The sequence below is a fragment of the Balaenoptera musculus genome, chromosome 4, assembly GCF_009873245.2.
Source record: "Balaenoptera musculus isolate JJ_BM4_2016_0621 chromosome 4, mBalMus1.pri.v3, whole genome shotgun sequence".
Lineage (NCBI taxonomy): Eukaryota > Metazoa > Chordata > Mammalia > Artiodactyla > Balaenopteridae > Balaenoptera > Balaenoptera musculus.
In genome coordinates, this window is record NC_045788.1 from 71,874,114 (window position 1) to 71,939,704 (window position 65,591).

Sequence of the window (65,591 nt, forward strand, 5' to 3'; positions counted from 1 at the left end):
GACAGTGTTCTTATTTGACACAGCAGACCTATGATGGAGGGAGGGACAGGAATTATTTCCCCTATTTACAGATGAGAAAACAGGCTCAAAGAGGTGAAGGGTTTGAGCAAGGTGACAAGGCAAGTTTTTGGCAGAATGGTGTAAGAATCCTGGCGTCCTGATAACTTAAGGTAAACTGGGACTCCTGCCAGCTGGGGAAATGGTTCTGAGAGGTGTGATGTGGTGAGAAAGAAAAATATACTGTGAATGAGCTAACCCGCCCTCTTGAACCTGCTCTAACAGCCAAAACAGGCCATGGCATGAAAGAGACCAAGCTAGCAGCTCCACACTAGCTGTGACTTCTCTTGGTCCTCTGAACACTTCCTAGTGCTCCTGAGCCAGGACACTTTAAGAAATGGACAGAGGGTCCTGGCAGTACCAGGCCAGCGGCAGGAAGGCCCTGGTCCGGTGACTCCCCTGCCTACGACCCACGCACCCGGAAATGAGGGGGCTCCTCGGCCATGGCAGGTTCTGCTGCAGAAGTGCCACGTGAGCGGAAGGGCTCTCCCTGCCAGCCAGCCCAGAAGGCTCTGAGAATCTACCCTAAGCATTGCCGGCAGCTTCTTAGCTTCTTCTGCTGTTTCCAAGATGGGCCCGGCACATCCTCAAGGGACCTTGAGTGGAAATCAGTATTCCAGTCACATCTCCAAGTGTCTGTAATCCCGCCTGCTTGGGCAGCACTTGGGAGTTTACAAAGCACCTTCACACCAGAGGTCCACGAGGTAGGCAGGTAGATAGCAGATCGCAGATTTATCTCCATTTTATGAACTGGACACAACAGAGACTCGGGGAGGGGAATGACTTGTCCAAGGTCACGCGGGGCATTGAAAGACCCAGAACTGGAACCTGGGCCTGTGACTGAGTCAGGCTGAGTGAGACCCTTGCTGTATCAATTCCTGGCTTTGCCCACAGGGTTTCCTCCTCAGCTAAGGCCACAGCAGTCTCTCTAGCAAAGACAAGAGTGGGGTATCCATCCTGATTTCCAGCATTTCCCCATGACCAGCGACCCCTTTTACAATCAGAAAAGGGAGGGCCCTGTTAGGGGACTAAAATCACGCAAGCAACTTGGGAAAGCAGCACTTTCCATGCCCTGTCCTAGCCGCAGCCAGTCCAGGGGTGTGGGAGTCAGGAGGCTGGGCTTGGGGTCCAGGTCAACAACTGATTCTCTGGGGGCCTTGGTCAGGTAGACTTTTTTTTTTTTTTTGAGCCTCAGTTTCTTCCTCTGTAAGATGGGGTGAAGGACTGGGATCACTCTTCTCAAACAACTCATGTTAAAATCGCCTGGGAAAGTTTGTACAAAACCCGGATCTGGGGGCTTCGCCCTAGGCCTAGTAGATCAGCCGTGGGGTTGAAGGAATCTGTGGGAACCCACATTGTTAACCTGGTGATTCTGGATGATTCTGAGGCCCACTGACGTCTGAGACCACAAGACTAGATGGTCCCAAGGGCCTTTCCTGCACGACATCCTATTATTTGAGGCATCAGGAAGTGTGGTAAGTGCACTCTGACTCTCTGCTTATTTCCTCCCATGTTTTGTTCTTTAGAGTAGACTCAGGGTCCTAGAAGTGGAAAATATCTTGAATAGATTCCCAGAGTACAGTCTCTTCAGGAAAAGTACAACAAGTACGAGAAGGCCCAGGAGGGGCAGGATTTTGCATTCCCAAGGGGGCTATGAGCCAACTGTGGGTTTGCTGGGCCTCCAGTCTGCGGTGTACTAGGTGACCCACCCCATAGGCATATCCCAACAATAAGATGATTTCTCTGATGTGGCCTCTACCCACAGATCTGTGGGAACCCTGAGTCCATCCAAAGGCTCTATCTGGCTCACAATGGCCAACTTTCCTCCCTGTTCCTCAGGAGGCCCTAACTTGCGGGCTGCCACGGTAGTCCTGCACCTCCTGGGGTGTCTGCATGCTTGGCAGCCACATGCTTGGCTACACAGACAAGCCAGATGTCACTGCCCTGCTGGCACCAGACTATACCAGTTATGGTTGTTGGCTGAAAACAACAGAAACTAATTCTGGCTGACTTAAGCAAAAAAAGGAATTCATTCAGGGATATTGGGAAGCACTGAGACTCACCAGGAAGGCTAGAGAACCAACCTTGGAAAACAGGTAGAAACAAAGCTGGCTGCCTCTCAGAAAGACTCATGCCATGGGTCTAAAGAGGGGATTTAGATGCTGTGCATCCCACAAAATGACAAATTCTCTACTCACCTGACGAAAAACTCTACACCCAGAGAAATGTTGTTGGTGATTTTTGCTGTGGCTGGTGCCAATAATAGCATTTCCTATTCTTCCAGCCAAGTTTCAAATCCTGTGTGCCTTCCATCTGAGAAGGTTCCTACCAGGTATCACCTCCTTTGCTCTGCCCTATTTATTCCTCATGTTGCTACACTCATGTTTCACACACAGCTAGTGTGGAGCTGCTAGCTTGGCCTCTGATTCCAGACCAACCCTTATTCCCCCTGCCCCAACTCATACATAGACACCCTAACCCATGTCTCCCTGGTCTACCCCACTTTCCCAATTTCCTACACCATTTGATCTCCAGAACCATCTAGTAGGATTGCACCTTTTCCCCCAATAATTTTTCTCCTTCATCCAGTCAATCAGTAAATATTTACTGGGCATCTACTATGTGCCAGTGACTGTGCTGGGTGATGAGGGATAGGAGAACCCTATCTTTATGGAGCTTAGAGTCTAGTGTGGGACACAGGCATTAACCAAAGAACCATACAATATCTTATTACCAACTGTGATAAATACTATGAAGGAAAAGCTCACCAAAACCTTGAACGTTTTAGTAGGGACACCTGATCTGGTCTGGGATGCTTCCCTGAAAAGGTGATGTTTGAGTTAAGATATGAGGGATGAGCAAGAGTTGGCCAGAGGAAGGGGAAGGAAGGAGGGAAGGGGGAGGGAGGGAGAAAAGAAGGAAGGGCATTTTAGGCAGAGGGAACAGCATGAGCTAGGATTCTGAGGCAGAATGAAGCTTGTGCCCTCCCAGAAGTTAAAGAAATGAGGGGGGCTGGAGTTCCTACCGTGAGAGGGAGAGTCATGATGCCCAAGGCTGAGGAGGTAGGCACGGGCTAGACCAGCAGAGCATTGGACTCACATAATGGATTTTAGTTTCTATCAAAGAGCAACAAGGGACTGTTAAAAAAAAAAGTAAGGAGGAGTTGGGCCTGCAGCATGGAGAACAGATCGGAGACAGCAAAAGTGGATGAGGAGGTCTATGAGGATCCAGTGAGAGATAATAGGGTCTTGGCCTGCTGAGTAGTGGGCGCAGAATGGAGCAGAGGACAGATTCAAGACAAGTTTAAGAAGTGAAATTGACAGGACTTGGTGGTGAGCAGGATATGGGGAGGGGTCGGGGATGAGGGAGACCATGTGTCTGAGATCACTCTGAGGCTTGTGACTTGTGCAGCCAGGTGGAGGGTGTTAGGGGAGCGCTTGTTCCCCACTCCTCATGTTTCCAGGTGAAGGGACTCCTATTAGATAGCACTCCTGAGCTCTGTCCCCATGGCTATGATTGGTGCATTAGGAAGGAGGGACCGGGCTAGTGCGGCTCAGGGCCTTCTGGGTTTTCTAGGCACCATTCCCTGCCACAGATGGGTGTGATCCAGTTTGTTCTCAAGGCCACGCAGTGAGCTTAGCGGGGCTGGCTCTGCCCCCGGCTAGAAGCCTATAGTTTGGGAGGCACTTTCAGTTCAGGGCCGCCTAACCAGTTCAACCAGCCCCAAACCATGGTTCTGACCTGGAAATGGAAGAGAACTGTCATTTTCTTGCCCTCTGTCCGCCTCCCCCCAGCGCTTCAAAGCCCCAACACTTAGAGGCATATTTACTGAGACAGGGAACACTTAAGCAAGAGTAGGTTTTAAGGGAGAGATCATGAATTCAGCTCTGGATCCCTTTCCTGGCCACTTTGATTTCTTACCTTTGACTAAAATGTCCCATGAAATCCATACACTTGCCCATGTGCCTCTTTTTTATTATCTCAGGGGCATTAAATACATCAAACTAAAACTTTCTAAAATTTAATTTGCTTTGGTAGATCAGCCTGGACTTAAACTCTGAATCAGGTCTCCTCAGAGAGGTTATGAACCTACACCCCATCCCGAGGGATAATAATAATGATAACAGTAACAACTACCACGAACGAAGCCTTTGCTGTGCTCGGACCATCTCACTCAATCCTCACAGTACCCTCCGGGAGAAACACTTTTGCTATTCCCACTTTACAGGTGGAGAGACTGAGGCCCAGAGAGGTTAAACGGCCAGAGGCAAGGGCATCTGGCTAATGAGAGGTGACTGAGATTCCAGAGCTCTTGCTCTTAGATACCATGCTGACCTGGAGGGTGTGCTGGAAGATTTTTAACTGCCATGTGAAAGTAAGAAGCGCAACTGCTTTTTGTGCTCTCAGCTGAGGGGTTCCCAGGCCCTATCAGCCTCTGCTTTCCTCTCCCGTCCACGCTGGTCCAGTGAGCCTTTGAACTCAGAGCTTCTCTCCTTTCCTCTCTTCAGGCATTTTCCAGATGTTTCCCCCCAACCCCACCCCACCCTCACCCAACACAGAGACAACCTGTCTGTCAAAGCCTTGCAAATCCAACCAGAACCATCTGAAAGAGTTTAGCAGGCAGGCAGGAAAGCCAGCCTGAAATTGAGTTAGCCGGGATTCTGCCCAAGGCCCTCACATCAACTATGCAACATAATCACTGCCCGGTGCAAAAAACAGGTTGCACTAGAGCTAGTCTGTTGTCACTGGCTTGTCCTCATTTGAATCGGGAAGTAATGCTGTGGTGAGATTCAGTCTCCTGTAGTTCTGCATTGGAAGCGGGAAGAGCACATGGACCCCCTCCCAACCCCAGCGGCTCAAACCACCCACCTCCCGCACCCAGGCTCTCAGCCAGGTGCTTTCACAGTTGCATGATGGGCCCTGCTCTGCCTGGTGAGCATTGCTCTGCAGTCTGAGCGCCTGGATGCAACCCTCCACCCTGTGCCTTCCAGGGTCTCCCCCAGGCCTCTGCGTAAAATGAGGATAATAATTGTACCACCTCCACAGAGCTGTCGTGAGAATACATGATTTAATATATGTAAAGGTTTCTGGCACATAGTCAGTATTGCGAAATGGGTTGCTGTCATCATCATAATCACCATCCATACTTGGTTTCCCACCTTCATGGTTTTTTTTAAAAAAAATCAAAACCAAGTACCATACATAACATTATTTATTTCATACTTCAAACGAACTTTAAATAAACTCACTTTTGAAACATAGCCTCCTCCTAAGCAAAGTATCCTTGAAATCACAAGTTTGATGGTTTTAGTTAGGTTTTTAATGGCTCTTTGCAACAATGCATGCCCATTAAAGTAAATGTGTTCACCCTGTAGCACTAACTCATCTTGTGCACAACCAGGGGTCGTCTGCCCTGGTTTTTTTTTTTTTTTTTTTTTAATTTTATTTATTTATTTATTTATGGCTGTGTTGGGTCTTCGTTTCTGTGCGAGGGCTCTCTCTAGTTGTGGCAAGTGGGGGCCACTCTTCATCGCGGTGCGCGGGCCTCTCACTATCGCGGCCTCTCTTGTTGCGGAGCGCAGGCTCAGTAATTGTAGCTCACGGGCTTAGTTGGCCTAGTTGCTCTGCGGCATGTGGGATCTTCCCAGACCAGGGCTCGAACCCGTGTCCCCTGCATTGGCAGGCAGATTCTCAACCACTGCGCCACCAGGGAAGCCCTGCCCTGGCTTTAAGGAACAATGCTGTGGGCGAGTGCTGGCATCTGCCTCTGTCTTCTCATCTGTAAAATAGGTGTGATGTGATGCTGCTGCTTCCTGGGACTGTTGTCCTATTCTGCAGCGTGTTGGTTGTGACCATGCTTTGTAAAGTGCAGTTCACTAAAGTGGCTTTCATGTGGCTCTCCTGTCCCTGTCCCATTCCAGGTTAGCTGCTCACCCCAGGTTTGCAAAAGGAGCTGCTAATGGAAAACTTCTCCAACCCCTATCCCACCTCTCCCTGGAATTTTTTGGAATTCACAGTCAATCAAGTAGATTTTTTTCTCACGTGTTTCCTTTCCTCAGGCTAGAACAGACCCCAAATCCATTTTAATCCTCCATCCTCATTCAGCATCCCTCCTCCTTATTGAGGGTGTCAGGCCTGGTTGCCATACTCATGTGATGGCACCCCCAGCCCATGCGCCTCCGGCTCGGCTCAAGCCTGCCCCAGGGTTCAGGAAGCAGAACTTCCAGGAATTTTATCTCCATTGGCCATGGGCTCTCCCCCTGCTGCCTGTCCATCGAACTCATGGGTCTGGAAATACCCTTTCTCTGGACCTGACCGGCAGAGGCAGCTGCTGCAGTTCTGCCTTTTCCTACTGCATGAGGACTCATCGGGCATTCCCTCTGACCAGAGCCTCTTCCCTCTCTTCACCTGGGCTAACAAGGTAAATCTCCACCAGAGGGCTTGGTGTAATTTCAGCTCCAAGGGGTGAAGGCTGAGGCCTTGGGGGCTGGGGCAGGGTGGGGGTCGGGGGAAGGGCGGTCCTGAGGACAGTGGAGAGGATGGGAATAAAGTCCCAGGCTGAGGCCTGGGATGCTTCGCATTTCCCTGACTCCACCCTGCCCAGCCAGCATGCAGGGCTTCACAAATGTCCATTTAGAAAGCTCCTCCTTACTTGTGTGGAGAGGTCCCAGTGACTGACTGGCCCCCATCAGACACAGGAAAAGCTGAGGAAGCTGGGCACTGATGACAGTATGATTCCTTTTATTTTATGGGAGAAAGGAAAAAAATGCCTATAAAACAAATCCAGAGCTTTTCCCTGAAGAGTGGAAGGGAAGAGCAGTTTTCAGTTTCTCAGACCGTTTTACTCTTAGTCTATGAATGTGCCATGGAATCCCAAAGAATGTACAAACAGCCCTTCAAGTGTGAGTTGTATCTTCCAAATCAGTTGGAAGTGGCTCTTCTACTCCAGCTGGGGCATCTCTGGGCCCTCCTCAGCCCTAGATCCTTTGAGCTAGGGCAGAGGGCCCCTCCCATTTGGCTCTCTCTCCTTTCAGCACTCCCTGCCCCAAGTCCTGCCCGTTCAGATGTTCTCAACCCACTGCTCCTACTCCCAGGTCCTGCCTTGCGTCCACAGCCTCCAAGACAGGGCAGGCATTTGGCCACCCTGGGTTCTGCTCTGCCTGGGCTTGGACCTGGGTGGGGGCTGGTCACTGGGTTCTGTAAGGCGAGCTGAGCTTGCTCCCGACCAAGCTGATACCTTGTATCAGCTTGTATCTCCTGTTTATTGATGCGCTGAGGGAATCTCTGCTCTCTGTCCCCCTGGAGTTGGCCTAACTTTGGTTTGTCAGCCCCCAGGAAAAGGCAGGGGAGTGGGGTGGGAGTTTGTTATGGAATGAATGTTTGTGTTCTTCCAAATTCATATGTTGAAATCCTAACCCCCATAGGTTATGTATTAGGAGGTGGGCCCTCTGGGAGGTGATTAGGTCATGAGGGTGGAGCCCTCATGAATGGGATTAGTGCTCTTGTAAGAGAGATCCCACACACCTCCCTAGCTCCTTCTGCCATGTGTGGATCCCAGACCATGCTGGCACCCTGATCTTGGACTTCGAACCTCCAGTGAGCAAGAAGTCCCTGCTGTTTATAGGCTACCCAGTCTATGATATTTGGCATAGCAGCCTGAATGGACTAAGGGTTAGAGGGATATAAAAACCTATTCTGATCTGTACATATATTTAATTATTTGACCAGAACACTAAATTTTATTTCTCCATGGCACCTATTTCATTGTACTGGCAATTGTTACCTCTTAATAAATGGTGTTCGTAGATAGTTGTTCCAGCTTATAGAATTCTGGGGAAAAGAGCTTCCAGAATAGTGATATGTTGTACTTGCCACAAAATCAAGCGAGTTGAAGATGTCTGTGAGCGTTAACCCTCCTTATGACAGTATCATCTGGTGGGATAGTTAGTAGGTAACATACAGACATTCACAACAGAGATTATAACAACAATAAAATAATAGTTCTTATAATCAAACTACAGCTGGGCCCTGTAACGGATGGTGAGGAGTCAGTCATAAACAGGACATGCTCTCTGTCTTCAAGGGCTCCGAGTCTGGGTCATTTTGACTCAAAAGAATTTGCAATGACCCTTCAAGTCCACTGTTCTCTCTCCAGCAGCCCAGACTGATAGCCATCAGCACGCCATCATTTCATCAGATGGATGCAGGTGTGACTGAGGATTAGACACCTCACCTTTTATTCCTTCATGATGCTGTGTGCTCAGCTTTTGTGCGCATGGTGCATGTCTGCACGTCTTTTTACATTTTTATCCACACCAGTTTTGTTTTTTGCTTCTCGGCTAAATTCCCAAAGATGACAAAGAAGTGTGTTTATTCATTTAAATTGCCTTGCGCCAGGATCCACTCAGCCGAACACCTGGATGGTATTTTGATAATGATGATGTTGATGTTGACAAACGCTTGATAATTCAGTATCTATGTAAAGTGTCCTATTTTTAAAAGAAAGCTTGGCTAGAACCTAACTAAAATCATAGGCAATTCAGAAGAGGTTTCTTTTAAGAAAATGGCAAGAGAAAAGGCTTTGCAGACCCATCAAATGAGAGAACAGTGGTGCTCCTGGCAGTTTTTTCTGCTTTTGGCACTGTCCAGGTCACCCCCAGAAGGATGCAATGTCCTTGTGGACCTCATCCCGTCTGCATCTGTCTGTATGGTCCAGGGCCCATCAGTCTTTAAATGCTACCCTTCCTGCCTGCCAGGCAGGCCTGGGCTTCCTCTGTGAGTCACTCTGTCTGAAGCCGTGACCCATGCAGCACCCCAGACTGTCTCAATGCAACACTTCGCTATTAGCCTCCGTGTTCATCCAGCAATTTCAAGAAGAAACTGCAAGATATTGTTCTATGCCTAATCAAAAGCTGTTCTGCCAAACAACAGGGCAGTGAAGATGAGAGTTGCTTTCAAACCTAAAAGGAAAGGCAAACAAATACTAGACCAAATTCTGTTGGTCAAGCTGGATGCTTTGATATCTTCCTGTCAGAGACGGCAGTGGGGCCTTCCTCGACTCCTTGTGACCAGGGCTGATATTCAGCTGGTGTGCAGGGTAAAGACAGCTCTGTCCCACCAGCTTCCATGTACCCTCTCATCTCCCAGGCAAGAAGCAAGTATGGTTCCCTGTTGGACAGAATGGGCAGCATCCACACTGCACATTTAGTGATGAAAATCTCTAGATGCATTTTTTTGCAAGACTTTTGATAGCTCCACAATTATCCCGGAAGTTTTGCCTGGCCACGCCTCTGTCTCTGGCCTGATGCTCCAGCTGAACAATGCAATGAGAAGTGCTTTGGTAGCCCCTGCGTGCCCAACGGGTGTGTCCTCCTGAACCAGGGAACTAGAACTACCAGCTCATGGGAGCTGGGACTGTCTAGGACCACTTTCTCTGCAGATTTTGCAGTTGTAAGGCAAGGACCTTGAAAACCAAATTCTAGAAGATATCAAGAAGAGCCAAGTGGAGGAAAAAAAAAGAAAGAAAAGACAAGTGACCAAGACTGCTGCATAAATATAGAATTTGTAGGATACTGCTGGTTCCCAAGAGGGGGGTCATCATTCCACTGGTTCTCACCCCAGGCTGAAGGCCCTCTATTGGACTGTGAAGACATCTTGGGCGGGTCTAATAACCTGGGTATCTTCTTTGCCCTTTGCTGTGTTTCAACTTGAGACACAGAAGAGGGAGGATGGTTGCTGTGTGGGGTATGTGTGTGTGATACAGATGGGGATGTGAAAGTAAGGAACTCTTCAACTAACATCTGAGATTTGCCACCAGCCAGGAAAACATTCATTAAGCACTACCCTGGGCCACCTAATACGGCGTCCTCAGAAATCCTGTGGAATGTTTTCAACTTGACAGCCTCTTATGCACCCAGACATATATTTCATATTCCTCAAATCCTAGCCAAGAAAGGGAAGGATGTAGACCTGGTGGGCCTGCAGGTAGCCTGGACCAACAATCAGGAGCTTGAGTTTGGTGCTGGCTCCAACACCAACATATAATCTGTCTTTCACCTGATCCCTCTTGGATCCCCTGGATATGCTGGAAATAATCTTTGACAGTTTCAGCTGAAGTAGCTGAGAGAATGGAAATTTGGAGAGCAAGACCCAGACCACAGCAATCTGCTGGCCACAAGCCACACTGCAGACTCCCCTTCATGCAAGTCATCATTTATTACTAACTCCATTGATGACCTGCTGACTGTGGCCTACCACTTCACCAGACCGGTGGGAACAGATGGTCTAATGTGATGAGAGCATCACAGAGTGTCAAGGCTGGAACTCCTTCATTCTACAGGTAAGGAAACTGAGCCCCAGGGAGGAAAATATTATAGTTATTCATTCACATTTCTGCTTCCACGATTAGATTACGAGGTTCTCGAGGGCCAGGACTATATTTTTTGAAGCCTCACAGCCTAGCAGAGGGCTTGGCCATTGCAAGATGCTCAATAAATGTTTCTGAAAGGGAGGGAGGGTGGATGGGAAGGGGACTTGCCCAAGGTCACACGGGTTGTAGTGGCAGAACCAGACCCCCTACCCCACAGGCCTCTGTCCGGAGGCAGGCATGCTGGCCACGCAGGGAGCTGCGCATCTCCTTTCAGCATTGCCAGCTCTAGTCGATGCCTTCCCGCAGGTCAGGCTGGCTCTCTCTATTGCCCAGAAAGTGTCACTGATACCAGACCCCAAGGCATCTGCTGTTCCACAGCAGGGCCCCGGGGCGCTCCCCTGGTCTGTGACGTGAACAGCATCAGAAGAGCCAAGCCGGCCTCGTCTCAACTCCCCTGATGGAGGGGCTGGGCCTGGGCTCTCAACTTAGGCTGGTGTCTCTGGCGGCGCAGGACCCAGAGCTGGAGCCAAAGGAGAGCCAAGAGTGAGGGCCCCAGGGTCACAGGCAGGATGGAGCCTAGCAAGACATCCAGGCAAACGGGTGGCAGAATTCTGGGAAAGTCAGTAAGGCAGGGCATCGGAAACCAAGGTCCAGAGAGCAGAAGGGACCTGCCCGAGCTCACCCACTAACAGGGCAGAGACGGATTCGAGGCAGGGATGGTCTCTTCATAGAGGGAAGATGTTCTCTTCCTCAGAACAGCGAGGAAGAGAGGGAGGCAGAGCAAGTCCCGGAGGAAACATGGTGCAGCTGCGGATTCTGTTTATAGGGCGGCAGCAGCGTCGCCCGAGGCGTGTCAGGAGTCGGGGTGTGGTTGGGACGCTGTGAGAGGAGCTGAGCCGGCTGCATGCCTCTGCGCTGTCTCAGGCTCGCTCCACTTTCTGCCAGCCCTGGGAACCTACCTTGCCCCTGTCCCTTGCACTGGCCCCTCTTTGGGGTTGGGGAGAGACCCAGAGTTGGAAGTGACTCTTTTCTAAGCAGCCTTCAGGGCCCTATCAGTGATGTCATCTTCTGTCACATCCCTAGACAAGGTATCCCTTGTGCCCCAGGATTGGCGCTGGACCCAGAGCTTGGTCCCTGCCCCCAGGGGTCTTAAAATCTTGTTGGGGAACTAGGGCACATTTGAGACACCCAGCACCAGGCACTCTAAGGCCAGCACGGCTCTGGCTACACCGAGTGGGTTGCTCAGATAAAACCAGAGATCCTCGCAGGTAAGTTGGCTTCTTGGAGGAGGTGAGGCTGGAATTGGAGCCCAAGCATTACACGCTGGGTGAGGGTTTTGAGTAAAGTCACTGCAGCAAGACTGTATGGGCTTCTCGCAGGGGCGGGGGATGGAAAGCTTTGGGGGCAGCCTCAGAGTCACGGGGTGAGGGCTAGTGTTTTTTTTTTTTTTTTTTTTTGGCTGTGTTGGGTCTTCGTTTCTGTGCTAGGGCTTTCTCTAGTTGTGGCGAGCGGGGGCCACTCTTCATCGCGGTGTGCGGGCCTTTCACTGTCGCGGCCTCTCTTGTTGCGGAGCACAGGCTCCAGACGCGCAGGCTCAGTAGTTGTGGCTCACGGGCCCAGTTGCTCCGCGGCATGTGGGATCTTCCCAGACCAGGGCTCGAACCCGTGTGCCCTGCATTGGCAGGCAGATTCTCAACCACTGCACCACCAGGGAAGCCCACGGGCTAGTAGTGTTTTTCAAGCATTTTTTAGCAGCAGAATCCTTCACCAAAGGAAAACTTAGGGATCAACGTGCTAAAAGCAGAACTGCTCAGCTTCCCTCTCACCCCGGGGTTAGCCCCCCAGGAAAGGAATGGAGCTCTACAGCTGGACTAGTTCAACCTTCTTGTTGGACCAGCAGGGAAACTGAGGCACAGAGAGCCGAAGGACATGCTCATTGGCTCTCGGGAGCGGAGGCGGACAAGATTGAGGTCTGTCTCCTCTCCCCAGCTCAGGGCTTCCCCCAGTAGACCTTACTCCCTCCAGAATGCGGCCAGACTGGGGAGACCTTCCACTGGGCTAAGGAATGTGGGTTCCACAAGATGGAGAACGATGGAATGTGTTTGGGCAAAGGCATTCTCTCTGGCATTCTAGTGTGGCAGCCTAGCTCAGACTGCACTCTCTTGATGTTTCAATCCCTTTATTGAGGAGGCTGGCATATTTGCATCATCTAAGAACTATCTCCAGCAATGCAGGGTCAAAGACACTTCTGGGGATGGTGGTTTGGGCTAGAGAAGGACAGGTGTCATTGGTTGAGTTTTGGTAAATAGATGAATTGTCAGTGGATAAGTTCAGTGGATAAATTCAGTGGAAGAATCAGTGCTTCTTAAACTGCATGAGAAATTGTGCCCATTCATTGGCCTGATGATGTGGCTTTAATTAGGAATTCAACAATAACTAAAAAAAGTCCTCAGAGAAAGACAAATACTATATGATAACACTTGTATGTGGAATCTAAAAAGTACAACACACTAGTGAATATAACAAAAAAAGAAGCAGACTGACAGATATAGAGAACAAACTAGTTGCCGGTGGGGAGAGGGAAGGGAGGAGGGGCCATATGGGGGTAGGGGATTAAGCGGTCCAAACTGTTATGCATAAAATAAATAAGCTACAGAGATATATTGTACAACACAGGGGATATAGCCAATATTTTATAATAACTATAAATGGAATATAACATTTAAAAATCGTGAATCACAGGTATTGTATACCTGTAACTTATATAATATTGTACATCAACTATACTTCAATAAAAAAAACACACCTAAAGACGTAAAATGAAAGGTAGAAATAGATAAATAAGCCCCATCTTGAGCTCACAAACAATGCAAAGAACTGATAAATATCTTTGGAAGCTAGACAAGACCTCCTGCCTCTGTCTTCCTTGCAGATTTGTCTTGGCCAAGCCTCCTTCCACTAGGCCTCTACCAGTTTTCATGACACATCTTAGTTTCTGTTACCTTATGGCTGAGAAGGCTAGCTGGGACTTGGAGTGAGGTGAAACATCTTAAGTAGGCGGCACATGCATTTATCCTTTTTTTTTTCTTTTTATTCTTTTATATGACCAAGCTTAGAAATGCTTGTCAGAGAACATCAGACACTTCCTGAGGTCTCAGAGTCAAACCTCCCCTCCACTATCACCCAGGAGAGCTGCTCTCTCAAGCCCTGAGTCCCCCAGCACCATCTGGTACATTACATACTTGGAGTGCTTTACAGTTTGTAAAGAGCTTTCGAGTATATTCTCTTATTTGAGCTTCACAAAAGTGCCGTGAGGCAGGCCAGCAGGCATTGTCCCAATTTTAGAGAGGGTAAAAGCAAGGGTCACAGGGGCAAGTAGACTTGCTCAAGGTGGTGTCACTAGTTAGCATTTATTTAACAGATAGTCATTGTTTTATTTATACTGCTTTATGGTTGATATTTGTTATTACAGCATGAAGCCAGATCTGCTGACTTGCTTCCCAGGACTCTTTCAGCCACACCAGGCTCTTTCTCCTAAGGATATGAATAAAAATGGATTTTCTGCTAAAAACAGGTCAAATGACTTAATACAACTGTAGGGAATTCAGAGGGACCTGGTAAATCCTAAATGAGTCATGCTTCATTTGAATAACAAACCAGAGGAACTCTGAAGCCTGCAGCATAAAGAAATAGAATTATACAGTTGGAGGGAACTCGATTATTGAGACCAGTGGCTTTTAAACATTTTTAAAGCACAAAAACCATTCTTAAAATTCAGTTTTACCAGGCATCTCAATAAGAAAGCCTATCAAAGCAGCATCTTTGTAGAACTTGAGGCTTCACTTAATATCTTTGGAAAACCCTCTTATTTATATTGTACATGAGGAGACAGGCCCAGAGGCCCAGGGACAGGTCCCTCGGGGAATCTGTGAGCTGGGGCTGGAACCCCAAGCTGGTGGTATTCCCACTGAAGGGTCCCCATGCAGAATGAACTGATTGACCCAATTCACTTTTTGGTCATAATCCCCTACTGTCGCCCATATTACTAACACACCCAATCCTTTCCAGTCTCCTTTGCTCGAGCCATTTATTTCCTCTTCTCAGAATGTATTTCTGCCTACGAAACTTGCATTTTTTTTTCCCCTCCACACCTGGATCAAAGGCATCTCCCCTCCCCTATGAAGTTTCCTCAAGGGTCATAGTGAGAGAGACTCACAGTCTCACTTCTGAGTCCCTCTGGAATCTTTGGTGACATGCTTAGGATGTTCCGCTTTGGTCTTAGAGTCATTTGAGGCTTAATCCCACTCCTGAGATTTCATCCTTTTTGAGGACAAAGGCCCTTCCTAGAACCTAAGACAGTGTCTTCTTCCAGCTCTAAAATACCATGAAGCTATGATCTCAAAAGGTGTTACTCTAGAGTCTTTTCTTTTTTTTTTTTTCAAATGGAATTGTACAGAATCAGTCTCAGTTTTGAATACCTAAGTCCTGGCTAGTTAGATTCTTTTAAAGCTGAGCCAGGTTCCTTCCATCTTGTCCTCTTCCTCATTCTTGAGCATTTATCATGCAGCTCTACATGAACACTGACTGACCTTGACCAGGGCCTGTGAAACACACACAGTTGCTGCCTTCAGGGGCACTGGCCAAGGAGTCTGAATGACCTGGCCCCCCATCCTGGCCCTGCCATTTCCTCAACAAGCCACGCTCTCCCTTAGAGCCCTGGCCTCTTCAGCCATTGCACATGCCCACTCCTCTGTGAGGAGCCAAAGACAGGTACATATAGAGGCATTTATAAACTGCAGGCTGCCTTGTTGGCCAGCCTGTTGAAATCAGTGGGAAAAAAATTAAAGTCAGTGTCTAAGATTTCAAAAAATTGTGTAATACCAAGTAACCAGTTTATCTGAATGTTCTCTTTCTAGTAGGTTGCTGTGGCATTATACAGTTATAGGCTTCCTACCACTTGCGGTTCAGCCCTGAGGCCCTTGTATTTGCTGCTCTGGAAATCAGCTCACTGTAATCTACTGACTCCAGCTGAAAATATACATTCATTTCCAAAATAATTTTTGAACATCTACTATGCCAGGTTGTTATGGGTTGAATTGTGCCTATCAAAAAAGATATGCTGAAGTCCTAACCCCTGGTATCTGTGAATGTGACCTTATTTGGAAATACAGTCTTTGCAAGTTAAGATGAGGTCATACTAGAGTAGGGTGAGCCCTACTCCATTGTGAGTGGTGTCCTTATAAGAAGAGGAGACAAGAAACAGACGCAGACCCAGAGGGAAGGCTGCCATATGAAAATGGAGGCAAAGATTGGAGTTATGCTGCCACAGCCAAGGAAGCCCTAGGGCTACTGGAATCTAGAAGAGACAAGAAAGGATCCTCCCCTAGGGGCTTTGGAGGGGGCATGGCCCTACCAAGTCCTTGATTTTGGAAGTCCAGACTCCAGAACTATGAGAGAATGCATTTCTTTTGTTTTAAGCCACTTACTTTGTGGTACTTTGTTATGGCAGCCTTAGGAAACTAATACATTGGCAAACTGGGCATCTAGCAGAGAATAAGATAGAGAACTTACATTTTGATGAAGGAGGCATGACAATAGACATAGATGAGTAAATATGAAAATAGCGGGTTCAGGTACTAAAAGTAGGGTCATGTGATATTGTAGTTCTTACTTGAAGGAAGAGAAGCCCTTTGTGTAGGCGGTGGGCTGGAACCAGGTCATGTAGGGCCTTGGGAAGCTGTATGGGAAAAGGGGTTGTCATGGAGCCAGGGTGGCTGTGGACAGACCTAACTGGGTTATTCAAATGGATGACGGTGGTTTTGAAAGGAACGGTGGCAATGGAGGTGAAGTGAAATGGACAGATTCGAGATATTTCGTGTTGATTGAACCAAAAGATCTTGCTGATGGATTGGCTGTGGAGATGTGAAAAGAGAGGAAGCAAGGATGAATTTTTGACTTAAGCCAAAACCGTTCATTTTTGAGTAGATGGTGAGGTCTTTTATTGAAGTGGGGAAGATTAGGGGAGGCACATGTTGGGGGTGAGAGGGATGGAATCAAGAGCTCTGTTAGGTTTGAGATGCCTGTTAAACATCTTTGTGGAGGTGCAAGCAAGCCATTGGTTATGTGAGTTCAGTGGCAGGAGGGCCTCCAAGACCAGGGTCCTTCTCCCTGTATGGTGACAAAAGATTTTTCCAAATCCCAAGGCCTCCAGTGAGATTGGAGAGAGTTTCTTTTTTCCTATTGGAAGCCTTCTCTTTGTCCAGGGTTATAGCTGGGCATATGCCTCCTGAGTGGCCCTGAATAACCGCTAATGCTAACAAACTTGCTAAGTAGTGTGGAAGTTTTTAAACTCCTTCACAAAGTATTTTGTGCTTCCTGCAGTGTCTTCAGAGCTGTGTCTAGCTTCATCTGCAGAGTCAGGTCTCCTGGGGCTTCCAGGATAAACTGGGTGGAAGGGTTGGGGGAAGCTGTAGGTGACCCTGGGCAGTATTTCCAGGACTCCAGGCTCCGAGCTGGTTGACTAATTAAGAAAGCAGAAGAAACTTTTGCTTTGCACAGACTCATTTCCAGCACAAAGAGCTTGGGGGAAAAAAAAAAGCCAGAAATTCCTGTACTCTGGGCAGGCCAAGCCTCACTCGAGGGTGCTGACTCAGAAATAGCAGCTGCTTGCCCTGGGAGCCAGCAGTTGTTGGCACAATCAAAGATCAATTAAAACATGCCATTCTGGTTTGCTCTCCCTACACCAGTCCTTCCAGGGCACTTCCTCTCACTTTCAGCTTCCTCCAAAGACTTCTTTCCTGCCTAATTAACTTGGAGCCCAGTGGCCTGTGAAGGAGGTGGCTGGAAGGAGGGAGGAGCGGTCACCAGGAGCTAAGACCTGGGGCTTGCTTGGGTTCCTCCAGCACCGTTCCTGGGACTGTCAGTAATTCACTGACCTCCCTGGGCCTCTGGTTCCCCAGCTATGAAGCAGATGATGATTGTCCACAGTCCTGTCCTGCGCTTCCAGGGTCATCCTGAGAGTGAAGAGAGAATGCATATGGCCATGCTCCGTAAACTGTAGGCCCCTCTCCAAGTTTAGTGGTTTCTGTGACGTATAAGCATATATAATAAGACAAAGTGTGTATTTTTAACCCATCTTAAAATTAACCCTAAGAGAAAAATAATGGAATCATTCTTTTCTAGTTGCAAAATAGTTTAGAGGGGGAAGAAATCAATAATCCAGAAACTCCTGAAGTTTCTCGAAGTTGACATCTCCCTGACACCAGGGGCCCAGAAGTGGGGCTGTAACTGGGTGCCAGAGAATGGCTACAACACAGGGTTCCAGGAGCCTCCCAGGGAGGGTTGCCAGATCAAGCAAATAAAAATACAGGATGTCCAGTTAAGCTGGAATTTCAGATAAACGACACATAATTTTTAGTATAAGTATGTTCCAAATATTGCATGGGATATACTTATACTAAAAAATTATTCATTGTTTATCTGAAATTCCAGTTTAACTGGGTGTCGGATATTTTATCCGGCAGCTCTACAGGATGCCTGGGCCGCATCAAGCAGAGGATTCAGTAGGTCTAGAAAGCCACGTGGATGGCCAATATGCCTCACCTGTGTCCCCAGGAGAGTGCCCTGCCTTCAGCGTAGGGTCTCCTTACCCTTCAAGCAATTCGGATTAAGGAAATGGTCTGTCTTTACTAATTCAGTATGTGTGTTTGAGGGCTTCCTATGTGCAAAAGGGCATTGTCTAAATGTGCAAGACCATAAATCTAGTCGCTATAGACGTAAAGCTCAGAGAGTGTTAGAGGAAGGAGAGGAGACGAGACTCAAAGGAGACAACACGGTGAAAGGTGAGGAGGCTGTGTGCTGGGAGGAGGACTGAGGAGAAGCCAAGGGCAGGGGCTTCCCATCCCCCAGCACAGCCTCTTTCCCCGCTGACTGGGCGCTTGGGCCCCCTGACTGTCACGCCCTTATGCAACTCCTCCCTGCAAAGTCCACACACTGCCGTCACTAGTGGGCTTTGGACACAGGCTTTTCAGTGAGGTGAAGGGAAGCAGCGAGGGAATTACCTTGGGCAACGCCTCTTCTGAGGGAAGCAAATTTGAGACTTTCTGTGCAACTTGTCATTAGCAACACCAGACGTGCACAAAAAGGAGAAAGCAAAGAACACTGGCCACTGACCGTGCTGTACTCCCGCCTCAGGAGACACTTGTCTGGCCCCAGTGTCTCCTTCCTTCCCTTCCTTCCTGCCTTTCCTCATTATTTCCTGACTAACTACTCACAGAGGAGAATCAGCCAGAGTCCCACTAATAGGATGCCTACAATCAGAGGTAAGAAAGTTAAGAAGGGGAAAGAACTGAGGCCTGAGAGAGATCATGTCCAATGGAGGAATCCAGGAAGGCTTCCTGGAGGAGCTAGCATTTTGTTGTGAGGGCTGAAGCACACATAGGATTTGGACATGTAGAGATGGGTGGGTGGGGGAGACAGGTCACACACAAGCAGAGGAGAGAGCGCAAGGCAAGGAACAGAGCTGGAGAAGCCCAGAACACAAGAAGAAAGTGGTGATCAGGGAGATTTCGGACCATTCTGAGGTTGGTCTCAGGGTTCAAACCAGGGACTCAAGGGAAAGCAAAGTTTGCACTGTCCTGGGATGCTCAGAGAAATGTTCTGACCCACCTGTTTACCTGTTTTTCTCTTTCCCCTCACTTGAGCACATCTTCCTCTGTTGGAGACTCATTTATAATTCAGGCAACCTCCTTCAGAGGGAGCAGGTGTTTCTCTGGGATGAAGCACCTTGGGAAGCAGAATGTACAAGTGGAAAAAAAGCGTGTCACAGCAGAGCCGGGCAGAGAGGAAATTGGGTCGCAGCAAGGGCAGAAGGAGGAGGAGGCTTGTTGGTATGCGGTGACAAGGCAGCAAAAGAGGGAATCGTTCCCTTCCCACACCCCCTTCTGAAAATCTGGATTGACTTTACCCTCCTTCAGCCCCACTATCCATGATCTCATCACTAGACTGCCTTTCTTTGAGTCTCAACACCCCCTTCCTCCTCCAAGATGTCCCTTTAAAAATGCTCACATCCTTATGAAGGACTGTCTACCCTGGGTTCCTCAGACAGCAGAGCCTGAGGTAAATGCTTAAGTATCTGCTTTATTAGGGTGTGCAACCCCAAGAAGCAGAAGTAAGGGCAAAGGGGAGTGAGGCTGAGGGAGATCCAATAGAGGGGCATATTTTCAAGCTGGCCACCACTTGTATAAAAACCACAACTGCTGCTTTCACGAGACCATCTTCTGAGAGGCCATATGACAACCATATACAACATTCCTTCTCGGTCAGGAGAGGAAGGAAGAAGAATGCATCTGCAAGCTCCCATCTCCTATGGAGACATTTGGCCCATGGGCATGAGTTCCTCTGCTCTTTCGCATTGCACATGCGTGAGCACCAGGCAGGCCACGAGGCACTTTATGTGTCAGGGTCAACAGGTAAGCCCCATCCCCATGACGGTGGTGAATGGCGTGGCCTTGAGGTGAAGCACTGTGGTGGCCGGGCCTGGGTGAAGGTTATTGGGGCCCACACAGAACTGGTCTGCAGTGGAGAGTGGGGCTGAAACAAGTGGCCTTTGGAGAGGCCAGAGAGATTCTGGAGATGCCCATGTGGTATCTGGTTCAGGGACGGTCCTTCATCTTATTATTAGCAGCTGTCGCCTGGGTTACCAGTTAGCTCTTCAGCAGGTGCTTGCCTGCTGGTGACCACTGAGCGCAGGAGCCAGACACGGATGGGACGTGGCAGTGGGTGGAGGTGCCGGGGACAGGGTGGGCGTCCGGCAAGCTCACTTCCCCACCCTCGGTCCTAGGTTGGCGTGTGGCTGTGATGCGAATCACCCTGAAAACCCATTTGGGCTGCTCACCTCCGGCTGGGAGGCAGGCCCCCAGAGGGCCTCGGCGAGCAAATGCAACCCCACACGAAGACAAGACATTAAAGGGACTCCTGAGGACCCAGCATTATTGACGGCCTATTCAAGTCAGAGGAAATCAATAGCTCTCTAGAAAGGGCTTTGGAGAAGAAACAAGTGTCCATGAAGAAAAAGGAAAAACACATACTTGGTCTCCGTGAGTGAGGGTGAGACGATGAGTCAGGATTTCCCCCAGATTGACAGTGTTTCTGTAAACTTTTGACTGACACCTGCCAAGAAGGAGGGTCTGTGTGTGTGAGTAGAAACCACTCGTAGAACCACTAGATTGATTTTCTTTCTTTTTTTAAAAAATACATTTATTTATTTATTTATTTTTGGCTGCGTTGGGTCTTCGTTGCCGCACGCGGGCTTTCTCTAGTTGTGGCGAGCGGTCGCTTCTCTTGTTGCGGAGCATGGGCTCTAGGCACACGGGCTTCAGTACTTGTGGCTCGTGGGCTCTAGAGTGCAGGCTCAGTAGTTGTGGCGCATGGGCTTAGTTGCTCCGCGGCATGTGGGATCTTCCCAGACCAGGGCTCGAACCCGTGTCCCCTGCATTGGCAGGCAGATTCTCAACCACTGCGCCACCAGGGAAGCCCTAGATTGATTTCTTAATCTGATTTTCCCTTACCCATCCAGAGATGCCAAATTCCAAAAGGGAAAATTACCTAGTTTTCTAAAACATATTAGTACCTTCTTTCCCAAAGCACTCAGGAAAATGAAAAAGGCTTTTAAAGCTCTAGAGGACGTATTTGAAATGCTGTGTACTTCTACCTTGGCAGTGAAAGTAAAAACAAGCCCAGATTCCATTTGAATGGTACGGTGTCTATCTAATACTTTTCTCCAGGAATTCCAGGCCCTGCTGTGTGTAAACACTCTCTGCTTTCCCCTAAGGGAATTAGGTGGTCAGCATTATTGGTCCAATTTGGCAGCTAGTAAAGCAAAGCATGTGATGGGGGACTGATTTGTCCAAAAGAACACAGCAACAGTGTTAGGCATAGCTGTTCTCCACTTTGTCTTCTTGATTAAGTTGCTCTTTCAGACTAGAAATTATGGTAAGGACCCAGTGAGATTAAGGACCTCATTGTAAAGCGGGGAGAAGAGGGGCACCAGGGATCACAGAGGGCCATTCCTTCAGGTCTGGACATTTGTTTTTTTTCTCGTTCTAAAGCTGACGTCTCATCAGTGGCTGACAGGCCAGCACTCTGCTAAGCCAGCAAGGACTCTCCTGGGCCTCCCAGGACCTTTATCTGGAATCAGCGTGCTGGCGTTCGCCCCAGTGACCTCGTGTGGCTTGTGTCATGAGCTGATGATACCTGAGTTCAGTCCCCCTTTGTTAAGGGCCTTCTATATGCTGTCCTGAGCGGGGCACTGAGAGAGGCTGCACTTGGCAGAGAGGCACAAGAGAGACCATTTGGTGCTGACTCCAGTGACTGTGGCCCCCAAGGTATGGTAGTCCTGCAGGGAAGCAGCAGGGGCTGTGGGTTTCTGTCACCACTATCCAGGGCACAGGGGAAGGCAGCACGGTACTGTGGACAGCTGTCCTAGCTTTGGTTCAAACACCAGCGCTGTCACTTAGAGTTGGTGGTCTTGGGGAAGTGAGTCATTTAACTTTGCTGAACTTGGGCCTCCTCATCTGCTAAATGAAGGTAATGATCTCTACCTCAGAGCGAGGAGATTAAATTGTATAATATATGTAAGTTCCTGGCACACGGAGGCACTCAGTAATTACGGTCATTGTCATGACTGGTTTAGTCCCGGTGTCTCTAGGTGATCCGATTTTGTTAGACTGGAAGCCGTGCTTCCCTGGTTCCCTTGGTCATTCCTGTTTAGGCTTGTATCTGTCAAGAAGGTCCACAGGTGAAAAATTACAGGCATTCTGGAGCTTGCCTCAAAGCACACCCATTGTTCTCACAGGAAAATCAGGAAGCTTCCAGACTGAAGGGCCCAGGCCCCCCATCTGGAGGGTGGGGTGGAGTGGTATTTGAACACACTTGTTTTTCTTTGCAGATTTTTTTTGGAAATCTGAAAGGGCAGCGCCTATTGCTAGCGAGACAGTGTTTTCCATCTGTGTCTTCTCTCTCAGATGTTGTCTGTCATTAGGCTTGGGGGTTTGGGAGGGGATCAGATCTCCAGGGACTCAGGATCTGCCCCCAGATATCCTGTCTAGGAAGAATTCTTTTTAAAAAATGTCGGGGAAGGAGACCAAGGTGGTTCCTGGAAAAGTTTCACGGCTACCCTCCCTCCTTCTCCTCTTCCTTCCCCCTGCTCCAGAAGCTGCTCTTCCGATGCTGGCACAGCTGACCTTGACATTGACAGACAAGCCCCGCCTCCTTTCCCACAACCCATTCCTATGGGGCTCCTTTAACTGAAAGGTATGGCCTTGGGCCATTTGTGCCCTTTCTTGGGCCACACACAGCTCCATGAGTGGGTGAAACACACATTACAGATGTGCACAGTTTGTGCAGGAGAGTGTGAATCTTTGTCATCTATAGGCTTTTGGTTTTTTCAAAGGTTACAGGAGATACCAAGTGCCACCTTCTTGTAGGCTGTTCCCCCTCACCCCCAATTCACATACTGAAGTCCTAACCCCCAGTACCTAAGAATGTGACTGGATTTGGAGATAAGACCTTTAAAGAGGTAAGTTAGGTAAAATGAGGTCATATGGATGGGCCCTCATCCAATACGACTGGTATCCTTATAAGAGGAAATTTCGCCACAGACAGGTACAGAGAAAAGACCATGTGAAGATATAGGGAGAAGATGGCCATCTACAAGCCAACGAGAGAGGCTTCGGGAGAAACCAACACTGCTGACACATTGATCTTGGACTTCTAGCCTCCAGAACTGTGAGGAAATAAATTTCCATTGTTTAAGCCACCCAGTCTATGGTACTTGTTATGGCATCCCTAACAAAGTGTACTTCCCATTTATGCACTGTCAAGTTTTGTGGTCTGTTTTTGTTTTCAATTGGGAGTCTTTCTTTTTCTTGAGTTTGAAGGATAGATTCAAGGGGAGGTTGTTTTATTGATGAGTAAGATTTGCTAGAAATCACCTGCTGAAGCTCTTTGGCAGATTTAGAAAAGGACAAAATGCAAGCCCGCACTCACCAATGTCAGTGTATATTTGCACCACGTATCCTAAACCATAGAGATAATCGGAGGAGATGGATGTATTTGTATTGACACAAGAGGTTGTGAGTTTATGGGATTTGTCCCGCCAAGCAGTACCAGGAAAAATGAGTAATTATGATAGCAAGTTTTTCATCTTAAAAATTGATTTATAAGCATCGTTAGAGAACTTGATACTTGTTTCACTTAAAAGGCTCTTTTTTATTTAACAAGAAATATGTTTCTGCCAGTTATAATTCCAGCTAACCTAATACAGTATGTTCTGGGCTTCAGTTGTTGATAATTCAATAAACCTTTAGTACATTTGTAGTTCTTTCTGGGGCCAGAAGATTCTAGACTTTTTTATAAAAACAACTTTCTTTTGAATAGCAGTTTCAAAGAAGTCACATAACAACCCTGTGAGGCAGTACACATATCATTACTAACAACTATCATTTGTGGAGCGTTTTATCTCTTACATTCATATACACCATCTTGTTTAATTGCCAGAGAAGTTAAATGAATTGGTTGAAGATACACAGCAATCTTTAATGTTGAACTGGGATTAGAATTCAAGCCAGAGCTTTTTCCATGACACCATCTTTTTTCTTTACAAATAGGCTTAGAGTTTGGTCTCTGATGGTCTAAAAGTCCTGGAACTAATTTCCTACCCATCCTTCCTGGACCAGTTCAGATGTCACCTCTTCTGTGTAGACTCCCCAGATAACTTACAACACAGAACTAATCGCTCCTTCATCTGCAGCCCCAGAGCACTTTTTCAGGCCCTTCCTCACAGTTCTCACTCCCTTTTGTTTATATTTTGGTTTTCTATGTACCCATTTTATCATCCCAATAGACTGAGCTCTGTGAGGCTGAGAGGAGGACTTCCTCAGCCCAGCCACCCCAATGCTCAACCGACAGTGCTCAATGTGTGTTAAGGATGTGAAGATGAATTGCACTCACGTGCCCCAAATGTCAGGTTCAGAGGTGCTCTTTGGCCAAACAGGAGTTCTCAGAGTGTATGGGAACATAGGCGCCTCATCTACAAGAACTGGATACATTTTTCCTGATGGAAGGATGACTAATTCACACTACCCCACACCTAAACTAATGCCATCTTCTTGCTACTCCCCAACTACTTCTTTACTTTGGTTTCTTCACTCTTTTGTTTTTTTCCTTGGGTAGGTGTCAGAGGTTCTAACCACCCACCCTACCTCCTGTGCCCTCCTGCCCCCAGCCCTGGTCCACAAACCTGGAGGAACTCCAAAAACAAAGTGGCCTTCAACATGTAGACTCATCAACCTTCAAATTCCAACCTGGAGCCACTGAGGAACCAGGGGTAGCAAAAACTTGGTGGGTCTGGAGGCCCATTAATGAAATTCACCTCTCTATTAACATCTTAGAAATGTTACTACTGATAGGATACTGTTTAGAAAAATTTTCAGATGGTAATTTTTCAGGATGCTGGAAGATAACTCACGATTAGCCATTTTAGCTGCTAAATATTGCTTATCTATATAAATATTTTCCATCACTGGTTTTTCCTTAGTCTCTGGGTTCTCTAAAGGTGTTAGACAAACAGCAATAATGAAACATCCTCTAAAATCTGGAACATTACCACCCCCAGGACCCAGTCTCCAACCCAGATCTGACCCCCGAAATCCCTTTCTCCTCACCCACACTCCAGACTCCCAATAGCTGCTTTGCTCGAGGGAAGGCTTTCTTAAAACTGCAGGTTGAGATGCCAGTTCCTGACGCACAGGCAGACAGCAGGCTGTGCACAATTCTTCCTGGGCAATTCACTTAGAGCAAAGAGGGATCTTTTTTGAGGCTTGAGAATATCAATATGCGGCTGCTTTGCTAAAATGCTTTCTGTCTCTCACAGTCAGAGAAATCTGCTTGCCTTGAGCTAGCCTCCAGTTTCTTGTTAAGAGCTAATTTTAGAGCTAATTTGGGTTCCATTAGTATATGGTTCTGTTGCAAATCTGACATTAACATTGGCGGCTTGAGGAGAAACAAAGGGAGGAAAAGCCTTTTACCCTAACTGCAGCGATGCGGGCACATATGGTGTCATTTTTCAAGGAACAGATTTTTGTCTTTCTTGCCATTTCAGAGCTGTTTCGCTCTGAAATTACCAGCTCTAATTTAATGCAGAACATGTCTGGATGTCACTGCAGAGATCCAGTTAAACTGAGAGAGCTGGCAGGTCCCACAAATTTGCAAAAACAGCATTCATTTGCACAGTATAATGTCTCCCAAGTCCATGCTCGCAGACTGGGAATCAGCCACCGGTGAATGTGGGCTCTGCCCTTAGAATGAGAGCCCTTGAATTGTTCTGTATCTGAGGCTGTGACCCTGATTCCCCAAACCTTTGAGGGGAGGTTACGGCGTTTCCCATTTCACCCCATAGCTAGCTGCCCGCGTGCTGGGGCCCACGTGGCTTTAACTGAGATCTGTGAATCCAACTGTGGCAATAGCAGGGAAGACTTGAGACTTGCTCTCTAATCTGAGTTTTGCCCATAGCTGGCTGCATGACCCTGTTCCCTGAGGCTCAGTGCCTCACTTGTAAAACGAGGGAATTCTCGGATTCTCTGATATCTAACCTCAATAGCCTGTAATAGTAACTTCTGTTTATCTAACTTTTTACATTTTTCTGAGAACTTTCATGTTTGTTATGTCCTGTGATGGTCATAACGTCCTGTGGGGCAGGCATTCCTGTCTTGCACTTGGGAAATTCTGACTCAGAGAAGTGAGGAAACTTGCCCAAGGTCACACAGCTGGTAAGAGGGAGAGCTGGGACTCCAACCCAGTTGGCCTCACTCCCAGTTCAAGGTTCTCAGAAGTCAGCAGATGGAATCAGATAATAAGCTTTAAATACCGTAACTCATCACCAGGGGCCATCTTAGAGGGCAGATAGCCGTGCCCAATAGGCCTACGTTGTTCAAACTTTTCAAAGGTGGGAAGACTGAACAATAACTTGAGAAATTATATTCTTGTTTTGGGACATGCAGTGTCATGAATGAGCACCCAGAAGGGGCTGAAATGTAGTAGGAAAAGTACTAGAATTGGTTCCAGTCTTGGCTCTATCTCAAGTTTCTGTGTGGCTTAAACAAGTACCTTGGCCTCTATGAGACTCAATTTCTAAATGAGGCAGGTGGATAGGATGCTCTCCAAAGTAACTTCCCTTTGGATAGGTCTATGGTTCTATGGCAAAAGGTTCAATGCCAAACCAAACAGCATAGCAGCAGGTGTAAGACTTTTGGTTAGGGAGAACCCTCTATGCCCAAGACATCCAAACTCTATAAAAACAAAATGCTCCAAGAAGTTAAAAAGTGAAGCCGATTTATAAAGAGTGAACAAAGCAGGTTACTTCTGTAAGTGACTAAGCAGATGTGAAAACAGGGGTCAGAAACTCCTGCAGGAGCCAGCCAAGTTAATAACGAGAGAGGCAGGCACAGTACAGGACAGTAGGCAGTGGTGGGGACCGCAGTAAACTGGCAAGCGCTGCCTGACTAAAGGGAATGGTGACAACTCAGCTCCAACCAAGTTTTGCCAAGCAGGAATGTAGATGCAGTGCAGACAATATTCCAGCTTCTCAAGAGAACTGGAGATCTGAATATTCATGTGAAATAGCCTAATTTTTAAGCATTGGCAACAAATCCAAAGACTTAAAACCCTTTCATGACAAATAAAATGTGTCTGCTAGCCATATGCTGCCCAAAAGTACCAGTTTGTTAATTCTGTGTTAACATCTGAGTTTGTGTCTATCTTTGCCTTAAACAATTCCAGAGGGCCTGTTTCCTGGCCTTACTGGGGAGCAGGCTGCAGTAGTGACCTGCCTGTACCATTCCAAGTCAACAATACTTTTCATCCCACAAATCCCATTTTCCTGTCCACAGCCTTTCAGGCTGGACCCCTGACAGGGGCCAGCACTCACGCCCGGTTCCCGCTCTGCCTGCCTGAAAATAACCTTCTCCAGAAAGACAACAGTGAGAGGGGAAAAGTGTGATTTGGCCTTGCTAGTAGGGTAAAGCAGACATTATATTTTTTTCCTGCCACCATTTCTACTTTATTGGATCACATAACCATTTTTATTGTTAATTTAGGTACAAATTAATTGCTGTACAAATGAATGAAAACACAGATGAATGCTCTCACCATTACTTGACACTTAAATGGCAATTACTCGGCTTCGTAATCCAATATAGCGAGTATTAGTGCAGCCGTGGTGCATCCTTTGGCCCAACGCACTGCTAATGGGAAGAATGGATGTCCCTGGAGATCCCCTAACAACCTGAGCAAACCTGGGAGGAAGGTGTTGTCGACCCCAGAGGCTTCGTGTGTACCTGTCTCCTCTTTCCAAGTGTAACTGAATAAAGGCATTAGAGGATTTGATGGTATTTTCATGTCTCTTGTTTTTCCTCTGAGGGGTTTCTTATCACACCTGTGATTTTGTATATATTTGTCTCTTCAGAGCCACAGGTGAAACATCAGTCCTGGAAAGCATGTTGGTAGGACTCCTGTCCAGGCAGCACCAGAGGCCCCCAGCCTGGGTGTGAGGGCCCTGCTATGTATGCCTGTAATCCCAGTGCTGGCCTCATTAGGGTCCTGATCACACTGGGCTGGAACTGTCCAGTTACTTGGCTGAGCTTCCCCCAAATGCACTATAAGCACCTTGAAAGCAGGGACAGCATCTTACCCGTCTTTGTACCCCTGCTCGGGGCATGGTGCTCGGTATTGGTGTGGGCAGTGATGCTCAGAAACGAAAAAAAAATAAAGCTTGGTGAGCCCCTCACTTTATCTGTCTGCAGCACCTTCTCAGTGTATCCTCTCTACATGGTACCACACAAGTAATTTCCTCCTTTGTGTCATAGGCTTTTGTAATTTCCTGCCTAATTTTGTCATCTTACATATAACAGTGAAAGTAAAAACATCCATCTAGAAATATCTCCTTGATTTCCATTTGCCAAATCAATCTCATCTCCCCCTACCAAATAAAATGTAGTTACTTCTTGATCAGATGAAAAGATACTGTATGAGTAATGGAATTTATACTGTATAAAAATTTTATTAAGACAGGAGGAAAGTCCCTTAGTGGACAGCAGTCAATACCAGACTCTAGATTAAATCTAACAAATATTCTTTTTCTTGCCCTTCAGATAGTTGCACTGGAACTTGTTTTGAAGTTTTTATGATGAAATTTTAGATTCTCATCACAGAGAACTGAAGGTAAAGGGTTCCATTACTAGTTTTCTCTAACCACTATAGCCATTTGAGAGCCTGTTTAGAGTTCAGAGAATTTCTGAGTCACTTGCAGGAAATTTTCTTTGTCTGCATACTTTACATTCCAATAGAAGAGCCCTTAACTTTTCGTCAAAAGTGGTTTAAAGCATCAGTTGTAAGCCAATTATAATGACTTTTTTGTAGTTGTTCTTGATTTTCTTACAGAGGTTAGCTGCACAGATTTGTGTTCAATAGACTTTTTCTGTTTTCAAGTTTGTACTCTGTATAGAGCTTAGCATAGTACCTTACACTTGATCAATGTCTGTTGAATGACTAGGTGAATGAATGAATGATTAGATGGATATCTCTTACACAGAGGTGACAAAACATTCATTTATCCTAGAGTGTTCTTCCTTTGATGATGCTAATAGAACTCATAGATTTAGACTAACAGTATGTCAAAGATAAAACAATCTGGTTCGGTATTTTTTCACTTTTCAGATTTCAAAAGCGAGGTTCAGAGAGCCCCAAGATCACTTGGAAGCCTCAAGAGGAATTTCAGGAAATTGTACCAAATATGAACCCTAAGGTAAGCATGGGTTTCCATGGCAACAGAACATGGGCTATTTCATTACTTTCTGCTCTCTTTACATTTGTGCAATTCTCAGAAACTAGCTGGGATTCAGAAGTACATGGAAGACTAGTTCATCAAAACTCTTAAATACTTCTTGGATCTTTTTATCCACTAGTTACTATGGAGTGGAGTTTGGTATTCGGTGGATCAGAACATTCAGAGGGGTCTATTACCAATGCAAGGAGAGTGGAAAGAACTCTGCGTCCTGAGTCAGATGGGGCCCAGGCCCCAGCTCTGGAGCTATAGATCCTGAGGCGAATCAGGTCACCAAGCCCTGCCCTCATCCCTAAAGTAGAAGTGATAGCCACTGTTCCACCTTCCTCACTGGAGCTTGGAAGAGCCAATGAGATAACAGATGTGAAAACGTTTTAGAACTTGTAAAGCATGCACTGTTCTCAATGTGTCCCTAGGGACAGAGTGACCAAGCAGATCCTTTGGAGCATGGGGGTGGAGGGCAACCCCGGGGTACTGTGCCTCCCTGCTCAAGAGCTAAGAAATATAGGAAATTAACCTTCTGAGAGTCAAACCAGTGGTTCCCAACTTTTTCCTGTATAAGCCCTCCTTTTTATCATCAAAATCTTCCCCAGACCCGCTCCCACATGATAATGTTTGTACTTACAGTATTTGTCGATTAAGAAAATACATACTGACCAAAAGCTATTATGAGTTATGTCCACGGTTTAATTGTATTAATTGCTACATTTTATTAATAATTTTGACAAATACTGGTACTAGATTAAAGCAAACTGTGTTAGTTATTCAACCACCAAACACTCACAGATTAGTTGGCTTCTCAAAAGAATTCCCTCTGCTCTCAAATCAGGAAATCCTGCATTGAACAGTGAAACGTAAACATAATGAACAGGTCAGAGGCAAGTAATACAATCATCTTAAGTGGACTCTGGCCCCAGGCTGAAGTCAGACTTTACCGATGACATTAACGTATCCAAAGAAACAAGGTGTTGTTTACAAGAAGACCTGATTGCCAGTGGAAGCCAGAGGAGGTAGCTCCACTCAGATGAGCACTGACAGCGCCCTCCCAGCCCTGCCCGGGAAGATGTGCACTGACCTAGAGACTCAGTCTCAGGTCCTGGTGGAACAACTCCTTCTGTTCCACTCCAGGCTCAACTGAGTATTCTTGCTGCCAGCTGAGAGCAACCAGACATCCTGACTGTTGTATTTTCATTGCAGTTGAATGTCTTGGCTGTAGATCGTATAGCCATCCTAGGAGCTTGGGTAAGGTGAGACCAGCCCCGAGCAATGGCTGACAGGGCTGAACCTGGCCCTGAGGCCTGTGCGTAGTCTTGGGGCCGCCACCCTATTGGCCCTCACTTGGAGCACATCTTCTTTTTTCATTACCGCAGCCATGATTTCTCCACCTCAGCACGATTGACATTTTGGATCCAATGCTGCTTTGTCGTGGAGTGCGGTTTTGTGCATCGTAGTATGTTGAGCAGCATGCCTGGCTGCTCCCTAATGTACAGCAGTAGCATCCTGACCCTGCCCCCCCCACCCCCACCCCCGAGTTGTGACAACCAAAACTGTCTGCAGACATTGCCAAATATTCCTAGGCCAGGGGGAATGACGCCCCCGTCCCCCCGCCCAGTTGAGAACCACTGGCATGAACCGTTCTAGTTAAATGTCTACAGGATGCAACCACATGGGGTTCTTCTCAAAGACTAGCTCATTCCCAAATTACAGTACCTTCAATTTATATACAGTGTCGCCTTTATCCAAAAGATGTTAGAATTCTTAAAAAATCAATTTCAAGGAGCTTGTGTTAATTTAGAAATATGGTCAAGCTCCACTTCACTATAATGCAAAGGAAATAGGGATTCTGGCAGCTGAGTGAACTGAAACTTCCCTCTGATGCCCTAGTGATTCTAGGTCATCCTTCTGAACATCAACTGCCCCTTTTTTAAAAGTGTAATAGGGATGGATTGTGCTGACTAGGGGAGCCCCTGGAAGGTGTTGATATTTTGTTTATTTTAAAAATAAATCCTTGATTTGTTTTTGATTTCTTATTATTTACCTCTTCCTCCTTAAAACAGTACAAAAAAAGACATTCCAATTACCTGAGAAATTCAATCAGTTTTGTGCTGCTAAATTGAGGATTTTTGCTAAAATGGTTCCAGCTTTCCCTAAGTAATTCTTCCACTGGAAATTCCTTCTTCTGAGAAGAGCATTCTCACCACAGTCAAACCCTTCAGCAGCATAGAGTTCATCACTGCTCCTACTTACAAAGAGAAATTTCCACCTAGTTCCATTCAGGAGTGGGGTTTTCCCCCTTGGCCTCATCCCTGCTCCTGGACCCCCAGGCCGTCATTTGCTGTTCCAGGCCTTATAAGCACTGAGAGCTGGTGCCCAATGAGGGTTCACACTGAGCCCCGCACTGAATGCCTCCACGGGCTCCCTTCTTCCCCCGCCCCTCCCCCATTACAAGGACTCAGGTGTTTTCCCTCTTCTCATCCCGGCTCAGCTGCCTCTTCCTGCTTCCCCAAGCTCAGTTCTGTCTAGTCTCTGGGAGAAGAAAATCTGGTTCCACAAGCACTCTCTGAGCTTTTGTGTCTAAACCCAGGTTCTGTGGTTTCTGTATTTATTTATTGTTTCAGTTATATATTTCTATATTTTTTCAGATTATTTTCTATTATAGGTTTTTACAAGATACTGAATATAATTCCCTGTGTTATATGGTAAATCCTTGTTGTTTTCCTATTTTATGTATAATAGTGTGTATCTGTTAATCCCATACTTCTAATTTATCCCTCTCCCACCTCCCTTTTCCCTTTGGTAACCATAAGTTTGTTTTCTATGTCTGTGGATTTTTTTCTCTTTTGTACATAGATTCACTTGTATTATTTTTTAGATTCCACATATAAGTGATATCATATTCTATTTAACTTTCTCTGCCTAACTTACTTCACTTAGTATGATATCCTTTAGGTCTATCCATGTTGCTGCAAATGGCAATATTTCATTCTATTTTATGGCTGAGTAATATTCCATTGTATATATATATATATATATATATATACACATCTTCTTAAACCAATCACCTGTTGATGGGCACTTGGGTTGCTTCCATATCTTGGCTGTTGTAAATAGTGCTGCTATGAACATTGGGGTGCATGTACCTTTTTCGAATTAGATTTTCTTTCATCTTTTCTGGATATATGCCCAGGAGTGGGATTGCTGGATTATATGGTAGCTCTATTTTTATTTTTTTAAGGACCTTCCATACTGTTTTCCATAGTGGTTGCACCAATTTACACTCGCACCAACAGTGTAGCAGGGTTCCCTTTTCTCCACACCCTCTCCAGCATTTATTATTTGCAGACTTTTTGATGATAGCCATTCTAACTTGTGTGAGGTGATACCTCATTGTGATTTTTTTTTGATTTGCACTTCTCTAATAATTAGCGATGTTGAGCATCTTTTTATATGCCTGTTGGCCATCTGTGTATCTTCTTTGGAGAAATGTCTATTTCGGTCTGCTGCCCATTTTTGGTTGGGTTGTTTGTTTTTTTTTATATTGAATTGTACGTGCTTGCGTGTATTTCTGTCAGTGTGGACTAGAGTGCCCTTGTGTACCAGTGAGAAGCAGAGCAAAAGGGAAATATACAGGTTAACTCTTGGAGATGTAACCCTGTCTTGTGTCTCACCAACTATTTGAGACCGAAATGAAGATGAAAAGGGGTAATGATCAAGGCAGCCCTGCACAGGAAGCCCCTTCCCATGCAAGCTACGTAGAGACTCAGGATGGCTGGGGCCTTGAACTCCATTTTTTTTTTTTTTTTTGCTGCACCACGCGGCTTGTGGGTTCTTAGTTCCCCAACCAGGGATCGAAACCGTGCCCCTTACAGTGGAAGCACGGCGTCCTAACCACTGGACTGCCGGGGAATTCCCCAATCTTTTAGTCTTTTCCTGCTGGGGAAAAGGAAAACAAAAACCCTGCTTGGGGTTAAAGAGAGCCTCTTTGGGGTCCCTGGGATATAAAGGTAGAGGTTCTGAGTTTGAGACCTTGCAAAAATCACCCCCAGTGAGAAGCCTGCTGGGAGGAGGAAGTGCAAGCAGGCTAGCCCTCACTCAAGGAGACCCCTCTAATGAGAGATGGGGAACCCATCGCAGTGGCAGCTGTTCTCCACCTGGCCGAGTCCTCCCATGACAAGCAGGAAAAGAGGGGAACCTGGTCTAACTGTGAGGCAGGGGGTAATATAAAGGCTTGCCTTACAAGTGCCATTCTCTCTTTCCCCAGCAGGGTGGGCTGGGTGCCAGCAGAGACACCCAGCAGCTGCTGCCTGCCCTATGGTGCCTTTGTGCACAAGACACATACTGTAGTCTTTGTGTGGAAAAGCCCCACCCAGGGCACCTGACACTGAAAGTGAAGCACCCATGGTATTTCAGCCTCGGCTCAGCTGTTCAGCTGGGTGCCTTCAGACTGGCACAAACTGCACGGTCTTTCCTGCTGTGGCCCTGCTCACCCCAGTGAGAAGTAAGGAGACCAAATTTATGAAGACTACTGGATGCCAGATACTACACACACACACACAATTTCATTTAATCACCTCAACCATCATGTGAAGTAGGCATTTTTATCCCCATTTTAAAGATGAGGTAACTAAGGCTTAGCAAGGTTAAGCAGCTTGCCCCAAATCACGCAGCTAGGAAGACTTTTTGAGTCTTCACAGAAAGGAACTGATCTGGAGGCTCTGAACAGCCTGCTGTTTCCCACTGCTGCTCTCCCTGGGAAATTGTGGATAAGCAGTGACCCAGGCAATGAAGGACTAAGAATCACACTGAGGACATAAGAGATTTCACCTGCCTCCTCAGACAGGAACGCAGGAAAGGGCTTTGCCTGGGAAGGTCTATTAGGGCAGTTCTCAGAGTGAGGCAGGACCAGCCACCTAGCATCTCCCGAGAAAAATCACTGCTCTCTTCAGAAATGCAAATTTTTTGAGATTAAAAAAAAAATCTCAAATTTGCTTCTCATCTGTAATTTTATAATGACCATCCTATTTCCTAGTTGACATGTGCAGCAATAAAATAGCTGGAAGGTCAGCCAGGGGCATCAAGGGGGGCGCGGGGAGGAAAGCTGGGGAATTCTGTGTCCTCCTCTGAATCAAGTGTGGGGTAGAAAGGAACCCCAAGAGGGAGGAGAGGTGGTAGCAGCTGAAAAGAAAAGACCATGCTCCCTGGGTCTGTAGGAGGAAAGTGGTCCCCAGAGAGAGCAAAAGGTGGGTAGGGGATGGCGGGGGTGGTTCTCTGCAGGACACCGTGTGTGTCCATCTCCGCCGCAGGCCTGCAGGGCTGAGTGTGAAGAGCTGTGCGGAGCCCTGCATCCGGTCGGAAGTACAAGTCTGGAGCTCCTGGCTCGGGATGCTGCAGCTGCTTGGGCGAACTGCACAATCAGAATTCTCCTAGCGCTTCGTGCCCGCAGGAATCTAGTCACGTGGTGGACGTGGTGCCTGGAGCTGGGGGGTCAATGAGAGCTCAGTCTGCGAGAAAAAGCGTTCCTTCCCTCTGAGACATATCCTGCTTCGCTATGCACTGCTGGGCTTTTCCCCACAGGAAACCTCACCACCTGCGGGAAAAGGCTCGGGCCAGTGACCCGGGCCAGGTTGCTGGGCTCCCCGGGCGCGGGAGTCTCAGGCGCATGCGTGGTGAGCCGGGACGAAGGGAAGCACTTTCCCTTCCGACTAGGATTTTTTCTTAGCAGAGGCTCGTTATTGGTACCTCCGTCTCCTTTAATTCATTTTCCTCTCTACCACAAGGCTGACTTCTCACCAAGCTAGGATCTCATTCCTGAATAACTGTAGGGCGAGAGCTTTAGCGAGATCATTTCCCTCCTCTCCTACCCCTTTGCCAAGGATCTGTAATTAATTAAGAGGGCTAAAGCTTTCATTCGAATTTCCTGAGTCAAAACCAAGGCTTTGTTATTTCTGGGTTTGGTGGGGGGGGGGGGTCGAAGGAGGAGCAGATTTCCCTCTCTTCGACTTCCTCCAGGTCTCTTGATGGGAAGGCATTTCGTAGTCATTTAGGCTCACATCGGTGATGTAGATCTTCTAGATACTCTCCCTCCAGCCCACTCAATCCCCCTCTGCCGAATGACATGCTGGACCCAAGATCTCGCCCATTTTGAGCCTCCCCAGATCCAGCTTCTTCTTATTATTGATGAACCTCCCTCCACACCCAGGACCAACAATTCCCTATTTTCAGAGAGAATTTGGTTCCTCCCTGTTGTTTTCCAGTTTGTTTTGTGCTGCTGCTTTTTGTTCTTCCTCAAAAAAACCCTCATTCCTGTCAAAGACCTGTCAGAAATCACTACTCTCCTATGTAATGGGCACAGATGTCTTGTCAGAAATCCGGGCTCTCCTATCAGCAATCCCTGTTTTCCTGTCAGAAATCACTGTTGTGGTCAGGAATCACCCCACTTCCTTTAAAAATCACTGTTCTGAGAAAAATCACCACTCTTCAGAAATCCTTGTTCTCCTGTCAGAAATGCACTAATATCCTGTCGGAAGTCAACATTTTCTGTCAGAAATCCCTGTTTTCCTGTCATAAACCCATTGCTCTCCTGTCAGAAATTCCTGCTCTCCTGACAGAGATCCCTGTTTGTTGTCAGAAGTCATTACTTTCCCACTGGAAATCGCTGCTCCTTGCCTGATCCTTCTCTCCACAGGATATTCAGAGTTGTTTGTCACGCTTTGACACTGATAGCTTTCCTGTGACTTCCATCCTGCTGGCTGTTCACACCTGTTTTGCTGCATCTCTTGAAGCTCAGCGCTGGGTGCGGAAGCGGCCTGGGCCAGGGGGAACTGCACTGGGGCGTCCACGGTCTCATGTGCCCCTCTTGGCTGATTACAGACAAGTCATTTTTGCTTGCTGGACCTTTTCCTCATCTCTTTGTTAGGGATGATAATATCACCATTCTGCCTGCTTCACAAGGTTATTTACTTTATTTATTTATTTATTTTAAAATGAATTTTTATTGGGAGTATGGTTGCTTTACAATGTTGTGTCAGCTGCCCCTGCATAACAAAATGCATCAGCCGTACACATACAGATATCCCCTCCCTATGTATAAAATAGACAACTGATGGGCACACACTGTATAGCACAGGGAACTCTACCTAAGGTTATGTACTTGAGATCAATGGCAGTTCTGACTTTCAGAAAGCCGCTACCTTATTCGAGCCAACATCTCTCTTCCTATAATTTTTGTTCACAGAGCAAGTCTAATACTTCTGTGCCACAGCCTTTCACCTCACCTCTAAATCTTCTCTAACCCATTGGAAATGACCACAGTTCTCTAACATCCAGATGAAACCTGCTCGGTTCCCTGTGTAACGTGGTTTCCAGACCTGTTGCCAGCCTGGCCACATACAACACCGCCCCGAAGACATGTTCTATCATAGTTTGTTTGGGTTTCCCTAAGAGTGTGGTCTGAGCAACTTAGGGGAAGCAGGATTACCACCTCTCTCCTTCTAAAACAGAGTATTAATGTGGCCCAAGATTGCATTAGCTTTTGTATCATTTACCAGATAGAATCTTCCCAGCCAAAAGCTCTATTTGTTCAATAAGTCTTTTTTTCCCCCCCATAAGAGGTTTGTAATTTTCTTTGAATAGATTTTTGCATGTCCTTTTAGGTTAAATGCAAAATACTTAATGTTTTATTCTTCAGGGAATGAGCGCGCTCTCTCTCTCTTTTTCCATTGTATTTCTTTCTAGTCTTCATCACTGGAATCTAGAAATGGTATTGATTTAATTTGAATCTTATAATCTGCAATGTTGCTGAACAGATTTGTCACTTCTACTAATATTTCTAGATACTCTGTATCTTTCTTGGAGGGCATGTCCATTCTCTCTTATAATGTGGAAAGCTTTATTTATGGGAAGACACAGCAGTACTCCAAGCTGTACCATTTTTTTCCCCAGGAAACACTAAAAATGGGTGACAGCACCCTCTTCAGCAGGACTGTTGCTGGCTATATCTAAAAGAGTATATCGTAGTACAAGGAAATGAAGACGACATTATTAGATGGGTAATCTTTAATTAATTCTGATTTCTATTTTTAAAAGTAAATCATTCAATAACTTTGGTAATTCAACCATTAATAGTAACAAATTACTTACCACATACTTCACAACTGAGCACCAATCACACCAAAGTTGGGATGATGATTAAAACAGGCTTTTCACTGACTTGTACACTTTTAAAATGGTGAATTTTAAAGTATGATTTTTTTCCAAAAAAAAAAATCAGGAAAAATTAAAAGCATAGGCTGTGGAGACAAATACTTTGCATTTATATCCCATCTCTGCCTCTAACAGGCCCCGTGGCCTTGGGCAATTACTTAATTTCTGTAAGTCTCAGTTTCAACCTATGTAAAATGGGATTATGAATTGCTCCTCCTCCATTCCCCTGATAAAAGACCCTCTCCTCCACCATATGGAGATATGGAGTGGCCAAAGTATCTCATTTTTCTAGATATAATGATAGATGCAGATGTGCTCATATAACCCAAAGAGCATCCATTGAGGTCTTGAGGAGGGCTCATGTGGATGTCAGGTCAGAATAGGGCTCTTGCCTTCTGAAATGATAAACTGTAAGGCTCATGGGAGTCAGAGCTACTGGGGCTCATCTTTTCTATCACGTGGAAAGAATATACTAGAGAGTGAAGCTTACACAGAGGAGATGGAAGGAGAGAGAAATTTTTGATAATATTGTTTGAGCACATGGATCCAGCCTACCCAGAAACTAGACAGCTCCTGGTATTTTCATTTATGTGTGCCATTAATTCCATTTTATCTTTAGCTTGTATGAGTTGGGTTTCTGTCATGAGCAACCCAAAGAGGCCTAACATAGAAGTCTATTTTATAAGGCTGCTGTGAGAATTGTTTGTGGTAACACATGTAAAGCACCCAGTGCTTTTATAGAACATGTACTCAAAAATTGAAACTTACCATTATCATCATGATCATCAACATGCAATAGATAGGGACGGTTTTGTGTCTGCTTTGTCCCCTGCAGTAGCTAAGACAGTACTAAGTATAAAGAGTTCAATAAACATATCCTTAGCAAGAAATTTACATTTTTCCCTTAATATAGAATTTAAACATGAATTAATCAGAATTTTTCTCTGCTTTCTAGTCTTAGGAGACAGAGACAAATCAACAAAATGGAAAGAGTGTCGAATTGGGGAGCAAAAGAGCAAGGTTCCAGTTCTGACAATGTTTTTCACATACTGAGTGCCCTTCCCCTCTCTGGGCCTTGGTTTCTCCATTTGTCAAGTTAGGCTACTGGGGCTAGATGATCTTAGTCCCTTATGAGCTCTAAACCTGAGATTTAAGAAAAAAGAGCAGGGAATTCTTTTAACACCCCATGATTTCTGAAGCTTAAAACAAATTCAATCTCACACACCCTTTTTGCATCCCTCAGTGATACATGATCAGGGAAGTTGCGGTACTTGCTGATGACCACTTGCAAGATTCTGTGATTTTGTGTAGGAAGATGCGACGAAGTTCAGTACTCTTCACTCGCTAACATAGAAATGTTGCAAAATGCATTTTAGAATGATTTTCAGCCACAAGGCCTGAAATATAATTTAATATCCAGAAAAAATATCAATGGAAACAGTATGTTTCATTCATCAAGCATTCATTTAGGCCTTCTAGACACATACTGTGCCAAGTACCAGGGAAACATAGGAACTAAGACCCAGTTCCTGAGGTCAAGGAGAGCACATCTTGCAAGGCTGTTTCCTGAATGTCTTGTTCATCAAGATTTCACTGGAGTTCAGATGCAAATAGAGATTTTGCTAACCTGGGTGTCCACTGTGTGCCAGGCACTGGGTAGACAAGTTTGTGTACATCGTCTGTCACTGAGCTATAACTTTCCTGCACTTCCACCTCCCAGAGACACTGCTCTGGCTGAGGCCAGAGACAAGAGCCTTGGTGACTGACCCTCCCTTCACAAGGAGGCCCTGACCCTCCCAGCCTCGTCCTCTCTCATCCTGGCTGTCTGATCAGAAGTGAAGCTTCACTCTGTAGTGGAGCCTGGAGCTGTGGTATGTACAGGCATTGAAGCCCTCACTTTGTGGAAGATGTGAGACATCAATTTTTACTCAAGTATTGGGGAGGGATAATATTTATGTTAAAGTAAGTATTGATAGATCATGGAACAAATTTAAGATTCATTCACTTTTTTCCAAAAAATATTTATTGAATGCCTACTGTGTGCCAGGCCTTGTCCTAAGCCCTGAGGATTGAAAGGTAAATAAACAGTACACAGTAAAAAAAAAAAAACAAAACCCTGCCCTCATGGGGCTCACACTCTAGTAGAAGGAAATAGACCAAAAAACAAAACAAAACAAAAACCACCCCATAATATTTCAGATGCTGACAAGGTCTATGGAGAAAAATAGAGCAGGGAAGGGGACTTCAAAACCATGTCCAATTTGCAGAGGATTGCTTCAGGCTTCACCGTCTGATTCCTTGGGGCTCCTCCTTGCCTCTGCCACAGGGTTGCCTGGGCAAGGCATGGGGATTGAGAGTTGAGGGATGGTGGGGATAAGCAGGAGATGAACTGGCCTAAGAGATGCATCTTGAGCATATCGACCCAAGGAGAGTTGATGTGGAGGGAAGGGAGGCACCCAGTGGTGCCTCATGGCCCAGAACCCACACCCTATGGGACCCCAGTCAGGGCTTGAGCAGACTTCTGTCTCCATATTTCTACCTCACTCAGCATGATCCCCACTCGAGTTTCTCAGAAGCCCAGGTGGCTGCTCTGGGGAACTTCCTTCAGTTGCTCCCTCACTTTCACTCGTCAGACTTCATCAGCAATTCCCCAGGCTCCACCCCAAGCCCTTGTTCTTTTGGCCAAAGGCGGCCCTGCTCTGTCACCATCCCACCTCTTATGGCTACAGAGGTTTCCAGCGTGCTGAGCACTCTCCTGGCCACACAGGGTGGTGGTTTCTCATGCGTCACTCTTACAGGGCAGAGAGAAGAAGGCAAATCAGAGAAGTCGAGCTTGATGAGCAGCGGGGTATAGGAACGGTCCTGCTGCATAGGACAGGTGCTGCAAGCCAGTGCTTCTCAGCCTTGACGATGCCTCAAAGTCAGTCATGTATGGACTTGTCAAAACAGACACTTCTGGGCCCTGCCCCCAGAGTTTCTGATTCAGTAGGTCTGGGATGGAGCCCCAGAATCTGCGCGTCTGACAGGATCCAGGTGGCACTGGCGCTGCTGAAGCCGAGCGCACACTGAGATCCAGGGCTCTAGGCCAGCCGGTGAGGCATGCTGCGTCTGCCCTCTGTGCTCCAGCCTCCTCTTGGGCCCTTCCCTACCCTCTCATTTGTGGACCCTTTTCCCTCCACTTTCTTCCCTTCCTAGGCCATCTGATTTTCTCTCTCACTCTAAAAAATGCCCTTTGGAGTGTGATCTGAAAAAAAATTCTACTAAGTTGCAAATGGCTGGTCATAACTATCATCCCTTCCAGGAATATTTGAATTTTGACAGTCAAAAACTCCAAAGCTAAAAAAATAAAATTGATGGTGGACTTCAGGGATCAGCTAGTGAATAGTGGCTGTGTTTGGAGGCTCAGAGCCTCTGAAACTGTGTAGGTGGCAACTTATCTTACCTCCCGCTGAGTGCCTCTGGGGGAATGGCTCTCGCCCAGCCTGGCTAAGAATTGAAATTCTATGTCCCCCTTCTCCAGAAGCAGTGAGGCAAAGATGCCACTGCCGAAGAGGAGAACAACTACCGGCAATAATTAAATCCCTCAAGGAGACAGGATTCTCAGTGTCTTTTGTGTTTTGGGAGTGTCTCTTGCTTTGGTGGAAAGAAAGAAAATCTGTTTTGACAGGCTCTGCTTCTCCTGCCGAGAGAGCCCCCTATGTGGTTGTAACAGGGCCTGGGTCTTTCTTTGAAAAATAAATTGACCAGAATTTTAAAAAGTAAGGTCATGGCCCCTGCCCCAGGTTTAGAAAGAAAGAGTGGGCAGGCTTAGAAGATGTGGGGAGGGCTTCCTGAAGAAGAGGCTGGAAAAGAAGGTGCGTGGAAGGAGGTCAGCCGTGGCCAAACTGCTCATCTGTCCAGAATCTCACCCCTGGGTGCTTGCCCTCCAATCCAAGAGGCGTCTCTTGGCCTCACTGCCTCTCGTCCTTCTCCTGAGAAGCAGTCATTTCCCAGAGAGAGTGGGAATGCTGGCAGAGAAGGAGCAGAGAGGGAGGAGCAGGGTCTTTGGTGGGCCGTAGCGGGTCGTCCCTCCAAGCTGACTTGACGAGGGCAGCCATGTGGCAAGGTGGGCAAGCACCAGCCCGGGAGCCAGAGGCCTAGTTTCTTGTTCTTGGGTGGCCTGGTGCAAGTAATTGTTTCTCCACCGCCCACTGAAGAGTTAATTGAGATGATCTTTAATATCCCTTTAGCCCCTGAAATTCCACTACCTCTTCTCCCATCACCATCCGCCGTGAGAGGTGCTTCCGGGAAGAGTTAGTACATGTGGACCCACTAGTCAGTGCGTGGATGACAGTCATTTTCTTCATCTCTTCTCTTGGCCTCAGATGGAATTACACAGAAGGACGTGTCTGCTGCAAAGCGTTTCTCTGATCTGTCTTCAATGGCTATTTCTGAAGCCACATTACACACGGGGAAACCTCCCCATTTTCTCCCCTGTGCTCCACCTCCCACCCCTGTCTTCTCCTTACCATTCTTCTCGGTTTTGCACAAGGAACTCTGCGGTGATCCCAACTGCCCTTGTCTGCCCCTGAGAAATACTGTTCCACAGTGTCCTTGAGGGCTCAGGTTGGAAGAAGCAACCAGAGTATGATTTTGTTTCATGACATGTAACTTTGGTAACATGCCTATGTAAGTGTGTGTGTGTGTGTGTGTGTGTGTGTGTGTGTGTGTGTGTGAGACACAAAGACTTAGGCTGGAGGCATTATAACCTGGCAGTGAGCTCAGGTTTTGGAGTCACACACCAAGGTTTAAATCCTGCCTCTGCCACTTATTAGTTGCATGACCTAAGCAAACTGCCTAACTTTTTTAAGCCTCAGTTTACTTATCTGCAAATTGATTATATGCACCCCAAGAGTTTTCTGGGGACTTCCTCCCTCTCCAAGCATAAAATTTGTTTCAGAGCTAATTAGAAGGTTCCATCAGTGTCATGAGCATGCATCCTTTCTGGTGGATAGTAGCACTTCTTTCTACTGCTGCTATCTCATTGGGGGCCACCATCCTGTACCCCTAAAGACACCTGGAATCCTAAGCCATAGTCCCCCAGATAGGCTGTGACATCCAAGAGGCAACTGAGTGGAAGAGGCCCCTCTTCTCCGGGCCCACTGGCCCTTCAGCCCCCATAAGATCACACACCAGGCACAGGCAGATTTCCTTCCTGAAGGATTAGGCCGTCTTCAGAGAGTAGGAAAAGAACCTAGAGCACTAGTTTATTTGGACTTTTTCCTGAAGCTCACAAGGAAAGACTTTGATCTTCTTAAGGAGGGCCCTTGGATGCCACCCCAACTCCCATGGACCTCAAGGCACAGTGTCATCTTTGGTCTGTACAAGTCCCTGCTCCTGAGTTCATTCCCTTTTTCCCCCGTGCACCCCTCCCATTCTCCTTCCCTTATAGGCAACCATGGATTTAACCTATATCTTTTTGTGTATTTCCTGTGATGTGTTTTTATCTTATGTAAATGGTGCTGTGTCATATGCACATTCTTTTTCTCCCTTCTTCCCCCAGCACTGTGCTTTTAAAATCTATGTGTGCTGCTCTGTGCACTTCGAGCCAGCTTTCCCCTCTCTCTCTCTCCACAGTGGACTCTGGGTGACCTTCAACTTCCTTGCCACAGATAACAACGCTGCAATGAGCTTCCTCTGACAGCAGTTTCTCCTTCTCCTAACCTGACTCACGTGCTCTCAGATTTGTCGGCGCCATCTCTAATCTCTGAGTCCAAAACACATAAAGCACGCTCTCTCTGGGTCCTTGTTACCGTGAAGACCCCGGTAACACCAGGTGGCAGAGAAATGAGCATTGATATTTGTGCTCCCTTGTCTCACAGAGCCCTCGGGGAGGGTGCTCTAGACCTATGGTCCTAGACAATAGGAGCCTCTTGTGTGAGTTTTCATATCAGGCCTAGTTCTTCCTTCAATTGGTTGACTGTTTAAAGAAAGCCCAGAAACAGTAGAGTCTAAACCCATAATGAATACATCCTTCATTAGAAATGTATTTATCCTGTCCTTGGGATCATGCTGAGGAGAGTTTGGTTTCTTTTGGGGTGGGGGAAGTAGGGGTTTGGGGAGGCACAGGGAGTCTTGCTGGCATCTCAGAAGAGCTACACTTGATGTTCATGGCTGCTCTGGGATCCTCTGGGGAAGGGCAGTGGCCTCAATTAAATTCTTTCATCAGAAATTCCTTTCTACTCAAGAAAGGCTCAGTGATTTGCCAGTTCTTTCCAAAGCTTTAACAGGATTAAATACTGTTCACTGAATGGTGTCTATTATTATTGGGCAAAGTTTCATAGACTTCCTGACTTTTTTGAATCCTTTTATCCTTCTTCTTTACTCTGGCTACTTCTTCAGTCAAACTGCGTCTTCTTGGGGGTCCAGAGGTGCTGCACGAGACTCAGGGGGCAACGTACAGGAGCCTTCACCCCCGAGCCCTACCTCCATAGCCCTGGGCTATTGGGTTGTATGGCCCTGATACTGGCTTGACTTATGGCCTCAGTGTTCTTGTTAAAAAAAAAAAAAAGGAGGGTGTTGGAGAGTTGAGGCTTTCTGGCTCTTGTGTCTCTGATTTTACAAAGGTTCCTTGGCATTTCTAACATGTAGCAACTTCTGCCTTCTCCCTCCCCACATCAGCAATGACTCCCAACCCTCAAACTGCTGTGACCACAGCCCTTGGGACCCCAATTCTCCATCATTCCCTCCTGCCTCTCTGAGGCAGGAGCCCCCAGCCCTCTCTGAGGCCCTTCTCCATTTCTTACCTCTTTCTCCCTGCTCATTCTCATAGTCCTTTTCTCAAGGAATTCCCATCCTTCTGTACTCTCCCTCATTGAAATGACAGTTGAAGGCATGCAGGGTCTCTCCCTTTTTTCCCCAACCCTCCCTATGGTCCCACAATCCCCCCAGGGGTTCTTGTCAGGTAAGTGGAACCTGAGTGTACTTTGAAGGCCCTAGAATCTTTATCTTAGAATCATCCCAGATTCTTGAGGCTCCTCTGGATCAGGAATAATCTGGGCTACCCTAGAGCTCTCACTGTCATGCCAGGATCTCAGGCTACCCCAAGATCCTCTATGCTTCCCCAGACATGTTTCATAGGCGAGGAGAAGACAGGGACCAACAAATCTCCCCCATGAAAGACTGATATGCTTCTTGACCTTTCCCCAGTCACATCAAGCCCATGGGGATTTACTGTCTTCTAAGAGAGTTGGGCTACCAGCTCTGCTTCAGACTCATTCATGCATTATTTCACGCATCACTCATTCATCTGACACTGGGGAAATAGCTGAAGGCTGCTGAGATGGATACACTGCAGAGCCCTGGACCTCCATAGCTCACAGTCAACGGGAACACACAGATGGTAATGGATGGAGACTTGCAGACAGGTTCCACCCCCTTCTACCACACATGGTTCTTTCTCCTGAAGAGTGGGGACCAGAGGACAGGTTGGGGTTGGGGAGAGTTTGACTGAAGTTCTAATTTACCTAAGTTATCTCCACTCAACTGCAAGGTTGCTCACAAGTACACTCGTTCCCCTAGACACAGTGGCATACACAGCAGAGCATGAAAATCAATAGGATAAAAAAGGCAGAGGATTGTGCAGTGATAAATAGGCATGTTTATCAACTTGCCCTTCTGTTGGAGTTTTCTCCTTGCCTTGCTTTTCTCTAAATTTGTCTGCAGTTCACAGGGGAGGGTAGGAAGCTGGAAGACAGCCCTGAGAGGACTCATCTTAGTACACGTGGGGATCCTACTGCGGCTTTGTACAAGCCAAGCAGGAAGATGTCTTTTGTGCTTGATGGTACCAACTGAAGTACTCTTTCAAACTTGGGGTTATCTTGGAACCACATCCATTTGCTAGATATCAATTTTTAAAAGAGTTCTAAAGACACTCACTTTTTTGGTGTCACTGGTAGTCATAACACTAGGCCATTCTTTTATAAAGCTTCAGATAGAGAGCAAATACTTGATAAATATATGTAGTACAGTTGCAAGTCTGTACACACCACTCAGAAATGAAGAGAAAATGCAGGATTTTTTCTATGACTGATCTAATCTTTCTCATGAATCCTGTCCCTGTTGTATAGTAAAGGGAGTAAAGATAATGGTAACTTGCCAATCAAGAGTAGCTCAGTCTGTTCCAGTTTTGAGAGGCCCATGGAGCTAAATGCTTAGAAGTTCTGATGTCTTTCCCCTCCCCCTGTCCCACCCAAAGGTGGTGGCAGTGGCCCTGGAGCTCTTGCTTGTCGTGTGCTGGCCTCTGGGCCCTGTGGGTTCCTATTGCTAGCCAGGTGTCTGACCAGTTTCTGGCTTCCACAGGAGACCTTGTGGTTCAGTCAGGGCCCAGGGTACCCTGCTGGCTCACACCCTCTGAGTCTCAGCCACTTTCCCCATCTGCCCTAAGGCCTCTGATGTGGGCTCACTCTGTCCCTCTCCGGGAGACCCCTGTCAGGCCCACTCACTTGTACCTCAGCTACCATCTGTATTTTCCAAGGGGCATATGGGGACTTAGGGGCCCTTCCATGGCATATGAGCCTGGAGTGAGGCCTGAAAGCACTAATGCTGGCCATTGTTTGAAGTTTTCAGCTCTTAATGTGACCTCCTCCTGTTAGTAATGGGGAGCAAGCTGATTCCCTCACAGGAGACCACCATGGAATGAAAGGCTCATAAAAAATCTTTGCTTTTGGCTTTCCCCCAAAGCCATCTAGCATCTCCACTGGCCTGGATTTCAAACTTGGGGGATAAAGTAAACTATAAACTTCCAACCTGATTATTTCCTTCCACAGTTTTCATCTCTTTTCCTTCTCCAACTGCCCCCTGGAGCAGGAGGGGGAGGATCCCCACCTCTTCATCTTATATCATATCCTCCAACTTCCATAGGGCAGCACCTTCATAGCCTGGCCATCATGACGAAAGTAGGGCTCTTCTCTATGCTGTGGAAGGAGTTAGGAGGTGAGGCCCCCAGGCTTGGCCTTTGATATGGGAGTTGCCAAACAACCAGGAACTAGGGATAAAAATGCACTGTTTTACCATCCCCTATATTTCTCCATTACATTTTATATTTATGTATGAGCCCTAGTCTTTCTCTAGATTAGCATTGTTGCTTAGGAAGACATAAAGATTAGGCTGATAGTATGTTTTTTAAATTATTAAAAGTCATCTATTGCTTGTAGATTTTTTGATGATGGCCATTCTGACCGGTGTGAGGTGATACCTCATTGTAGTTTTGATTTGCATTTCTCTAATAATTAGTGATGTTGAGCGTCTTTTCATGTACCTCTTGGCCATCTGTATGCCTTCTCTGGAGAAATGTCTATTTAGGTCTTCCACCCATTTTTTGATTGGGTTGTTTGTTTTTTGATATTGAGCTGCATGAGCTGCTTGTATATTTTGGAGATTAATCCTTTGTCAGTTGCTTCATTTGCAAATATTTTCTCCCGTTCTGAGGGTTGTCTTTTCGTCTTGTTTATGATTTCCTTTGCTGTGCAAAAGCTTTTAGTTTAATTAGGTCCCATTTGTTTATTTTTGTTTTTATTTTCATTACTCTAGGAGGTGGGTCATTTCAAAAAGACACATGTACCCCAATGTTCATTGCAGCACTGTTTACAATAGCCAGGACATGGAAGCAACCTAAATGTCCATCGACAGATGAATGGATAAAGAAGATGTGGTACATATATACAATAGAATATTACTCAGCCATAAAAAGGAACGAAATGGGGTCATTTGTAGAGATGTGGATGGACCTAGAGTCTGTCATACAGAGTGAAGTAAGTCAGAAAGAGAAAAACAAATATCGTATATTAACGCATACATGTGGACTCTAGAAAAATGGTACAGATGAACCCATTTGCAGGGCAGGAATAGAGACGCAGACGTAGAGGACGGATGGGGTGGACACAGCGGGGGATAGGGAGGGTGGGATGAACTGGGAGATTAGGATTGACATATATACACTACCATGTGTAAAATAGATAACTAGTGGGAACCTGCTGTATAGCACAGGGAGCTCAGCTCGGTGCTCTGTGATGACCTAGCTGGGTGGGATGGTGGGAGTGGGAGGGAGTGGATATAAGTATATGTATAGCTGATTCACTTCATTGTACAGCCGAAACTAACACAACATTGTAAAGCAATTATACTGCAATACAAAAACAAAAACAAAAACCTTGTTCTTTGGCCTTAGACAAATCACTCAATTTTAAAGTTACATTATTCATCATAAGAAAAAAAAATGGAGGGACACACTACAAAACACCTAACCAGTACTCAAAACTGTCAGCGTCATGAAAAAAAAAGAAAAGTGGGAAACTGTCATAGACCAGAGGAGACTAAGGAGACATAAGGACCAAACACAATGTGGTTTCCTGCCTCAGATTCTGGGACAGAAAAAGGACACTAGTGGAAGAACTCGTGAAATCTGAATAAAGTCTGAAATTTAGTTAAAAATAAAATAAAATAAAATAAAAAGTAAAATAAAATAAAAAGTCATCATGCTGGGGAAGGGGGAGGAAAATAACAAGACATGGTCTCCGAACGGAAGGGATGATGACAAATGTAAATAAGTAACTGACCTGCAACAGGAAGTTGTAAGTGCTTGAGGGGTGCGGTGCAACGGCCAAAGCAAGAGGGTTTGCGGAGGACTTGGTGTGCCTTGGACATGATACAAGTAGAAGGACGTTGAGGTCACAGATGACTAAGCTCTCAAGACTGGATTCAGGAATATGGAGGTTTTTGAGGAGGATCTAGTTCCATTTTGTACCCTGTGCTGCTAGAACTATACTTCCGATTGCTGAGCACACACTAGGCCTGGTTTCTGGGTGCTTCCTGGCATTCAATGCACCTCATGGGCTGCTGCATGAATTTGCGCTCTATGTGCCTGACCGGTTTCTAACTAGACACTAAGTTTGTAGCAAAACTTGACTCTTTCAGAGTTTGTCCAAGGGAAACAAATGCCTTTTGAAAATGGGGCTAGCCTGTGCAACGTCTCCAGAGGTTACCTTTCCTTTTCCCCAGCAAACTGATCCCCTAGCCACCCTCACCATTGCCAGCAGCAGCAATAGCTACAGCTACAACTATCATGGATTATGGAGAGCCAACAGAATTCCATGCCAAGGAGGGTCCAGGATGGGAGATGATACACTCTTTAGGAGCTGATAGTGAGGCTGGGAGGCTCTGGGCACTCGGGGGCACATTAATGCAGCAAATATTTATTAGGTGCCTCTATATACTAGGCTTTGTTCTAGGCATTGAGAATAGAGTGGTGAGAGAGACACAGGAAAGTGTTCTGCTCTACATTACATTGTAAAATGTAAAAAAAAAAAAATGTAAAAAATAAATAAGTAAAAAACTATAAACAAGAACTATAAAAATATCAGAGACTAGTAAGTACTACACAAAATATTGAATTAGAGTGATAGGCTGAAGAGAAGTGAGGTGGCCTCTTTGGAGGGGCTGGTCAGGGAAGTTCAGCAAAAAGTATAATACTTCTCGTGGGTATCAATTGAACACAAACGGCCCTATAATTATTACTGGAGTAAATTGTGTTAATTGTCTCCACATGCCCTGGAGCATTTATATGTATTATTTCTGACATCTACAGTTTATTAAGTATAGCAATAATTTAATAACAGGCCACATATCTTGTTTTCTTCTAAGCTTTATTAGATTGGATTAAGATAGTTTTGTCTACTTCTAGTGGAAGTGGAGGGAGTGAAAGAGATTTCTTCTTTGGCTCAAACTGCAAATAAGTCTGACAACCTTGCATAGAGAGCAATTTCCATGAAGAAAAAAATGGGGGAAGCAATCAATTCATTAAAGGCTGACTCAGAGGGGAGGAAATGGAGATACTGGATACAGGGAATATGGACCATAAGTTGTGAGCAATCTTCTCATTTATAGTTGATGGGAACATTATACCTCCTTTCAAGCTGATCATTTCACAGAGCTAATGATCAGTCATGGGTCATTTCCCCCTAAAAACCTCTTATTTTCTCTGAAAGGATCCTTAAGAATGCACAAGGCTCAGAAACTAAGAAAGAAAGTCTAATGGTAACACCCTAAAACAATGAGAATATCAGCCATTGTAAGGTTTCTGAGACTTTACAGAAAGAATCACCAATAAAAGAATAAGCAAGCCCAGGGGAAAGGTCAGCTCATGACAGTTTGGAGGCAGGCTTGTCACTGAGTGGGCAGATGCAACCATCTCATCTCCCAGGGAGGACCACTAATTAGCTCTGCTCCGTGATTTAAAGCACTATTGATTTGTCCATGACATTAGTGGAGCTAGTATTTGAACCTAGGCATTTTGACTTCAGAGTGTCCATAACCATATGCTAAACTGCTCCCTGGAAGTCGGGGTGGAGGGGGCGGCATGTGGGAGGAGGAGGAGAGAGAGAAAGAGAGAGATGAGGAATGTGCCCTAAAGAGTCAGATATAAGAGACAGTAGAGGAACTACCCTGGTGGCGCAGTGGTTAAGAATCCGCCTGCCAATCCAGGGGACACAGGTTTCAGCCCTGGTCCAGGAAGATCCCACATGCCGCGGAACAACTAAGCCCATGCAGCACAACTACTGAGTTGGTGCTCTAGAGCCCGCAAGCCAGAACTACTGAGCCCGTGTGCCACAACTACTGAAGCCCGCACACCTAGAGCCTGTGCTCCGCAACAAGAGAAGCCACCGCAATGAGAAGCCCCCGCTCACCGCAACTAGAGAAAGCCCGCGCACAGCAACAAAGACCCAGCGCAGCCAAAAATAAATAAATTAATTAATTTTAAAAAAAGAGAGAGACAATACAGCTTGAAAGAGATTTGGAGAGACAAGCCAGTCTGGCTCTCATCAGTTTTGCCATTTCTGGCATCATTCTTTATGAAGCCTGGCCTCACTTCCTGTCTTTGGGTTCCACCAGATCCCTCTATTTCTAATCACTTTTCTTTTTTGCTTAAGCCAGTTTGAATGGGTTCTGTTCATTGCAACCAGATGATCTCTGACTCAATAAATTAAATTAGGAGGGAACATTTTCCAGCAGGGGGTCTGAAATTAGAATTGCGTGTTATGTTAATCAGCTAGAGAAGTATGTGAGAAATGTTTTAATTTTGCTCTTTCTTAAATTCACACAGTATACTAAGCAGGGATGATCTAACTGCTTTAATAACCAAGATTAAATGTCATACAAAAGTATGATTTATAAAAGGGAGTACAGGGAATTCCCTGCTGGTCCAGTGGTTAGGACTCTGTGCTTTCGCTGCCGAGGATGCGGGTTCAATCCCTGGTCTGGGAACTAAGATCCCACAAGCCGCGCAGCCGTGGCCAAAAAATTTTTTAAAAATAGAAAAGGGGGCTTCCCTGGTGGCGCAGTGGTTGAGAGTCTGCCTTCTAGTGCAGGAGACACGGGTTCGAGCCCTGGTCTGGGAGGATCCCACATGCCGCAGAGCAACTGGGCCCGTGAGCCACAACTACTGAGCCTGCGCGTCTGGAGCCTGTGCTCCGCAACAAGAGAGGCCGCGACAGTGAGAGGCCCGCGCACCACGATGAAGAGTGGGCCCCGCTTGCCACAACTAGAGAAAGCCTTCGCACAGAAACGAAGACCCAACACAGCCAATATAAAATAAATAAATAAACAAATGTGGGGTTAAAAAAAAAAGAAAAACCCAAAGCCAAAAAAAAACTATAAAAAAAAAAAAAATAGAAAAGGGAGTACAATCTCTGCCCAGTGACTGGGGATTAGTACAATCATGGCTTCACTTCCACTTGGTGGAGTGGAATTTAAATTACAGGGATAGCTTTTTGGAATGGCAGTAAAACCAAGTAGCAATCAGTCAGAAGAATGGGTAGAGATGATGCATTCTTTTTTTTTAAATTAATTTATTAATTTATTTATTTATTTATGGCTACTTTGGGTCTTTGTTGCTGCGCGCAGGCTTTCTCTAGTTGCGGTGAGCAGGGGCTACTCTTTGCTGCGGTGCACGGGCTTCTCATTGCAGTGGCTTCTCTTGTTGTGGAGCACAGGCTCTGGGCACGCGGGCTTCAGTAGTTGTGGCACATGGGCTCAGTAGTTGTGGCTCATGGGCTCTAGAGCGCCGACTCAGTAGTTGTGGCGCACGGGCTTAGTTGCTCCGCGGCATGTGGGATCTTCCTGGACCAGGGCTCAAACTCGTGTCCCCTGCACTGGCAGGCAGATTCTTAACCACTGTGCCACCAGGGAAGTCTGATGCATTCTTAATTAGTCTTAATTTTTGTTTCTTAGTTAATGTGTTTTTAATTTATTGCATGAGTTCTCCATTGCTGCATTACAAATCATCCCCCAAGATTCAGTGGCTTTCAAAACCATCATGTATTCTCTCTCACAGTTTCTGTGGATCAGGAATTAGGAGAGGACAAAGCAGAGATGGCTTGTCTTTGTGCCACAATCTCTAGGACCTCAGTTGGGAAGATGTGAAGTCTGGGAGGCTCTAATCATCTGATTTGGGAGGCCTCTCCGCTCATAAGTGTGGCCATTGTTGCTGGTTATTGTCTGGGGCCTCACCCGAGCTGTCTTCCAAACACCTACATGTGATTTCTCCATGTGGCTTCTCCACCTGACCTCGTTTGGCCTTCCTCACAGGGTGGCTGCTGGGTTACAGGAATGAGTGTCCCTAGAGAGAACCAGGTAGAAGCTGTATCACACATTACGATCTAGCCTCGAAGTCACATAGCATTCCTTCTGCCAAGACTGCTCTAAGAGATGGGAATACAGATCCCACCTATTGAGGGGAGAAATGTCATAGTCACATACTAAGAAGATTAAACTGGATGGGAGATACTGTTGCAGACATTTTTGGAAAATTATAGACAAAACACAATGACAACTGCTGACTTTTTAAATAGACATGTAGTGGAAGTCTATAAGTCCCCTACTTTTTTGAAAAGCAGGATATTTAGTAAATTCTTAAGTGGCTTGATTGAAAATCTCATCACTTGAAAGGAACAGGTGACAGCAAAGGGGTACTGATAGTCCAGACTGGATTCTGCCAGCAAAGAACTGTTAGTGAGGCGAAACTCATGAGAGTTTCGAAGACAGTGCCCATCCCATTCAAGCAGGACAAGTCAGATGTGTATCTTCAGACTTACAGACTTGAAGAAAGCAGACTTCAAAAAGTTCAAAACAGATGATCTCATGGTGAGAATCTCTGAAAAGGAGTATGGCTAAAAAAAGGATGGTTCTAAAAATAAAATTCAGAGCCTAAAATTGTGAATGATCCTGATGAGGAAGAAAAAAAAAAATGTCTAAAGAAAACAGCATTTCTGCTGATGAGCTCCGATTTTAAGAGGGCACACACACAAAGATGGGAAGAGGGGCACAAAATCAAGGATGTGTATAGAATGCCACAAACTTTTAAGAATGTCAGAGGAAAGCAAAAGCACACAAAAAGTTGAGGTTTCAAGGGTTGGGGAAGCTAAAGATAAATAACCAAGAAGATTCTTCTGACTATGTGCAGAAGAACAGGGAAAGAGCAGGCATCATCCATTTCCAAGCCCATCGTATGGTTTGGTAAAACATCTAGAGTTAACCTGCTAGTTAACACAATGCACATTTAGAAAATATAATTTTGTAAAGTTTCCTACAATTGACAGAAAGAAAGCAGAATGCCTTTACTGCTATTTTGCTTCCTCCTTCACCATTATGGACTTTTAAATTTAGGATGACCATATGTCCTAGGCTGCTTAGGATAGGCCCAGTTGTACCTGTGGCCTGAGGGAATTATTAATAGCATTCCATGTCATTCTCAGAAGTGTTCCCATTTGAATACTGGACAAGATAGGACAGAAATGGCTGCATAATTTACTAGCCCCGGTGCAAAATTAAAATGTGGAGGCCCTTGTTCAAAAAGCAGGAAAATGCTGTTAAAGGTACTAAAATATAAAACTTTTCCCTTTCTTCTGCAGTCTCTCTTGACTTGTTGTGGTGTTTTTTATTTTATGTTGTTCTAATTAAAATTTTTTTTCAATTATTAACATGAATTTTACCTTTCATCTTTATATTATGTAATGCAAAGAAGAGCATTTAACTAGCGTTTGGAACCACCAAAATTACACAATTCACATTTTGCAGTTTGTACGTGTATATTGATTCTATCTTACCAGAACAGAGGAAATGTTGCAAAAGCAGACGCAGCTGGTTTTTTTTTTTTTCAAAGTTTTTTTTTTTTAATTTTTTTAAAATTAATTAATTAATTAATTTATGGCTGTGTTAGGTCTTCATTTCTGTGCGAGGGCTTTCTCTAGTTGCGGCAAGTGGGGCCACTCTTCATCGCGGTGCGCGGGCCTCTCACTATCGTGGCCTCTCTTGTTGCGGAGCACAGGCTCCAGAGGCGCAGCCTCAGCAATTGCGGCTCACGGGCCCAGCTGCTCCGTGGCATGTGGGATCTTCCCAGACCAGGGCTCAAACCCGTGTCCCCTGCATTGGCAGGCAGACTCTCAACCACTGCGCCACCAGGGAAGCCCCGACGCAGCTGTTTTTATTTAACCTTTTGACATTCATACATTCCACCAACACTCTTTACCTTTGGCTTATTGATGAGAAAGAAAGGATGGAAAGGAAAAGGAACTATGGGTTGTCCTCGCTTTCCCTTTCCTTCTGTGTCACAATATTCGGCATAAGTGATTGGCTGTAGGGAAGTAACTTGAGTAAGAAAGGATATGATAGGGTTCCATGGTCATTTGTGTTTCTTAAATTACCTTCCTCAGTGTACAAAGCAAGTTCTAGTTCTAAGGGAGAACGTAGCTTCTCAGATCTGTCATCACCCCACTGACTCGGTCATAGATATAACAAACACACTTACCTCGTACTCACTTTGAGTCTGGCTGAACTCCATGCATTATGGATCCACTGGCATTCTGCACTCATGGGCTTTGTGAATGCTATATGCAAATGGAGGAGCAAGGAATGGTGGTGGACATCTCCTCTGTTCACGTGCGGGCTCCAATGTCTCATCAGACTTCACTTGCAAAACACAAGTTCAAAGATAAAGTCAGGAATTTCAAGACAGCAATATGGAGCCTTAAACCATGAACATATGCCTGTGAAGTCCCTGGGTAAGATAAGGACTGTGTATGGTTTCTTGAACTTTAGCATGCATCAGAATCCTGTGGAGGGCTTGTTAGAGCACAAATTGTTGGGTACCACCCCCAGAGTTTCTGATTGTAGGCCTGGGGTGGGGCTCAAGAATTGGCATGTCTAACAAATTCCCAGGTGATGCTAATGCTGCTGGTCCTGGTCCTCGGACTACACTTGGAGCACCGCTCTTTAAGAGCAGTGAGTCTCACACCTGATTGTACATACCAGTCACCAGGGTACCTTGTTAAAATGCGGGCTCTGATTAAGCGGTTCTGTGGTGGGGCTGGTATTGCAGGTCTGTGGCCACACCTTGAGTGGCAAAGGTCTAGAGTAGATAACAAGTACTACTCCAGGAGGAAGACAAGCTGGAACTTGAAATGGGCTTTAAAGCATGGGTAGGAATTGCTTAAATGAAGATGAGAGCAGGATGCATTCCGGGCAGGACAAAGGGGACTATGCAAGGAGAGGAAGCAGGAACAGTGAGGAGAGGGATCTGGCCAGAGCAGGGGCAATTACTGGGACTAGGGAACTGGGGTTGGAGAAACTGGCCCAGCCAGAATGCAGAGGGTCCTCGGGGGTTGAATGTCCCCCCTAGAAGTGGCAGTTTTGGAGAATATGCCTGGATTACCAATCTCCCAAAGCAATTCTCCATACCCATTGTCATTAAACCCTGAACAGCCAGTCAAACTAGCAGTCCCCAAGGGACCAAATACCAAGAGTTTAAGTTCTTTAGGGGGCATCCTATGTTGAGCTCTAAGGTAGCAGAGGCCTGAGTCAGGAGATCTGGCTTCAGGATCTGGCTTGGATGGGTGACTCTAGGTGAACCAGGCTTGTCCTGCTTCTCTGTAGGATTCCTCTATACCACAGGGTGGGGGTGGGGGGTGGGGGGTGGGGGGGGGTGAGTCTTAGATGATATCTCAAGTCCCTTTAAACAAAAAGATTACATAATTTTGGGAATCTGCTCGTTCCACCCCTGCCAACACCCCTGCCATGAGGGTCTGCCCTAATCAAACCCTAGTATGCAGGGTCAGGGCTAAATAGAAGTGGGGCAAGTGGGCCTGGTGCTTTCCAGAGGAAGAAGAGCTTCATGGCATTCCTGTTCCTGATCTTGGTGTGTCTTTACAGGATTAGGCACTGAGTCCCCAGGGACGGAGGCAGATCCAGCCCTCAAAGTAGCATTCTCAGGAAATTTACCTTGAGCATTAAAATCTAAAGTAGATCCAGGTGTGACCAGGAAAAGGTGGCCGGTAGTATTGAAAACAAATCACCAAATGCAGGAAGCTGTGGACTAAAACGATGAAACACACCCTGCAGCTTCTTCCCACCTCCCTCTCTGCTTACTGCGGCCCAGCCTCAGGGTTTCCGGGGAGTTTCCAGTGCCCTGGGAGGGGACTGTTGCTTGGGTTTAACATGGGTGGGAGGAAAAGGAAGGTCATTGACCAATAAATAAACATGATTCTAGCAACTTGTAGATATTAACTAAAACTATGCACAAAAGAACAGAAAATTTCTCTTTGAAGGCTGGATGTCGGAGTAGGTTTATCTCCGCTGCAAGAACAGAGAGAGGGCACCCCTGCTTCCATTTGGCTCTGTTCCTATCATCAAGAAAAGGCTCCAGGGCTCTCCCCCACCCCACAGGGAGGTGGGTAAGCCCACTTCTCTGAGGTTTTTAATTCCTGGGGTAATCCCTTCCTTCCGTGCCAGGTCGGGGGTGGGGAGAACCTCGCATCCAAACCTTTGATCTGGGTTGCAGCAACAGAGAAACACTTCTATAAAACTGTCAGGAAGATGGGAAGGGGCCTTGAAAGAGGGGTTGTAAATGGGCAGTTCACCTTTGATCATTCGCCCTGGTTTTTTTTATAGCCTAGGATTATGGTTTTAGAAGTGCCCTTCGTGTGTCCGCACAGGAACCATGTGACTTAAGAACAATTAGATTATTCTAAAAGTTTAGAGAGATTGTGAACAAAGGACTTTAATTTTCATTAAAGAAAAAGAAAAAACAAAAAAAGAAAACATCAGTCAAACCATGAAGTTGATCCCAGAGCTAGTAATAAAGTAGAAACCCAGTCTGGTTTTTTCAGTGTAATAGGATACTCCCTGGCCTGGCAATTCCACTAAAATCTATTAACTGACAAGAGTAGGAGATATATTTTTATTCCTCACTCCCCACCCCCCAGATAAAAGAAACAAAGCGTTTGCTGTCTGTCATTGTTGGACTTTTATTTCATGCTATTTAACATGTCAGAAAAACAGAAACTTAGTCTGACTTTTTTTCACTTGGGTATAAACAGATATTAGGGCTGACTGCTGATTTCCAATTAATTTCATGTGTGTGGTCAAATACTTCATAGAAAGACTAATTCATCATGGCTGTGTCAGTCTGTGTGTGTTTCTATGAATGTCTCTCTGGCCTCCCACCCCAATACCACATGAAGAGAAAGAAAGTTTACAATCTGTTCGTCTTCAAATCTGGTCCGTGAGACATTTCATCTTTGGCTAGGAAATATAAACAGCTTCATGTCAGTGTTTAGGGAAAGTTTGCGATTTGGGGGGGGGAGGAAGAGACTTCTCAAATGTGGCCAGTTCTAGGCCCGTTAGCCACGGCCCTCCTGCCTGCTCCCTGAGCCCTCCTCTCCCAGGCAGCATGACTGTGAGGTCCCCAAATCACACTGGTGGCTGCAGCCCAGGAACACCCCATTTCCTGCGGCAGCCCTGGCTTCCCCTGCTTGTGCATCAGCTGGGAGGCAAAAGCCCTGTCTCTGTGGAGCTGGCAGGTTTGCGTGGCATTCACCACACCTAAGCTGCTACCCAGACCCAATCCAGGCCACTGGGGTCACGGGGAACAATCTCTTCCCCTCTAACCTTTGTTATACAGCTCTAGCTGCCTACCTCCTTCTCCAGCACCCTTGACTCCTTAGGATGGAAGTGGAATCCACTACTCCGTTGGCCGGTACTGAGCCACGACCCGAGACAGGGCTTCTGCCTTTTCTGCAGCAGGTCTAGCCCTAATTATAGAATTACCCAACACATCATCGTCCCTAAGATGGGACAGCAGGCATCTGGTGGACAGTTAGGACGGTCTTCCTTGCAGTGAGAGAGCTGCGGAGTTACACGCTGTCATCATTCCTGCACAAGGCCCTGACATCTGCATGGGAGGCCCCAGAGCTGGGAAAGTGGACACCAACCTCTTGTAGTTGGACACCAACTACAACCTCGGAGCAGAGCCCTGAAGACTGATTGATGGATGATGTGAATGGCAAGGGATGGGGTCCTCTTTAAGGGAGCTGATCAGGGAAGTCCTCGTAAAGAAAAATATTTAAAACTTCAGATATTCCATTTTTGAATGATTTCTCTTCTTCCCTATCCTCAGCTACACACACACACAGACATACACACCACAATTTCTTCTTTCCCTCATGATTATCAACAAGCACCAGAGATTTTTTTCTTGCTTCTGCCCAGTAATGCATAGTTTCCTAGGGTGCAAATGACAAGGAAATATGTGAGTTCCAGATGTTTTCATATGTACTGAAATATTCAATGCCTGGGTCTTTATGACCCCAAAATATCTCATCAGAGTAGTCAAAACCTCAGACAGTTTGAGACAAATCCATCTAAGTATTCACGTATTCATTCGTTCATCCAACAAATAAGTACTGAGTGTCTTGCGTGTGGAAAACAGGAACCATCCAGGGAACACAGAGGAGAACAAGACATAGACAGTTGTTTGGTGATATGTAGATGAGCCCTTGGTGGATTCATCAGACTTCTCCTTGCCATTGCTTTGGCTCCTTAAAGAGCCTCTTTCAAGTTCTCGGTTCGGCTGCAGATCTATCAGCCCGTGTGTGGTACACACTGTTTGGGCTGCTTGGAGATTGGAGATTGGGCATCATTTCTGCTCACTCTCATCGAGACAGGATCTATGTGCATGTTGTAATTTTATGTTCTTTCTGCTGTAGGTTATTGGTTACCTTAAGCCTGTGGCTGGGAGAGTGGGTTCCAAGATGGCAGGCTCTCAAAGGGCCAGTAGTGATTGACAATGGGAAGGCCAGAGGGTCCAGTCCCGTGGGGAAGAGAACAGTAAGGTAAGTTAGAAAAAGTGAGTGCTTTTTAGAGGCTATTGTTTCTACTGTGTCCAGACTCCCCTGGGCTTAACAGAAGCGGAAACTGGAGCCCTGTTAGGTCTGCCGTAGGAGAAGGTATTGTGCCAGAAATCTACGACAGGATGGAGGAGTTGGGAATGGGCTATGCGCTGAGCCCCATTCTAAGGGGAGCAGACTTCCCAAGTGCAGGAGACAAAGCTGAGTATAAACTGGAGGGTGAGGCTGGACAAGGAGCACAGAAGAAAAAGCCTTCTATCCGAGGTCCTTCAAGCCTGGGGGCTCAGTGGGATCAGCCTCTCAGGTTCTCACCCAGGAGCATCTTAAAGGCCGTGAGCTGCCGTTGGCGGTTCTCAATCTCTCTTACTTGGAAACCTGGAATCCTTACCCAGGGATCTTTTCACAGCTTTCCACCATTAGCGATTCCTTAGATCTGTATACTCTTCAGCAGCTGACCAAGGGCCAGCCCCTGGAGGACTTGGGAACACAAAGGGATTCCAGGGTCCCTCATCCTTATCCATGGAAAACCTAACGTGTAGATGCCACCTTAAATCCAAGAGAAAAACTCTGTCACAGGATTCACAAGAAAGATTAGTACATCCTTATGAATTATGCATTTCATTGTTTTGTCTTGGTTTTGTGTTTGCTTTTTTTGCATTCCACTTTTATTGGGAGGGGGTCAAGAAATACTTGTTAATCCTAACCTGCCTGACAAACTCTTATTCCTCTCCTCCTTCCCACAGCCCTCCACTTCTAAGTGAAGTCTTCCTCACTCCTCCCTAATCCTTAAAACTTCCTTCCTTCCCATCACAGACCCTCACTGCATTGGAAACTTGGAAATGTCTTCTCCTACACAACACTATTAGCTCCCTGGTGGTGGACACACTGACTTGTTTTTCTTTCATGTCTCTCTGTGCCTGGCACTTCACCCAGCACAGAGCTCCATTAAATGTTTGTTGGACCAGTGAATGAAAGAGGGGATGAATGAAGGCATATAAAGCTGCATCTGATATGGACGTCAGATGACTGGGCAGACACTGACGACCAGGCTGGCATCAATGTGCCTCCTTTGTGCTGGGAGGACATCACTGCTGCTGGCTCACCTCCCTCCCAGCCAGAAAGGCTTCTTTGCCTTGGGCTTGCCCTGGTGGCTGTGGGTCCTCCTGCATTTTCAGGACCTTGACAAGCACAGAATGAACGCTCCTTCGGATGGCACCCTCATCAGGCTACATTCAAATTGCCTTCTCCCCCAAAACTTAAATTGTCTCTTCTTGCTCCTGAGGTATAATAATCCCTGCAACAGATTGTTTCCTGTTCTATAAAATGACTCCCTTCTGCTCGCCACATCCCCACCATGGCATTACCTTCTCTCAGTGTTTTCTACAGTCCTCTCATGGGGTCCAGCTTACTTTTCAAACAGGAGCTTCCTTGTCCCTGAGCACAGATTCCCCACTGACACTGGAACCCCTTGCCTGGCATCTGGCAGGTCTCAGCCTCAACTCAGCATCCCTTGGCTTTGTAGACAGATGATAGAAGAGGAAGGTCAACCCTGTCTTCTCACATGCAGTCCTCTCCCTGCCACTTTCCCAGGACCTCAGCTCCAGGATTGTTTAGCCTTGGTAGTTTCTTTATCTAATTTCCCAGCAAACTTGGACTAGACAATTGGAGATACAGCTAGAGAGTGGGGCATTCTGCATGCTGTCCCAGGGAGATTCACCTTTCCCAGACCCCCCTCTTAGCGGATTACTGGTGTCTGGGAGGGCACCAGTCACTTGTGGTTGCCCAGCAAGGAGAAACAGTAGTGGAGTGGGGTGGGTGGGTGAGAGGTGTGGGACAAGGTAAAGAAAGAAGACTCTAGGGTGGGTGGGAACCAGCCCACCAGAGGTGGGTCACCTCTGCCAAGCCATAGGCATGTAGGCCCTGGAGCGGTAGGGTCCTACCCAGAGCTAATATTGAAGGAAGCATGTTCTGGGAGGGACTGAGAGGATAACACATGCACGTTTGCATGTGCGTGCATGTGTGTGCGCGCACACACACACACAGCATCAAACAGTATCCTCTGAATCTACCCCAGGCTAGAAACCCAAATGGGACTGAGGTATTTGGGTTGGGTGTCCTGTAAATTGTGCCCACTCAGTCAGTGTAGGCACTAGGACTAGGCACTGGTTACATTAGGAAGGAAATCAGGTTAATAGGCTACGGCTTAGGGCAACGCTACACAAGGAAAGTGCTGGATAGTAATTTGCTTCTAGATTCACTTTCCCCCTTCTCCACTCTGCTTTCTGCACTGACAGAGGACCACAGCCACAGGGGTTCCCTGTCCTCTGGCTTTTTTTAAACTTTGGGTTTATTTATTTATTTATGGCTGTGTTGGGTCTTCATTTCTGTGCGAGGGCTTTCTCCAGTTGCGGCAAGCGGGGGCCACTCCTCATCGCGGTGCGCGGGCCTCTCACTGTCGCGGCCTCTCGTTGCGGAGCACAGGCTCCAGACGCGCAGGCTCAGTAATTGTGGCTCATGGGCCTAGTTGCTCCGCGGCATGTGGGATCTTCCCAGACCAGGGCTCGAACCCGTGTCCCCTGCACTGGCAGGCAGATTCTCAACCACTGCGCCACCAGGGAAGCCCTCCTCTGGCTTTTGATTGGTTTCAGCCGATGGAGAACCTCAGCGTTAGAGGGAAGGAAGGGAGGGGTGTCAGGTATTTATTCCCCCAGCTCCATCCTATGACATGGCCTTAGTCTGGCTGTTTCCTTCCTTTCAATGCATCCCAACTCTGCACAGCTCTCTTTCCTGGTTCTGGGAACCTCTCTCTCTCCTTATCCCATCAGACTTAGGGAGAGTAGCAGCTCTGCTCTGTTAGCCCTGGGTTTCTAAACTGTTCTTTGTGGTTGTCCCATACTCCAACTTTATCTTTGTTATTAGTTAACCCCTTTATAAATAAAACCCCCTTGAATTATCCTAATTTGACGGTGCTGTGTGTCCCCTGTTAGAACCCTGACGAATACAGATAGAAAATCGTATTTCAGTAAGATCCCCATTTTGTTTAAAAAAGAAATAGTCAGGAGCTCAGTTGAGCTGGAAGAAAGAGCAGTCAGGTGTCGGAATAGCTGATTGAAGCAACAGTGAGCCAAAATGAAAGTAACAGTGAAGCCTTTAATCACTTGCTGTGATAGTATAAGCAGGAGGCTAAATCCGAGAAGCCGCTGACTCCCTCCTGTTTCATTTTCTCCGTGAAACGACACCTTGGGGTAGGGCCGTGTGGATCAGCGCTGCTGTGGGGTGACCTCAGTGTTGAAGGGGTTCTGAGTAAGAGGCTCTGGCAGCTTGACAGACCCGGGAGTGGGGGGTGGGGGGCGGAGGACCGAGAATGGAGAAGTGCTGGGTACTGAGTCCCAGTGGGGAGAAACGGCAAGGTCCTCCCACCTCCCTTCATACAGAGGTCTCAGCAGAGGTGCCTGGAAGACCTCTGCCCAAGCCCTCAGATAAAGAGACCCAGGCATGAAGATACCAGGGATAGGGATGTAAATATGTGAAGGGCTTGACTGGCCAGGAAGCCTGAGACTAGGCTGCGACTCTCTCCAGAGACTGTTTTGCCCGGGCTGTGCGCCGAGGCCAGTGCAGGGAGGGCAGCTTTCCCGGTGTGCCCGGGCTGTGCGCCGAGGCCAGTGCAGGGAGGGCAGCTTTCCCGGTGTGGCTGCCAGGGAAAGCCTTACCTGGGGTCAGGCCTGGAAAATCACACGGGTTTGTAAGCAGGAGGCTGGACTCCTCAACTGTATAAACACACACAATGGATGAAATACACCAAAATACTAGCAGTGTTTTCTCTAGACCTAGCTGTCTAATAGAAATGTAACATGTCACATATGTCATTTTAAGGTTTTTAGTAGCTACATTAAAAACAGGCGATGGGCTTCCCTGGTGGCACAGTGGTTGAGAATCTGCCTGCCAATGCACGGGACACGGGTTCGTGCCCTGGGCTGGGAAGATCCCACATGCCACGGAGCAACTAGGCCTGTGAGCCACAATTGCTGAGCCTGCGCGTCTGGAGCCTGTGCTCCGCAACAAGAGAGGCCGCGATAGTGAGAGGCCCGCGCATCGCCATGAAGAGTGGCCCCCGCTTGCCGCAACTAGAGAAAGCCCTCGCACAGAAACGAAGACCCAACACAGCCATATATAAATAAATAAATAAAATTAAAAAAAAAAAAAACAGGCGAAATTAATTTTAATAATATATTTTGTTTAATCTAATGTGTCCAAAATATAATGTCAAACACTTAAGTGTTTAATGATAGACTTTATACTCCATTTTTTTTGATACTGAATCTTCAAAATCCAGGGTGTATATTACACCTATAGCACATCTCAATTCAGATTTTCACATTTCAAGTGCTCATGGCAACATGTGGCTAGTGCTGCCGTATTAGATGGCACTGCAGTAGGTGATGGGATTGCAGATTCTTAAAAAGTATTTTCCAAGTTTTCTACCACAAACGTGTTTTAAATTTTATTTTATAAACCTCCAATCTATAAATGTTATCACATCTGGTTTTGTTTATTTTCAATTTTCTTTTAGTAAATGTTTCCTCTTAAAATGGATCGTTTCCACTGAGGGGGTCATTTCCTACCACATAGCAGCAAATTTTAAAATAACAGATTATACTATTTCTGGACAGCAGTAACATGAACAGCGAAGAACTTCCAAGAGATACCTGTGAGTAAGCAATTCAAAAAATGTCTTCTTAAATCACTTTATGGTGCAAGTATTTGCAAACATAAAATACACTGTTGGGCTGCACCCCACAGGCTTGTGAGCTTTGTAGTTGCCCAACCTCGAGACCAAAGAAAGAGCCTGGAGACAGCGACAGAGACACCAATGGTTTATTGGACATGGGATCTTACACAAAGGGTCCTGGAGCAATACCCCACTGTGTGCAGCAGATAGTGGGCAGGACATGGCAACAATCCCCCCAACTCAGGGAAGAAGGAGGCTACCATTTATAGGGGGAATTGATGTCAGGTGGGCTCATCAGTTACCAGGGACTAATTAAGCCCTATGTAATTAAGAGGATTGGATAGTCATGTGAGCGAAGCAGGGTCTGGTTGAGCAGGGGATGTACAGAGAGCAAGAGAACAGCCATCTTAAATGGCTTGACCATACATACATGTATGTATAAACATCTGTGTTGTCTGTTACATTAAATATTTAATATATTTACATGGAAAAAGATTCTATCCTTGTCTGTGGTGGCCTAAGATGGAACTGCGCTATTACCATCTTGAGTGAGCCTGAAGTGCATCATCTGGGCAAGGGCTGCACTTGGTCCAGGCTTGAAACCTCAGGAAGAGGGGGTGTGGCTGCAGCAGACAGAGGGGGCTGCGCTGGGCGGGCGCCTGGGTTTGCACCTGCTCTGGCTGGGGCCTCCTCTCTTCCTGGTGTTGCTGCCTGCGTGGTCGGAGCACTACCCAGACCTAAACTATCCTGCCCCAGAACCGGGATCTGACCCACTGGAAAACAGGCAACTCTTTCTAACTAACTCTAGATGTGTTTCAAGGAATAAGTGGAACTCTAAGTGCCAGTTCCAGAGATCAAAGGAAGACTCAACCATGCAGGCTAGCCCTGCTCTATGCCAAAAGGTGAGTGTTTACTCTTGTACTTTGGGACAATAAAAACATAACTTGCCTCAGAGTTCACAGTCCTAGGCTCGTAGGAAGCACACACAGGTTGGTTACCTGGTTGGCAGGTTGATTGGTTTGGAAACAGCTGTGTGAGAAGGTAGCGGAGGATTGGCCCTGTGGCTGGAGGTGGTGTGGAAATGGAAAGAACCTGAAATGGGCATCAGGATGCTTCCTCTTGACCTCTCTATGTGACCTTGAGCAAGGCACCTCCCTACCTGGGACTTTGTGTTTCTCCACGGACAGGGGATTAAATTAGGATCACGAGATGATCTCTAAAATCCATTCTAGTGAAAGCATTTTGTGATTTTTGCCTCTGCAGGAAGCATTTAAAAGGCAGCCCAAAGGTGAATTTGAAAATGACTTTCAAGTCTGATTCTCAAGAGAGCTGGGGCCAGAATTGGAGAGAGCCTGCATTTATCATTAGGACCGGTGTTGGGTGGAAAAGAACTGCCCCAGAGTCAACGACCTGAGTAGGCAGGATTCACTGAGAACCGCCTGGACAGACTTCAGCCATATGAAATACCTTGGGATTATGGTGCTAGAAGCATAAAATTACAAAAATGACAGAAGTGTAAGGACCTTGGGAGATCGTCTAGTGTAATCTCATTCCATAAGAGGGGACTTGCCGCAGGTCACATAGTCAGTTAGACAAAAGACAGCTCCCCTGACTCTTGATCGAGGTCCCCTGCCATAGAACTGTCCACTGCACTTCCTCCTTTGCAGATGTGAAGAGTGAGGTGACATAGGCAGAGAGAGAGAATTTCACTTGCTGTGAATGGTTTAATAATATGTTTCAAGCCTATACTTCTACTTTATTATTACCGGATACTTCTTTCTCTGTTTCCTGATTACTCCATCTTTGTCCTTTGGCTTTCAACGTTTATTAGCAATGATAGATGTAATACAGGGACACACAGGTTCATTCAATTGACATTCACCGAGAGCCTTCCACTGCTGAGGATGCTGGATAAGTAGGACACTGGCCCATCGGAGCCTGGGAGATTCGCTTTCCCTGCCAACCACAGTCCAAGGCAACAAGCTCCATAACACCCATGGAAGGCACTGCTTCGGGAGCATGGAGAAGAGGTGGTTTGCCTTGTCTCAGGCCCTTCAGGGATTGTAGAGGAGATAGGTTGGCAAATAGAGATCTACCTGTATATAACAGATACTGATATTT

The 65,591-nt window shown here is 46.4% G+C and overlaps 1 long non-coding RNA gene across 2 annotated transcripts; it reads left to right on the forward strand.

The window, feature by feature from the left end:
* Window positions 1–23,093: 23,093 nt before the first annotated feature.
* LOC118894935 lies at window positions 23,094–30,499 on the forward strand. Of its 2 annotated transcripts, XR_005019791.1 has the most exons (4): window positions 23,094–23,212; window positions 28,633–28,702; window positions 29,198–29,285; window positions 29,446–30,499. It is a non-coding gene; the product is annotated as an uncharacterized LOC118894935 (long non-coding RNA). The 2 variants fall into 2 exon arrangements; XR_005019792.1 differs by lacking the exons at window positions 28,633–28,702; window positions 29,198–29,285; window positions 29,446–30,499 and adding exons at window positions 24,659–24,826; window positions 27,580–27,847.
* The last annotated feature ends 35,092 nt before the right edge of the window (window positions 30,500–65,591 follow it).